General features: G+C 51.2%; 1 protein-coding gene across 1 annotated transcript; it reads right to left on the bottom strand.

Moving 5' to 3' along the window:
* Positions 1 to 9,374: 9,374 nt before the first annotated feature.
* Positions 9,375 to 40,521, bottom strand: LOC136590897 (abl interactor 1-like). The gene is made up of 3 exons (XM_066588417.1): positions 40,305 to 40,521; positions 9,820 to 9,987; positions 9,375 to 9,530 (listed from the first exon to the last, which is right to left on the bottom strand). The coding sequence occupies exons 1-3, from the start codon at positions 40,419 to 40,421 to the stop codon at positions 9,456 to 9,458; spliced, it is 360 nt and encodes a 119-aa protein (XP_066444514.1). The 5' UTR covers positions 40,422 to 40,521; the 3' UTR covers positions 9,375 to 9,455.
* Positions 40,522 to 61,795: the final 21,274 nt, after the last annotated feature.

Genomic DNA, 61,795 nt, shown 5'->3' on the forward strand with positions numbered 1-61,795 from the left:
TCTCCTATTGAAGTCTCTGGGAGAGGCGCGCGCGCGCACCGGCGGCTCCTATTGAAGTCTCTGGGAGAGGCGCGCGCGCACCGGCGGCTCCTATTGAAGTCTCTGGGAGAGGCAGCGCGCGCACCGGCGGCTCCTATTGAAGTCTCTGGGAGAGGCGCGCGCGCACCGGCGGCTCCTATTGAAGTCTCTGGGAGAGGCAGCGCGCGCACCGGCGGCTCCTATTGAAGTCTCTGGGAGAGGCGCGCGCGCACCGGCGGCTCCTATTGAAGCCTCTGGGAGAGGCGCGCGCGCACCGGCGGCTCCTATTGAAGCCTCTGGAGAGGCGCGCGCGCACCGGCGGCTCCTATTGAAGCCTCTGGGAGAGGCGCGCGCGCACCGGCGGCTCCTATTGAAGCCTCTGGGAGAGGCGCGCGCGCACCGGCGGCTCCTATTGAAGCCTCTGGGAGAGGCGCGCGCGCACCGGCGGCTCCTATTGAAGCCTCTGGGAGAGGCGCGCGCGCACCGGCGGCTCCTATTGAAGCCTCTGGGAGAGGCGCGCGCGCACCGGCGGCTCCTATTGAAGCCTCTGGGAGAGGCGCGCGCGCACCGGCGGCTCCTATTGAAGCCTCTGGGAGAGGCGCGCGCGCGCACCGGCGGCTCCTATTGAAGCCTCTGGGAGAGGCGCGCGCGCACCGGCGGCTCCTATTGAAGCCTCTGGGAGAGGCGCGCGCGCACCGGCGGCTCCTATTGAAGCCTCTGGGAGAGGCGCGCGCGCACCGGCGGCTCCTATTGAAGCCTCTGGGAGAGGCGCGCGCGCACCGGCGGCTCCTATTGAAGTCTCTGGGAGAGGCGCGCGCGCACCGGCGGCTCCTATTGAAGTCTCTGGGAGAGGCGCGCGCGCACCGGCGGCTCCTATTGAAGTCTCTGGGAGAGGCGCGCGCGCACCGGCGGCTCCTATTGAAGTCTCTGGGAGAGGCGCGCGCGCACCGGCGGCTCCTATTGAAGTCTCTGGGAGAGGCGCGCGCGCACCGGCGGCTCCTATTGAAGTCTCTGGGAGAGGCGCGCGCGCACCGGCGGCTCCTATTGAAGTCTCTGGGAGAGGCGCGCGCGCACCGGCGGCTCCTATTGAAGTCTCTGGGAGAGGCGCGCGCGCACCGGCGGCTCCTATTGAAGTCTCTGGGAGAGGCGCGCGCGCACCGGCGGCTCCTATTGAAGTCTCTGGGAGAGGCGCGCGCGGCACCGGCGGCTCCTATTGAAGTCTCTGGGAGAGGCGCGCGCGCACCGGCGGCTCCTATTGAAGTCTCTGGGAGAGGCGCGCGCGCACCGGCGGCTCCTATTGAAGTCTCTGGGAGAGGCGCGCGCGCACCGGCGGCTCCTATTGAAGTCTCTGGGAGAGGCGCGCGCGCACCGGCGGCTCCTATTGAAGTCTCTGGGAGAGGCGCGCGCGCGCACCGGCGGCTCCTATTGAAGTCTCTGGGAGAGGCGCGCGCGCGCACCGGCGGCTCCTATTGAAGTCTCTGGGAGAGGCGCGCGCGCGCACCGGCGGCTCCTATTGAAGTCTCTGGGAGAGGCGCGCGCGCGCGCACCGGCGGCTCCTATTGAAGTCTCTGGGAGAGGCGCGCGCGGCGCACCGGCGGCTCCTATTGAAGTCTCTGGGAGAGGCGCGCGCGCGCACCGGCGGCTCCTATTGAAGTCTCTGGGAGAGGCGCGCGCGCGCACCGGCGGCTCCTATTGAAGTCTCTGGGAGAGGCCGCGCGAGCGCACCGGCGGCTCCTATTGAAGTCTCTGGGAGAGGCGCGCGCGCACCGGCGGCTCCTATTGAAGTCTCTGGGAGAGGCGCGCGCGCACCGGCGGCTCCTATTGAAGTCTCTGGGAGAGGCGCGCGCGCACCGGCGGCTCCTATTGAAGTCTCTGGGAGAGGCGCGCGCGCACCGGCGGCTCCTATTGAAGTCTCTGGGAGAGGCGCGCGCGCACCGGCGGCTCCTATTGAAGTCTCTGGGAGAGGCGCGCGCGCGCACCGGCGGCTCCTATTGAAGTCTCTGGGAGAGGCGCGCGCGCACCGGCGGCTCCTATTGAAGTCTCTGGGAGAGGCGCGCGCGCACCGGCGGCTCCTATTGAAGTCTCTGGGAGAGGCGCAGCGCGCGCACCGGCGGCTCCTATTGAAGTCTCTGGGAGAGGCGCGCGCGCACCGGCGGCTCCTATTGAAGTCTCTGGGAGAGGCGCGCGCGCGCACCGGCGGCTCCTATTGAAGTCTCTGGGAGAGGCGCGCGCGCGCACCGGCGGCTCCTATTGAAGTCTCTGGGAGAGGCGCGCGCGCGCACCGGCGGCTCCTATTGAAGTCTCTGGGAGAGGCGCGCGCGCGCACCGGCGGCTCCTATTGAAGTCTCTGGGAGAGGCGCGCGCGCGCACCGGCGGCTCCTATTGAAGTCTCTGGGAGAGGCGCGCTGCGCGCACCGGCGGCTCCTATTGAAGTCTCTGGAGAGGCGCGCGCGCGCACCGGCGGCTCCTATTGAAGTCTCTGGGAGAGGCGCGCGCGCGCACCGGCGGCTCCTATTGAAGTCTCTGGGAGAGGCGCGCGCGCGCACCGGCGGCTCCTATTGAAGTCTCTGGGAGAGGCGCGCGCGCGCACCGGCGGCTCCTATTGAAGTCTCTGGGAGAGGCGCGCCGCGCGCACCGGCGGCTCCTATTGAAGTCTCTGGGAGAGGCGCGCGCGCGCACCGGCGGCTCCTATTGAAGTCTCTGGGAGAGGCGCGCGCGCGCACCGGCGGCTCCTATTGAAGTCTCTGGGAGAGGCGCGCGCGCGCACCGGCGGCTCCTATTGAAGTCTCTGGGAGAGGCGCGCGCGCGCACCGGCGGCTCCTATTGAAGTCTCTGGGAGAGGCGCGCGCGCGCATCGGCGGCTCCTATTGAAGTCTCTGGGAGAGGCGCGCTGCGCGCATCGGCGGCTCCTATTGAAGTCTCTGGGAGAGGCGCGCGCGCGCACCGGCGGCTCCTATTGAAGTCTCTGGGAGAGGCGCGCGCGCGCACCGGCGGCTCCTATTGAAGTCTCTGGGAGAGGCGCGCGCGCGCACCGGCGGCTCCTATTGAAGTCTCTGGGAGAGGCGCGCGCGCGCACCGGCGGCTCCTATTGAAGTCTCTGGGAGAGGCGCGCGCGCACCGGCGGCTCCTATTGAAGTCTCTGGGAGAGGCGCGCGCGCGCACCGGCGGCTCCTATTGAAGTCTCTGGGAGAGAGGCGCGCGCGCACCGGCGGCTCCTATTGAAGTCTCTGGGAGAGGCGCGCGCGCGCACCGGCGGCTCCTATTGAAGTCTCTGGGAGAAGGCGCGCGCGCACCGGCGGCTCCTATTGAAGTCTCTGGGAGAGGCGCGCGCGCACCGGCGGCTCCTATTGAAGTCTCTGGGAGAGGCGCGCGCGCGCACCGGCGGCTCCTATTGAAGTCTCTGGGAGAGGCGCGCGCGCACCGGCGGCTCCTATTGAAGTCTCTGGGAGAGGCGCGCGCGCACCGGCGGCTCCTATTGAAGTCTCTGGGAGAGGCGCGCGCGCACCGGCGGCTCCTATTGAAGTCTCTGGGAGAAGCGCGCGCGCACCGGCGGCTCCTATTGAAGTCTCTGGGAGAAGCGCGCGCGCACCGGCGGCTCCTATTGAAGTCTCTGGGAGAAGCGCGCGCGCACCGGCGGCTCCTATTGAAGTCTCTGGGAGAAGCGCGCGCGCACCGGCGGCTCCTATTGAAGTCTCTGGGAGAAGCGCGCGCGCACCGGCGGCTCCTATTGAAGTCTCTGGGAGAAGCGCGCGCGCACCGGCGGCTCCTATTGAAGTCTCTGGGAGAAGCGCGCGCGCACCGGCGGCTCCTATTGAAGTCTCTGGGAGAAGCGCGCGCGCACCGGCGGCTCCTATTGAAGTCTCTGGGAGAAGCGCGCGCGCACCGGCGGCTCCTATTGAAGTCTCTGGGAGAAGCGCGCGCGCCACCGGCGGCTCCTATTGAAGTCTCTGGGAGAAGCGCGCGCGCACCGGCGGCTCCTATTGAAGTCTCTGGGAGAAGCGCGCGCGCACCGGCGGCTCCTATTGAAGTCTCTGGGAGAAGCGCGCGCGCACCGGCGGCTCCTATTGAAGTCTCTGGGAGAAGCGCGCGCGCACCGGCGGCTCCTATTGAAGTCTCTGGGAGAAGCGCGCGCGCACCGGCGGCTCCTATTGAAGTCTCTGGGAGAAGCGCGCGCGCACCGGCGGCTCCTATTGAAGTCTCTGGGAGAAGCGCGCGCGCACCGGCGGCTCCTATTGAAGTCTCTGGGAGAAGCGCGCGCGCACCGGCGGCTCCTATTGAAGTCTCTGGGAGAAGCGCGCGCGCACCGGCGGCTCCTATTGAAGTCTCTGGGAGAAGCGCGCGCGCACCGGCGGCTCCTATTGAAGTCTCTGGGAGAAGCGCGCGCGCACCGGCGGCTCCTATTGAAGTCTCTGGGAGAAGCGCGCGCGCACCGGCGGCTCCTATTGAAGTCTCTGGGAGAAGCGCGCGCGCACCGGCGGCTCCTATTGAAGTCTCTGGGAGAAGCGCGCGCGCACCGGCGGCTCCTATTGAAGTCTCTGGGAGAAGCGCGCGCGCACCGGCGGCTCCTATTGAAGTCTCTGGGAGAAGCGCGCGCGCACCGGCGGCTCCTATTGAAGTCTCTGGGAGAAGCGCGCGCGCACCGGCGGCTCCTATTGAAGTCTCTGGGAGAAGCGCGCGCGCACCGGCGGCTCCTATTGAAGTCTCTGGGAGAAGCGCGCGCGCACCGGCGGCTCCTATTGAAGTCTCTGGGAGAAGCGCGCGCGCACCGGCGGCTCCTATTGAAGTCTCTGGGAGAAGCGCGCGCGCACCGGCGGCTCCTATTGAAGTCTCTGGGAGAAGCGCGCGCGCACCGGCGGCTCCTATTGAAGTCTCTGGGAGAAGCGCGCGCGCACCGGCGGCTCCTATTGAAGTCTCTGGGAGAAGCGCGCGCGCACCGGCGGCTCCTATTGAAGTCTCTGGGAGAAGCGCGCGCGCACCGGCGGCTCCTATTGAAGTCTCTGGGAGAAGCGCGCGCGCACCGGCGGCTCCTATTGAAGTCTCTGGGAGAAGCGCGCGCGCACCGGCGGCTCCTATTGAAGTCTCTGGGAGAAGCGCGCGCGCACCGGCGGCTCCTATTGAAGTCTCTGGGAGAAGCGCGCGCGCACCGGCGGCTCCTATTGAAGTCTCTGGGAGAAGCGCGCGCGCACCGGCGGCTCCTATTGAAGTCTCTGGGAGAAGCGCGCGCGCACCGGCGGCTCCTATTGAAGTCTCTGGGAGAAGCGCGCGCGCACCGGCGGCTCCTATTGAAGTCTCTGGGAGAAGCGCGCGCGCACCGGCGGCTCCTATTGAAGTCTCTGGGAGAAGCGCGCGCGCACCGGCGGCTCCTATTGAAGTCTCTGGGAGAAGCGCGCGCGCACCGGCGGCTCCTATTGAAGTCTCTGGGAGAAGCGCGCGCGCACCGGCGGCTCCTATTGAAGTCTCTGGGAGAAGCGCGCGCGCACCGGCGGCTCCTATTGAAGTCTCTGGGAGAAGCGCGCGCGCACCGGCGGCTCCTATTGAAGTCTCTGGGAGAAGCGCGCGCGCACCGGCGGCTCCTATTGAAGTCTCTGGGAGAAGCGCGCGCGCACCGGCGGCTCCTATTGAAGTCTCTGGGAGAAGCGCGCGCGCACCGGCGGCTCCTATTGAAGTCTCTGGGAGAAGCGCGCGCGCACCGGCGGCTCCTATTGAAGTCTCTGGGAGAAGCGCGCGCGCACCGGCGGCTCCTATTGAAGTCTCTGGGAGAAGCGCGCGCGCACCGGCGGCTCCTATTGAAGTCTCTGGGAGAAGCGCGCGCGCACCGGCGGCTCCTATTGAAGTCTCTGGGAGAAGCGCGCGCGCACCGGCGGCTCCTATTGAAGTCTCTGGGAGAAGCGCGCGCGCACCGGCGGCTCCTATTGAAGTCTCTGGGAGAAGCGCGCGCGCACCGGCGGCTCCTATTGAAGTCTCTGGGAGAAGCGCGCGCGCACCGGCGGCTCCTATTGAAGTCTCTGGGAGAAGCGCGCGCGCACCGGCGGCTCCTATTGAAGTCTCTGGGAGAAGCGCGCGCGCACCGGCGGCTCCTATTGAAGTCTCTGGGAGAAGCGCGCGCGCACCGGCGGCTCCTATTGAAGTCTCTGGGAGAAGCGCGCGCGCACCGGCGGCTCCTATTGAAGTCTCTGGGAGAAGCGCGCGCGCACCGGCGGCTCCTATTGAAGTCTCTGGGAGAAGCGCGCGCGCACCGGCGGCTCCTATTGAAGTCTCTGGGAGAAGCGCGCGCGCACCGGCGGCTCCTATTGAAGTCTCTGGGAGAAGCGCGCGCGCACCGGCGGCTCCTATTGAAGTCTCTGGGAGAAGCGCGCGCGCACCGGCGGCTCCTATTGAAGTCTCTGGGAGAAGCGCGCGCGCACCGGCGGCTCCTATTGAAGTCTCTGGGAGAAGCGCGCGCGCACCGGCGGCTCCTATTGAAGTCTCTGGGAGAAGCGCGCGCGCACCGGCGGCTCCTATTGAAGTCTCTGGGAGAAGCGCGCGCGCACCGGCGGCTCCTATTGAAGTCTCTGGGAGAAGCGCACGCGCACCGGCTCCTATTGAAGTCTCTGGGAGAAGCGCACGCGTGCACCGGCGGCTCCTATTGAAGTCTCTGGGAGAAGCGCGCGCGTGCACCGGCGGCTCCTATTGAAGTCTCTGGGAGAAGCGCGCGCGTGCACCGGCGGCTCCTATTGAAGTCTCTGGGAGAAGCGCGCGCGTGCACCGGCGGCTCCTATTGAAGTCTCTGGGAGAAGCGCGCGCGTGCACCGGCGGCTCCTATTGAAGTCTCTGGGAGAAGCGCGCGCGTGCACCGGCGGCTCCTATTGAAGTCTCTGGGAGAAGCGCGCGCGTGCACCGGCGGCTCCTATTGAAGTCTCTGGGAGAAGCGCGCGCACATACCGGCTCCTATTGAAGTCTCTGGGAGAAGCGCGCGCGTACCGGCGGCTCCTATTGAAGTCTCTGGGAGAAGCGCGCGCGCACCGGCGGCTCCTATTGAAGTCTCTGGGAGAAGCGCGCGCGCACCGGCGGCTCCTATTGAAGTCTCTGGGAGAAGCGCGCGCGCACCGGCGGCTTCTATTGAAGTCTCTGGGAGAAGCGCGCGCGCACCGGCGGCTCCTATTGAAGTCTCTGGGAGAAGCGCGCGCACATACCGGCTCCTATTGAAGTCTATGGGAGAAGCGCGCGCACACCGGCTCCTATTGAAGTCTCTGGGAGAAGCGCGCGCACACCGGCTCCTATTGAAGTCTCTGGGAGAAGCGCGCGCACACCGGCTCCTATTGAAGTCTCTGGGAGAAGCGCGCACAGTAGTCTAAAGAGGCATATTTTCAGATCAACAGATAATGTGATCTTCACAGCAAAAAGGAACCGGAGAGCGGGCATCCCCAAGCTCCAAAAGACGCTTCCACCAGCTGCATCGTCAGAGAAACTTGTGGAAGGCAGCAGCAAAGAATCTGCAGTATCAGCGCTGCCCTCTGTGCGACAACGCCGACCTTCCCAAACAGCGCCATAATAGGGTCCCTGTAAAGGGAACCTGTCAGCAATTTTCAGAATGCAACTTTAACAGCGCAGGAGTTCTAGAAATCTGCACCCCTCAGCTCTCCTCTACTAGCTGTGACTTCAGCGGCGCACTGCGTCCGAGGTCAGCTGACTGGGAGTAACAATCCTCTCCTAGTTCGGGGAGATGGGAAGCCTGTATGCACGCCAATCATGAACAGGGACGGCCGGGCGCGGTGACGGGGAAATGGCTCTGCAACTCATTTTAATACAACGCAGGAAAGCTTTATATGCAGATTGTAGCGGCATCGGTCACGGATGACAGAACTAATTAGCGGTAAGGAAGCCTCATGCGCAGCGCCATTAAAGGTTCATCATAGATTGCACTGTAAAACACGATGACAGGTTCCCTTTAAATACATCCCAAGAAGTTACGGCTGCAGCAACTATCTGGGTGCATTTGCCAACGGCCGTTAGTCCAGCTCCCATATCTCCATAGAAGCCCCGGAGAGCCTCCATGTCTGGAAGCGCAGAGCAGCTCACGCAGGAAGGCGATATCTGCGGCAGAGTCCGAGGGAAGGAAAGTCTACAGCGAAGGACACGGATGTCATCACAGAAAATGTAAAGATATTCTTCTGCTGTTGAAGTTTATGCAAATTCAGTTTTTTTCCCCGAAACTAAAATTATGTAAAATGTCAGCAGGTGCGGCAGAAGCTTCTAGAAACGCACAGATCGGCTCTGCGGAAGGAAGCTTCTACCGGCGGCAGAGGAACTCGTGGAGCGCACGAGCCAGGAGCCCGCAGGATGAAGGCTGCGAGCACACTCACGGCTGCTTCCTGTGTGACACGGACCGCACCCCGTCCCCACGATAAGGAGGTCTGCACCGGCCAAGACACCTTTACTGCCAGGCGCATGTTCTTTAGGACTGTTCCCAGGTGATTACAGGGGTTTTCTGGGCAGTTTCTATTGATGACAATCCTCAGGAAGGGTCATAGTTTATGGGCTGGGGGCCACCACGCAGGACCCGGGCCACCAGCTAATCAGGCGCCTGTTGTCAGCACTGCAACACAGAGGGGGAAGGAGCAGAAGCAGACAGCGCAGACCCCCAATGTAGCGGTTGGTAATTGCAAACCGCTTCCATTCCCTACTGGGTGTTGTGGTGCCGACTGCGGGTCCTGAATGGCGAATCCCCACGATCAACTAATGGCGGTCTATCCTGACCGGGCTGTGCAGTTTTGCAGGTTATCAAAATTGGCTATTTACCTAAAATGACATTTCTGTGATGAAAAAGCCCACTAAGGCCGCCTGCACTCCTATGCAGACGGCCGCGGTTTGGCCGCGCGAAATCTCGCGCGGCAAACAAACCGCGGCATGTCCTATTTTTGTGCGGGGCTCGCAGAGCCTCGCACAGATACGTCACTCACCCGGCCGCCGGCTCAGCAGCCGGCACATGAAAGAGCCGGGGCCGCCGGGCGCGGGCGAGTATGCGCTCGTCTCTGCAGGCGCTCGGGTCGGGTCCCGCGGTGAGAATTCTCGCCGCCGGATCCGACCCGCTCGTCTGCAGGCGGCCTAAAGCGCTGGCCAACAGGGCTCCCCTTCCTTCCAATTTGCTGTCCACTGCTTGTTGTCATGCAAAGTCTGTCTTACGCAACACAAGACGGAGAACAAGAAGTGAAGGACGAATAGAGTGCAGAACTTGGTTGCCTTGGTGCTTTTTTAACCCCTTAATGACATAACTCATTTTGGCCTTAAGCAGTATAAGCATAGTGGTAGTTATGTCAGCTCACGGTCGGCCTAGATTCCCCTTTGAGGCGCGCAGGCAGTAAGAAATGCACCCACTATATTATTTATGGAGTTTATCTGGCAGCAGGACACAATCCATTCTCTTCCATACGGACGGATTCCGAATTCCTCTTTGCACTCTAGTCTAGAGCTGAATTCACCATTCTGCAGGCTTCAGAACAGAAATCTCCCAGCATTCCTCGATGGCTCCACACCTACAGAGATTCTTTGGTGATTGGCATGCTTGATAAGTGCAGTCTTTATAATCCATCTCATCATTCTCTGGAGCTCAGCTGTGCTTTGAGGGCTTGTGGACCAGTTTTAATGACAATTAGCAGAATTGGGATGGCAACCCTGGGCCACAAATAACTTACTAGTGAGCAAACACAGAAATGGATTCTCCCATCTAATAAAGTGATGGATCTAGCGCTGCTTCCCCCTCATCCATAGTCGTGGGGGTTCCAGCAGTTGAACCCCACTACCATACAGTGATGGCCCCTTTACCTGGGAGATATGATTGATGGAGGACTCCATCCTCCGCAGCTGGGAAGCTTGGATGTCCAGTAACTGCAGCACATTGTTGGCCAACGCATTGATCTGATAGGCGACGCTTGCCAAGGACTGGGTGGTGTAGGCCTTGGTCTCTTCTAACGCTTTCCTCTTGTCTGGAGCCTGAAGAAAAGAAATTGTTAGTAAGATTCATTTCTTTCATATATTAGATGTTTAATGCAACTGCACACGCTAAATGCATTGACGCACATGAGACGAGAACAAACTGGTGGGAAAAGGGGTTGTCAAGTTGTAAACCACTGATGGCCTATCCGTTGAATTGGTAAATAAGAGATTGGAGGGGGTCAGCAACCCGGGACCCTTGCCGATCAGCTGCTTGCTGGGTTAAGATGTTTACACAATGAACCAATTTCTGCAGGAAGCACACAGCTCCGTTCCCACTGCAGTGGCCAGGCTTGGTAATGCAGGCCATATTCCCATTCATTTCAAGGGAAGCTGGGCCTGCAATACCACGTCTGTCCACTGCAGCGAGAACAGAGCTGTGTGCTTCATGTAGAAATCACTCCGTGCACAAGCACATTTGACCAGCAAGCAGCTGGCAATCTAACAAGCCTGCCCCCCCATGTGCATCTACCTCAACGCTGATCAAGGATTCTGACTACCACGCAAAAAAGTTTAGTCACAGAACCAAGATGGAGAATCATAAACGTCTGGACTGTAATGATGGGAAATGGATATCAGGGAATGAAAAGGGTTCAGTAAACTTTCAGGTAAAAGTTCATAAAAGCAAAAACAGCAGCAGCAAGTGAAAAGGGTTTTGTAGGCTGCCCCCCATGCAGCGCCAATATTAAATAAGCTATAATGGTCTCCATGCTCCTATTCCCTTCTGGGTGTAAGGAGCCAACAATAATGTCCCCAACACCGTGGTCATATGACTGCGGCAGCTCACAGCTTCTTCTGGATTCCATGCGACTGGCGCTGGGGGTGCGACGCCACCAGAATAGGAGAGTATTTAATGTTTTTTCACTTTAAGGCCTGGATCCACAGAAGTCCAGTTTGAAGGGGCTGCAGCACTTAGGCGGCGTTGGTCCACATTGTAATCCAGACAGCACCATACATTGCATAGTGGTTGTGCCTGGTATTGCAGTGCCATCCCATTCACTTGAATGCTGATTACAAGCTACAGTTGCTATTGATTGTGGCATGTAAGGGGTTAATCTGCCAGGACCTGAGCTTTCTCTGCTCCTGACTATTATTGCAGGCGTCTGGCTGTCAAGTAGTCAGCCAAGCCAACGCCTTTCAAAGATGTATGTGCCGGTTTAACCCTTTGCAATCCAATTTTGGATTCAGGGTTTCCTCGGGAGGCCCTCTCTTTCTGCCATTTTACAATGTTGCCATCTGCTGGCTAGAGCCAGTACTGCAGTATGTGACATACTGGAGAGGCCCCCGAAAACAGAGCCGCCAGTAATCTCCAGTAAGAATACCCTGCCGGATGTCTTCCGACATCAGAGCTGTACCGTCTTCAATCAGAATGTCTTTAGATGTCAGACAGTGGATTGGAAAGAGCTAAAGGTAATCAGTCGTGTCAAAAAAAAAGTGTATCGTGGTCACTACAGGGTTAAAAAGTCCAAATCCTGAACTGTAACTTATGAGGAGCGCTTCATTCCTTGGCATCTCTTCCAGTGTTTCATGTATGTTCTTGTTACACGGACCGGCCATGTGAAGGCATGTCTACAGTCTCGCAACGCAGGAATGTACAAACACACAAGTAAAGGTCGCGACCTTGGAGAACCTCCCGCTTCAGAGTTACAACATCCAAGTTTATGCCGCGGCAGAGGAACATTTCCTGTTAACCCTTCATCTCCAGAGAGGGGAAGTCTTCGCCTGATTACACTGCATGCGGATCAGGGTGACGCCCCACCCCCACCCCCCAAACTTGACTGACATTTTCTGTGGCACCCCATAACCAGAACTTCAACATCCTCCCATCACGATGGCAGCGGCTACTTTCCTGGCATCAATGGAAGACAGCAGTATAACTGCAACAGAGGGCAGCGCCGCTGCGGGGAATTCAGTTTCACCAAAGCAGCTTGACCCAAAGTACCCAACGGCACCCACCAAGTTCAAGTAGCAAGTATGGCGGCAGAAGTGTTGTAGAGATAGAGAGATGCTGCGCCGGTTGGTCACATGATGAAAGTGGGCTCACAAGCCAATATGGCCACCATTAGAAGGGTGGTCCCATCTCGGGTGTTTAGGACATATAAACAAGGGATGCCATGCGAATCTGATGGGTTCCGGTCGGTCCCACCTCCAGGACCTGCATGCATTTGTTACATCCCTGCCACCTCAAGCCACCCTGAAAGCAGCAACTGGTGGTGGGCAGCACGACAAAAACAGCCAAAACCCCTGTGCTACGTGGTAGCTCTTAAAAGTAGTCGCCGGAGTTTTGCCCAGCGAGGTATACTGTTCCTGTAACTCCAGACTTGCGGAAACAGCGCAACTTCCTGCGCGACGCTATTTGTGTAGTTCCCACCGACTTCTACAGGGCTTACAGAAACGGCGCCGCTCAAAGCGCTCCGTCCGTAACCCCGCAGCCTGCGACGCTCCCGTCTTGGCCATGTTTAGCAGAGACAGGAACTCCCCTCTAAAGTACTCAAGAGGTCTTCTTTCCAATGCTGAATTTAGCAGCCATCATAGCAATATGTCAAAAACAGGTGTCCTGCGCGACTAGACTTATTAGCCATTCAGGGGGCTGGGAAAGCCATGTCATCCAGCCTCCACAGTAAGAGCGAAGAAATAGAAGGACAAGTCGCTACCTCGGGCATAGTCCGGTTAGGTTAGTAATAAACTGGCCCCAATCTCTTTAGGAAACAGAAAAGTAGTCATTAACCCCTACAGAGCTCTTCATTCTGCATGTAAAAGGACCTTACAGTCCCGGGCGTACAGTTTGTTCTACTCCAGCCGGCTGCGGCTCCGGTTCCATCAGCGGTGGAGATGGGATTTTGGTGTCATTTTATAGCCACAATTCCTCTCCAATAGAACCAGGAGCTACAGCCGTTTGAAGTTGGGTCGGGAATACTAAGCCGTCACTTCAGTCTGTGTACAGAGCAGGGAGGGCAGAGAACCTTCTGTGATTCTCCTGCCGATCCTGGGGGGGGGAGGGTAACATGGTGATTTTCTTCCCCTCTTTTAATCACTCCCCTTGTTATTTCCTCTCCAATTGTCACATTCGGGGTCTTTTTCCCCTCAGAAAAAGGAGGGCTTATCAAATCACTCCCTAAGGCCTCATGCCCACGGCCATGCCGGACTCTGCCAGCGGAATATCGCAGCGGTGTGAGACACAGAGCCCCCCAAAGATGCCAAACTCACCTCTCCAGGTCCGCCGCACGAGTCCCATCTGGCAAGCATGCTGCAGTGGCGCACAATCACGCAATACTTCCGCTGCGCTCACAGCGGAAGCATCGCATGACGGACGGCTTCCATTGACTACAATGGAAGCCGGCCCCGCGTTTTTCCGCGTCAATTAGAACATGACACAATTTCTTTCACGACGCAGAATTCCGCAGCGTGAACAAGCCATTGGGTTCAATAGAACCTATTAGTTGCGGGATAATGTCACGGATTGCCGCCGCATAACACTGCTGAAGTCAGTCCGTGGGCATTAGCCCTCATGCTGTTTAACCCCACAGATGCTGCAGTGCCAGTCATTGCTGACCATGGCATCTAACTACAACTTGTCCTGCAGAACACAAGCTGTAAAACGGCGACACGGACGAAGGTTTCTAAAAAAGTTATGACCGCTGAACACAGAAAGGGAAACAATTTACTTGTTCTTAAGACTAAAACCGTGCTGTGCCACTAAGGGGTTAAAAATGGACTTAAGCGGACTTTTTTCCACGCCGTCACTAGGCGATGACGCACGTATCCACAGCCTATAAGCAATGCCACCAATTGCGGACGGGCTGCAGGTTGAGCGGCTTCCATTGACTTCAACAGAAGCCATCTGTGCGGTGCCATCGGCTCATCTCAGCGGACATGCGAATGCTCTATTTCTTAAATAGGCGTGAAATACCGCAGATTGTCCGTGTGGGTAATGATCACGGATTCCGCAATTGAAATCCGGTCATGTGAAGCCGGCCTTACAAGATGACCGAGTTCTGCACGAAATATGCAATATTTACATGGAAAATTCAAAAAAAAAACTAAAGTGACATTTTCAGGGGGGCGTTTCCAGTTTTATTATGACCGTTAGGGGGTTCATTTCCCTGACTTGTCAGGAGCTCCCCATTGCGTCACCTACAGTCGTGGATTATGTAAGTACCTTCCAGGCTCCCGGCGGCGGGGGCTTCATACAGTTCTGCTCCCACACGTCACAAGATGCTGAAAGAAACCCTTTGAGTACATAAGTGTGACAGCGCCGGCAGTCGTGGGCGGCGAGGAGGTGATAATGAGCGGATATTGTGCTGCTATTATACAGGTGAACACTGGGAACCTTCCGGCACATTCCCTCCAGCGGCTCCGATCACAGATCTACAATTATACCCTCTAAGACCACCCAAACCCACCGGGATTCCTGCAACCTGTTCAGTCCCACCACAAAGTAGAACGGTCAAAGTCTTTAAAGGGGTATTCTGGTCTTCAACTATTGCTGCCCCATCCAGCGAAGGGCCCATCCAGCGAAGGGCCCATCCAGCGAAGGGCCCTCGGTTTAAGGATGCGCTCCTCCTGCCCCAGACGCAGGAGAGTTCATGCCCATCTTCTCGCCCGTACGCACTGCGGCCTGACGCTACACTGAAGCACATTGACAAATACAACAACGCACTATGAAGTTTGTCTTTGGCGCCTTTCGCCATTTTGGGGGTCAGTGGCTTAAAGCAGCATGTTCTTGGCCTGGGTATTTTGTAGGGTAAAACCAACTACACAGAGGCGAGCGCAATATCGTTCGAGAAACCCAACCCGATGCCGCGCTCGGCAACCTGCGCTTTACCCACAGATGAGGCGCGGTTTTCAGGCAAAAGTAAAAAAGGAAAAGCAGGTACAAAAGGGCACAAAAGAAAGTAAAAAGAGCGATTTAAGCGTGCAATAAAAATGCACGGTTCGTTAAAGGTCGGCCCTTTCACATGCGGTTTTAACCCCTTGATACTAAATGGCGCACACTTGCCGACAACCTTTAAAGCGAATCTCTAGTGTCCCCACAGCACGGTATACGGGACAGGGATCCGGTGATCTATTTTTATACGCTCCCCGTGATCCAGCAGCGCCCCCTCTGAAGCCCGCACACCAACCGAAGAACTGACCGTCCTGTGCGTGCCCTCCTATACAAGGCCATGAAAACGCGAGCGCACGGGAATACGAAAAGGCAGATTTATTTAGCCGTGCAACAACGACATCGCAGGATTAGGAGAGTATAAAACACACCTCACCCGGCCCCCCTAATACACCTCACCCGCCCCCCCCCCCCCCCCCCCTAATACACCTCACCCGGCCCCCTTCGTTTACGTTGCTGTGGGGATGTTACAGATTCCCTTTAAAGTAGCTCAAATAGAACTCAGGGGTCCTGCCCGGCGCCCCTCAATGAGATCAAGAGGTGCTGTTCAGTTATGGCAGCCCAGGGCCTTCTGAAGGCCCCCAGGACTGCCATGTACCACTGCCTATTAAGCCATGCCTATAGTCTGTCCTACTACAATGCCTGCAGAAATACCATATACTGCAATACTGAAACATTATATGAAATAAGCAAGCAAATGAACACAAGTTCAAATCCCCTTTAAGGGTCAAGTAAAAAAATAATTCAAAACACACCATAGATTGTCCCCTAAAACTAAGCCCTCACATAACCCTAGTGAACGAAAGAAAAAGGAATTTAAAAAAAATGTGGTATAGCCATAATCGTGCTATCCCATGGAATGAAGCTGCACTTGTTGGCTGTAACCAAACCACGGTATCAAGAGTGCGCCAAGACTGGTCTAACGATGGACAGACATCCAACAGAAGACCACATGTGGTGGATCCTAGAGGCGAGCGTTGGTGGCATGTCTGGCATCTCAGCAACCATGTGCCACAGTGGACCAATCGACCCAGCAATACAACGGGAAGCTCATTTCCATACGGTGTATTACCATGTGTTGACTGGGGTTCAGTAGCCGTAGCTACTGATGATACCACACCACCGCCAACATGACCTTACGTGGTTCCAGAAAGGCATCAATGAACCTTGGACACACAGCACAAGGTAAGACTGGCATGAAGAGTCCCATTCTGTGGGCCAACATATGGCATAAAGCTGTATTCTAAGTTCACCGATCGGACTGAACAGGCTGGTAGTGGCGGTGTCCTGGCCTGGCATAGGACTGTTGGTCATCCCAACAGTCCTTGGATGGTGAACACTACCTGTTGGCTAATCATTTGCACCCATGTCTTCAGGAGGTCTTCCCCGACCACAGCGCCATCTTTCACCAGGTCAACGCTCCATGTCAATGAGCTTGTATCACTGGGGAGTGATGGGAACAAGACACTCTCTGCAGCCTACGCCCCCAAACTCACCGGACTGTAACCCCATTGGACATGTTTGGGATATGCAGGAAAGGGCTGTGAGATCTACTCCCACTTACTGCACCCACTGACGGAGCTGCTGCCCATGGGCACATAGCGGGCATAGAGGAAATTCACCACCTTACGGAATCTTTTCCCCAACGCGTGGAAGCCATGATCACCCAAAAAAGGTGGGCCAACCTGTTATTGAGTAGGTGCCCCTGAGGCAGCAGTCGTTCAGAGCATTGTGTGATGAAGGTGGAGTCAGGAACATGGTTGTACGTTAGTGCGCCGTTCCGCTAGATCCGCCTGTATATATTGGTTAACGTTTAACGCACCTTCTGACTGGCGATTACGGAGCCGTGTGCGGCCCAGCGGGCACAATATTGGTCATAGGCGCACAATACAGTCCCACGTACTTCAGAGCAGCATTACTTTGACCCATCCAAGACAATATGACGCCCGGTGGACGCGGAGTGCGACGTTCTGGCGAGGAGAGGATTAACGCTGCGCTCTAAAGCAATCTCTTTATAAGAGGCCCATTTGTATGCAGGCTGCATGATCTCTCGCTTGCTCTTCTATTCGGGGGAAGCGCTTCTTACAATACCGGCCGGATCTACAAGCCCGTTAATCATGATGAGAAAGTCATCCCGATGCGCCCCGCACCCCTCGGAATTAAGGGGAAACGACCGTTTCAGCAAATAAAAGCCCATTTGTTGCACCATCCAACATGATTTGTGTATCTCACGGCTTTCAAGGCCTCTGCTTGCTGTCATTTAATAAGAGCTTTCACTGCAGAGGAAACAGCGCTGTCCTGGTGATGTGACGAGCCAGTGGGCTTACGAGCCGTCCACCTCGGTGTCCATCACACAGCCGTGACTTTACAGGCCTGATCCCAGACTCGAATATTCAGAGGTAGGCCATTATGCCAAAAACCCCAAAACTTGTGATTACAGCAACTTTTTCTGCTTTGGAGAATCCTCATTACCTCTGTCACTTATTAACCTGCGATGTACCAACTGAAGATAAAAGTGGTCACAGCCTTATCTTCGGCAGCGCTTACTAACGCAGTCGTTATGATTTCCTACGCTTCTGCGCATGCCGTTATCACACTGATGGTGGTACCAATGCTGAAGTTGTCCGGAGGGAGGGACGGCCCGAACCTGCAAGCATCCTCTTCACATCTCCAGCTAAGGCCGCTCACACCAACAGCTCAGATTCTGCTTGAGGGCTTTCGCAGCGGAAAAACTGATTTGCGAAAAGTAATCACAAAATACGCAATTTGTATCAGTTGGTGTAAACACATAAAAAAAGCGAATCTTCTGCGCAGACCGCGATTCGAAATCCAAATCCGCTCATGTGGGCCGGAGGCAGCGACTCTGCACATAACGGGGTTAAATAAGAATAAACAAGCCGCGGTCCCGTCATCTGAGGTTGGCACATAATGGCAGGATGGCTTTCATACACTAAATATAGATGGCCGACTTCCTTTAAGGGCGGCTTCACACAAAGCTTTTGTTTCCTGTAGAAAGGCTTTGGAGGTCTAATTTCTTGGGGCTTACAAATAAGATGTGAGTGCGGACCCCCGGAGACGGTAATTACAGCCGCGGCTCGTGCTAACAGAAGCAATGTTCTTGTTCTCTAAATAAGCCATAAACGCACGGTACCGCGTGGGCGAGCGGCGGGGGGGGGGGGGCTCTGCCATGAGGGAAGGAGGAAAGAGGAGAAACAGAAACTGGTTGACTAAATGTACCCAAAGTGTAGAGTCACATCTATCCCACCAGAGGAGTCCAACTGGCCCCGAGACCCAACAGCATTTAGTGGCCCCTAAGGCAAAAAAAGAAAAGCGCGCCCCCGCCCGGCCCACAAGCCCCCGGCGCGCCCCCACGCTACATTTGGGGGTTCGCTTCTGCATGACGTGTTTCTGTACCAAAAGCAACCAAAATATTAGAAATGAAGTGTTTGGAAACAAGGTGTAATCACGTGACGGCACACCGGCGTGGAAGGGACTCACCGCCAGACCACCAAATATGCACAGCTACAGGCGTTGCTACCCTCGCCCTGACAACGCCGGTCATACCCCGCCCCCCTTACTTTACTTTTCTGTAAAACGTGAATGACGTTAGTGTATGAGCTGCCTTTAGTACCCCACCACACGGCCTCCCCGTTTGCCGTGCGGCTTTGGCGCACACCGCTTAGTCACAAAAAAAGAAACCGGGGGGCATCTTAGCTCGGCGGTCCTCAGCACTTGTAGGTGTAACAGCAAACAGCGCAGACCGTTCCGTAAAACGGGCTTCACTACTCATCTATTGCCTTGTGAGGGCAGTGAGGGGCAGAGGTGACGCTAGCGCCCCCACGACTCCTTCAGAGTCAACTGCAGGCACTATTTAGGGGTGCAGCGGCCGATCACAGTTCTCTTCAGCGAGGAACCAAACAGCCAACTTAGGTCTGACGACAAAGCAGAGCCGGTAGCTTCCTATAGGAGAAGGTAGCAGTCCGTTGGCGGCCGCGGCGACGTCAGCCACCGAAGCGGGCCATGTCAGCCACCGAAGCGGGCCATGTCAGCCACCGAAGCGGGCCATGTCAGCCACCGAAGCGGGCCATGTCAGCCACCGAAGCGGGCCATGTCAGCCACCGAAGCGGGCCATGTCAGCCACCGAAGCGGGCCATGTCAGCCACCGAAGCGGGCCATGTCAGCCACCGAAGCGGGCCATGTCAGCCACCGAAGCGGGCCATGTCAGCCACCGAAGCGGGCCATGTCAGCCACCGAAGCGGGCCATGTCAGCCACCGAAGCGGGCCATGTCAGCCACCGAAGCGGGCCATGTCAGCCACCGAAGCGGGCCATGTCAGCCACCGAAGCGGGCCATGTCAGCCACCGAAGCGGGCCATGTCAGCCACCGAAGCGGGCCATGTCAGCCACCGAAGCGGGCCATGTCAGCCACCGAAGCGGGCCATGTCAGCCACCGAAGCGGGCCATGTCAGCCACCGAAGCGGGCCATGTCAGCCACCGAAGCGGGCCATGTCAGCCACCGAAGCGGGCCATGTCAGCCACCATACTAATAGAACTGTGAAACGGTCACCTTTTCACGGCTGAAGTGATTGTGATGCAATACGGCGGGGAGACGTCCGTCCGCACAATGCATGTGAGCGGCTGCACTTTACCCCAACATGTATAGAGTTGTCTAGGGAGAACGACCAGACAGATTTATGTGGTGAGGCGGAAGGGAAGGGGCGCAAATCATAAGCCAGACCTACACAGCGCAGCTTTCATGTTACCTCAGCAGTATATTATATAACAACCAATCACAGCGCAGCTTTCATATTACCCCAGCGGTATAATATATAACAACCAATCACAGCGCAGCTTTCATGTTACCTCAGTATAATATATAACAACCAATCACAGCACAGCTTTCATGTTACCTCAGTATAATATATAACAACCAATCACAGCACAGCTTTCATGTTACCTCAGTATAATATATAACAGCCAATCACAGCGCAGCTTTCATGTTACCTCAGTATAATATATAACAACCAATCACAGCGCAGCTTTCATGTTACCTCAGTATAATATATAACAACCAATCACAGCGCAGCTTTCATGTTACCTCAGCAGTATATTATATAACAACCAATCACAGCGCAGCTTTCATGTTACCTCAGCAGTATATTATATAACAACCAATCACAGCACAGCTTTCATGTTACCTCAGTATAATATATAACAACCAATCACAGCACAGCTTTCATGTTACCTCAGCAGTATAATATATAACAGCCAATCACAGCACAGCTTTCATGTTACCTCAGTATAATATATAACAACCAATCACAGCGCAGCTTTCATGTTACCTCAGCAGTATAATATATAACAGCCAATCACAGCACAGCTTTCATGTTACCTCAGTATAATATATAACAACCAATCACAGCGCAGCTTTCATGTTACCTCAGTATAATATATAACAACCAATCACAGCGCAGCTTTCATGTTACCTCAGCAGTATAATATATAACAACCAATCACAGCGCAGCTTTCATGTTACCTCAGTATAATATATAACAACCAATCACAGCACAGCTTTCATGTTACCTCAGCAGTATAATATATAACAACCAATCACAGCACAGCTTTCATGTTACCTCAGTATAATATATAACAACCAATCACAGCACAGCTTTCATGTTACCTCAGTATAATATATAACAACCAATCACAGCGCAGCTTTCATATTACCTCAGTATAATATATAACAACCAATCACAGCGCAGCTTTCATGTTACCTCAGCAGTATAAAATATAACAACCAATCACAGCGCAGCTTTCATGTTACCTCAGTATAATATATAACAACCAATCACAGCGCAGCTTTCATGTTACCTCAGTATAATATATAACAACCAATCACAGCGCAGCTTTCATGTTACCTCAGCAGTATAATATATAACAACCAATCACAGCACAGCTTTCATGTTACCTCAGTATAATATATAACAGCCAATCACAGCGCAGCTTTCATGTTACCTCAGTATAATATATAACAACCAATCACAGCGCAGCTTTCATGTTACCTCAGTATAATATATAACAACCAATCACAGCGCAGCTTTCATGTTACCTCAGCAGTATATTATATAACAACCAATCACAGCGCAGCTTTCATGTTACCTCAGCAGTATATTATATAACAACCAATCACAGCACAGCTTTCATGTTACCTCAGTATAATATATAACAACCAATCACAGCACAGCTTTCATGTTACCTCAGCAGTATAATATATAACAGCCAATCACAGCACAGCTTTCATGTTACCTCAGTATAATATATAACAACCAATCACAGCGCAGCTTTCATGTTACCTCAGCAGTATAATATATAACAGCCAATCACAGCACAGCTTTCATGTTACCTCAGTATAATATATAACAACCAATCACAGCGCAGCTTTCATGTTACCTCAGTATAATATATAACAACCAATCACAGCGCAGCTTTCATGTTACCTCAGCAGTATAATATATAACAACCAATCACAGCGCAGCTTTCATGTTACCTCAGTATAATATATAACAACCAATCACAGCACAGCTTTCATGTTACCTCAGCAGTATAATATATAACAACCAATCACAGCACAGCTTTCATGTTACCTCAGTATAATATATAACAACCAATCACAGCACAGCTTTCATGTTACCTCAGTATAATATATAACAACCAATCACAGCGCAGCTTTCATATTACCTCAGTATAATATATAACAACCAATCACAGCGCAGCTTTCATGTTACCTCAGCAGTATAAAATATAACAACCAATCACAGCGCAGCTTTCATGTTACCTCAGTATAATATATAACAACCAATCACAGCGCAGCTTTCATGTTACCTCAGTATAATATATAACAACCAATCACAGCGCAGCTTTCATGTTACCTCAGCAGTATAATATATAACAACCAATCACAGCACAGCTTTCATGTTACCTCAGTATAATATATAACAACCAATCACAGCGCCGCTTTCATGTTACCTCAGTATAATATATAACAACCAATCACAGCGCAGCTTTCATGTTACCTCAGCAGTATAATATATAACAACCAATCACAGCACAGCTTTCATGTTACCTCAGTATAATATATAACAGCCAATCACAGCACAGCTTTCATGTTACCTCAGTATAATATATAACAACCAATCACAGCGCAGCTTTCATGTTACCTCAGTATAATATATAACAACCAATCACAGCGCAGCTTTCATGTTACCTCAGTATAATATATAACAACCAATCACAGCACAGCTTTATGTTACCTCAGTATAATATGTAACAACCAATCACAGCGCAGTTTTCATGTTACCTCAGCAGTATAATATATAACAGCCAATCACAGCGCAGCTTTCATGTTACCTCAGTATAATATATAACAGCCAATCACAGCACAGCTTTCATGTTACCTCAGTATAATATATAACAACCAATCACAGCGCAGCTTTCATGTTACCTCAGTATAATATATAACAACCAATCACAGCGCAGCTTTCATGTTACCTCAGTATAATATATAACAACCAATCACAGCTTTATGTTACCTCAGTATAATATGTAACAACCAATCACAGCGCAGTTTTCATGTTACCTCAGCAGTATAATATATAACAGCCAATCACAGCGCAGCTTTCATGTTACTGCAGTATAATATATAACAACCAATCACAGCACAGCTTTCATGTTACCTCAGTATAATATATAACAACCAATCACAGCGCAGCTTTCATGATACCTCAGTATAATATATAACAACCAATCACAGCACAGCTTTCATGTTACCTCAGTATAATATATAACAACCAATCACAGCGCAGCTTTCATGTTACCTCAGTATAATATATAACAACCAATCACAGCACAGCTTTCATGTTACTGCAGTATAATATATAACAACCAATCACAGCGCAGCTTTCATGTTACCTCAGTATAATATATAACAACCAATCACAGCGCAGCTTTCATGATACCTCAGTATAATATATAACAACCAATCACAGCACAGCTTTCATGTTACCTCAGTATAATATATAACAACCAATCACAGCGCAGCTTTCATGTTACCTCAGTATAATATATAACCAATCACAGCGCAGCTTTCATGTTACCTCAGTATACTATCTAACAACCAATCACAGCACAGCTTTCATGTTACCTCAGTATAATATATAACAACCAATCACAGCGCAGCTTTCATGTTACCTCAGTATAATATATAACAACCAATCACAGCGCAGCTTTCATGATACCTCAGTATAATATATAACAACCAATCACAGCGCAGCTTTCATGATACCTCAGCGGTATAATATATAACAACCAATCACAGCGCAGCTTTCATGTTACCTCAGTATAATATATAACAACCAATCACAGCGCAGCTTTCATGTTACCTCAGCAGTATAATATATAACAACCAATCACAGCGCAGCTTTCATGTTACCTCAGCAGTATAATATATAACAACCAATCACAGTGAAGCTTTCATGTTACCTCAGTATAATATATAACAACCAATCACAGCGCAGCTTTCATGTTACCTCAGTATAATATATAACAACCAATCACAGCGCAGCTTTCATGTTACCTCAGTATAATATATAACAACCAATCACAGCTCAGCTTTCATGTTACCTCAGTATAATATATAGCAACCAATCACAGCGCAGCTTTCATGTTACCTCAGTATAATATATAACAACCAATCACAGCACAGCTTTCATGTTACCTCAGTATAATATATAGCAACCAATCACAGTGCAGCTTTCATGTTACCTCAGCAGTATAATATATAACAACCAATCACAGCGCAGCTTTCATGTTACCTCAGTATAATATATAACAACCAATCACAGCACAGCTTTCATGTTACCTCAGTATAATATATAGCAACCAATCACAGTGCAGCTTTCATGTTACCTCAGTATAATATATAACAACCAATCACAGCGCAGCTTTCATGTTACCTCAGCAGTATAATATATAACAACCAATCACAGCGCAGCTTTCATGTTCCCTCAGCAGTATAATATATAACAACCAATCACAGCACAGCTTTCATGTTACCTCAGCAGTATAATATATAACAACCAATCACAGCGCAGCTTTCATGTTACCTCAGTATAATATATAACAACCAATCACAGCACAGCTTTCATGTTACCTCAGTATAATATATAACAACCAATCACAGCACAGCTTTCATGTTACCTCAGCAGTATAATATATAACAACCAATCACAGCGCAGCTTTCATGTTACCTCAGTATAATATATAACAACCAATCACAGCGCAGCTTTCATGTTACCTCAGCAGTATAATATATAACAACCAATCACAGCGCAGCTTTCATGTTACCTCAGCAGTATAATATATAATAACCAATCACAGCGCAGCTTTCATGTTACCTCAGTATAATATATAACAACCAATCACAGCGCAGCTTTCATGTTACCTCAGTATAATATATAATAACCAATCACAGCGCAGCTTTCATGTTACCTCAGTATAATATATAATAACCAATCACAGCACAGCTTTCATGTTACCTCAGCAGTATAATATATAATAACCAATCACAGCGCAGCTTTCATGTTACCTCAGTATAATATATAACAACCAATCACAGCGCAGCTTTCATATTACCCCAGTATAATATATAACCAATCACAGCGCAGCTTTCATGTTACCTCAGCAGTATAATATATAACCAATCACAGCGCAGCTTTCATGTTACCTCAGCAGTATAATATATAACAACCAATCACAGCACAGCTTTCATGTTACCTCAGTATAATATATAACAACCAATCACAGCGCAGCTTTCATGTTACCTCAGTATAATATATAACAACCAATCACAGCGCAGCTTTCATGTTACCTCAGTATAATATATAACAACCAATCACAGCACAGCTTTCATGTTACCTCAGTATAATATATAGCAACCAATCACAGTGCAGCTTTCATGTTACCTCAGCAGTATAATATATAACAACCAATCACAGCGCAGCTTTCATGTTACCTCAGTATAATATATAACAACCAATCACAGCGCAGCTTTCATGTTACCTCAGCAGTATAATATATAACAACCAATCACAGCGCAGCTTTCATGTTACCTCAGCAGTATAATATATAATAACCAATCACAGCACAGCTTTCATGTTACCTCAGCAGTATAATATATAACAACCAATCACAGCGCAGCTTTCATATTACCCCAGCGGTATAATATATAACAACCAATCACAGCGCAGCTTTCATGTTACCTCAGTATAATATATAACAACCAATCACAGCGCAGCTTTCATATTACCCCAGCGGTATAATATATAACAACCAATCACAGCACAGCTTTCATGTTACCTCAGTATAATATATAACAACCAATCACAGCGCAGCTTTCATATTACCCCAGCGGTATAATATATAACAACCAATCACAGCGCAGCTTTCATGTTACCTCAGTATAATATATAACAACCAATCACAGCGCAGCTTTCATGTTACCTCAGCAGTATTATATATAACAACCAATCACAGCACAGCTTTCATGTTACCCCAGTGGTATAATATAGAACAACCAATCACAGCGCAGCTTTCATGTTACCTCAGTATAATATATAACAACCAATCACAGCGCAGCTTTCATGTTACCTCAGTATAATATATAACAACCAATCACAGCACAGCTTTCATATTACCCCAGCGGTATAATAGCGTGGCGCTGACATGTTTACGACCCAAGAAAACAATATCTGAGCAGAAGCTGATGAGAGCAGTACCGTACAGAGCGGCGCCGCCGGATCGCAGTCACTTCCTGTCAGCCGGTCAACTGTTTACGTTTCAATATACAGAAACACAGATTAGATAAAATCTACAGATTCCGCGCGGATGAAGTCGCAGATAACGGCGCCGGGTAATATATACATTATATAACAGCGGCTGTTATTTCCGGTCACGCACCGATCTGCACTCCTACGGCAGAAAATACGTATGAAGGAGCGGTGAGGATTGGCGCAGGATTGCTGTGGGTTTTGCGGCTGGTGTGAACGCACTCTTAGAACGGTCTTTGTACGGAGGCCATGCCAGTCCTAGTCCTGCAGATGCATCAGCCCCCCCGCAGCGCCGCATCTCATCGCAGGAAGGAAGTCCCGACCTTCCACTGACAGCGAGTCGCCGCTTCCTCCCTTCGGACCCCAAACTGCTCCGTGTACTCCTCACTGACACTTGCAGATCCGGCTGGGAGCCGCTGATAACGTCCTGAGCGCCGCCGCTATAAATAGTCCGACCGTGTACACAGAGACCGCCATCGTAGGACCACTTCCTTCCTGCAGCCGATATCAGCACCACATTACGGGGTCCCTCCAGGTCACGTCTGGAGACCCCCCCCAAACCGGCACCTCTGTGATAGGACGGCGGGGGGAAGAAGACCCGTCGTGCGGAGAACACCTACGACACGCAAGTGGCAGACGAGTGCAAGCCGACGCGGCGGCGGCCCGCAGCGCTGCGCATTCCTACAGGTGATCTTTCCACAGATTTAGAGGTTGACAGAACTCGCAGGAGCGGGGCCCAATCATAGGAGTTGGTTCCTTCACACAGCCATTCTTAACCCCTTAAAGGGGTTGTCCCGCGGCAGCAAGTAGGGTTATACACTTCTGTATGGCCATATTAATGCACTTTGTAATATACATCGTGCATTAAATATGAGCCATACAGAAGTTATTCACTTACCTTCCCTGCGCTGGCGTCCCCGTCTCCACGGCGCCGTCTAACTTCAGCGTCTAATCGCCCGATTAGACGCACTTGCGCAGAAAGGTCTTCTGCCTTCGGGTCTGCCGAGCAGCAGTGGCGTTCTGGCTCCACCCCTTCTACGCGTCATCGCGTAGCTCCGCCCCATCATGTGTGCCGACTCCAGCCTCCTGATTGGCTGTTCACTGAATGGAAGCGAGCGGGCTGGAGATTGCTTCCGACCCGCCGCGTCCACTTAGAGTACAGCGGGCGCCACCGTTTCCAGACGGTCAGCGCCGCTTCACACGACCGATTGTCGCCTAACTTATCCCTGCAGAAACTGAATGTCGAATGACAAGCGAGCGAATCCTCGTGAGACGTTTAGTCGCCGACCGCGTTTACACTTCGCACGATCCAGTGAGAAACTGAACGGTAATCGTTGCGTGTAGACGGCGCCATGCTGCAATACTCTGTACACAACAACGGAGCCCAACGCTCTCAGGTTCCGTGAGGGATGCGGTCAGATCGCCGTCCACCAGCATCTCTGGTTGGAAATGAAACGGCTTGCTCACATGAACGCAAGTTCAGTCTGTATTACACATGTAACACGGAGCGCACACGCACCGCCAGGTCACACGGAGGCGGACACACGTGTACGTGGTTTTTTTTCCCTTTTAAAGCGCACGAGAGGGGGGGGGGGGGGGGGAATACGGACATCCCTTTGCATACGTAACAAACGCACATGTCCACGCGCAGCAGAAACACGTTGCATGCATTGCGAGCGCCCCCCCCCCCCTGCGCACGAACAGTTCTAGGGCTGTATAAGCGCAAATCCCTGGGAAACCTGCGGATGTCTGGGGGGCTGCAAATAAAGGGCAGAGGGGCGAAGCGGGCGGCGGGCGCCCCGGACGCTGGAGGATACAGAAGAGAGGCCACATAAAGTAACAGATACAATGTTGCATTTAGTCCTTCCTGCCGCCATAAGGAAGGGGGGGGGCTTCTGTCCATGGCGGTGAGCAGCAGCAGAACGTGGAGATAATCCGCCTGGGGGTTTGTTTACTCGCTGCGGACACTGCGAGCGATGAACACGTGAAGATGGCATTCACACGCTGACTACAGGAGGAGCCGCTTCATAATCAGCTCATTAACCCCTTACTGCTGTGTGTTTCCCAACTCCAGTCCTCAGGGACCCCAACAGGTCATGTTTTCAGGATCTCCTATAGTAAGAACCCCTGCGGCAATGTCTGAGGACCGACCATTACATCACCTGTGTAACACTGAGGAAATCCTGAAAACACGACCTGTTGGGGTCCCTGAGGACTGGAGTTGGGGATCACTGACTGCCCTAAGGACCAAACGATCTTCAGCGGAGCATTACAAAGCCGCAACGCGCCGACAGCCTAAGGGGGCTCGGAGGGGTCTTAGCGGGACAAGTTGTATATTCTAATGGCGGCACTCCAGAGTCCATATAAGGGGTCACAGATGGGAAACGGCAGGAAATTCGACCATACAGGTATTAGTGTTTAAAAAAGGGAAAAGGGGAAAAAATAAATAAATATCACAGCCCGCTGTACTTTGGCGCACACACACACCTAGAGAGTGCATGGGGTTGGTGGCACGCAAGTAGGCATGTCATTTCATAATTAATGTGTGCCGACACGGCGAGGGATTTGTGCGCCGGAGCAGAGCCATGTGACCCGGTCACTGAGAACAATTCTAGGTTGGTTTTTGTTTTTTAACACTACAGTCGCACAGGGAAGAAAAAAAGAAGGTTTGAAAAGAACAACGAACTCCGCAGCGCCGCAACATCGGAGATCCAGAGCATTGGAGCAAGCGCAAAACTGCAGAAGCGCGTGCCCTGACAAGGTACGTACAGATCTGGATTTGTAGACCCCCCACTATACACGGGACACACATCGGCGGCTTCTGGTCGCAGCGTCATTTTCATCTCCTGCATCTCCCCCGGAATCGGCACATTAAACCCGGCAGATGGAGTCACAAAAAGCCTGCAGCCGGGCGCTGCCAGAGGAAGAGGAAGCCGCCAGCCTGCAGCCGGGCGCTGCCAGAGGAAGAGGAAGCCGCCAGCGAGCAGCTGCCACACCGCCCGCCTGGAAGCCAGCTTCACCACCAGCCTTTGATGGGCCATTTCCTGTTATTTCTAGGTGAGCATGTTGCTGCAGTACGCAGCTCACCCCACGATACGCCAGCAGGAGGCGCTGCGGCAGACAGGGGAAAATCACTCGTTTACAGAGCAAGAGCCTTCATTCACCAGATCTGGCAGCATTCGGCGGCTGGTCGGCTCGCCCCGGGGGGCCTTTTGCATGGGCCAAGAGTCGGCTTGCTGAAACAAGTGCCAACAGACCCCACGCGTCAATCAGCGCTTGTTTACCGTCATTCACACTGATATGGGGGGGCTGTACCACAAATGTAAGTAATGCGCCATCTGCAGGTTATCCACAGGACGGGGAATAACTCGCTGAGCAGCGGGGGCCTCACAGCCGAGACCCCCACCAGGCGACTACCATGCCCCACTTTGCCTGTCACTATGGGAGTCTCATCTCCCCCGCAGTGACCGAGCATACACAATTGGCGCTCCATTTACTTCCATAGGACTGACGAATACCTGAGTGGCTCCCGTTCTGGCGTCACCGCCAGAAAAAAAGTGTTAACGCACTCCTGTAGACGCGGTTTACACGCGAGCGCGATGTGGGTTTTTTTTCCCACTACAGAAAACAAATGACCAGTGCGATATTGACCAGTGCGATATTGACCAGTGCGATATTGACCAGTGCGATATTGACCAGTGCGATATCAGTCCAGGTCTCGGATACGCTCTTCTCCGTGTGATACAGCCATAGATCATTGCGCGAACGGCGGTTTCAGTATGTATCCACGGACAGGAGTCGGTGCACCGAAGCTCTGATATGGATAGTTCGCTGCCGCAGATCCGTATGCAGATCAGACATTGAAACTGCGGCAAGAAGCAGCTACGATCAGACGCATTTCTTTAGAAGGCGATGCGCCAATGACGTTATGGAGATCTGCCTCGAATATACTGCAGCTTCATCAAATCCGTGTGAACACGATCTAACGGCGCCGCGCTTGGCATCTGTTCGTACGTGCGGCACATAAGCGGACTGACTACGCCATTGTAGGAACCTTGTATCGGCATGTCGCCCTTCGTGTGTCGCACAATATATGGTTTTTATCTGCATTGACAAGACCGCCCTCGCCAATCAGAGCAAACCGTTCTACAGACACGACAGCCCGCCCATACGGCGAACAGATTGTCTGCGCCTCATGATGGGCGACAGCAGGGAGCCTACAATTCTCTGCCGTTCCGTTCGTTTACTTAAGCGGCAACTCATCTGGGCGCATTTCCGATTCGCCATTTCCGTAATTCGATAATACGATCGTTAAAGTGTTTCCCATCCACGGAGGCGCACAGGTGGTCCGGGACCCCCGTGATGCCATCTGCCTGGGCAGAGCACGACTAATCATGTAGGCAGGGATGGAAACGCCCGCGGCAGAACGGAGGCTGCGATATAATTACAGGGAGCGCAGTCCGTGCCGGGCGGAGCGCCGCACATGCCAGCTTTCATCTCCTACACGGCGGCAGCCGACGTTACCCAAATCACAGCCCAGTAAATGACAGGGTGCGCTCAGCGGAAGCACGTGGGGGCGGCCGGCCTGACAGAAGAGGGAGCCGGCAGACGGTCGCAGAGTCCGTAAGCTCGGACGCCGGCTGATAAGCCTCAAGAAGTCCCGACATCGTAAGCAAACCGCCTCTTCGTGCCCCGACTGATTGGCGTGGCGCTCAACGGGTACAAGGGCTCCAGCAGCGCCAAAGTTCCTGGTCGCCCGTGGAGGATATTTACCGACATCTCCGCAACAATCTTAATCTATGTTCAATTCTGATTGGTTCCCCGGTAAGGGGGCGGTCACATGTAGCGGACAATCCAGCCACCTCCGCTTAAAAAGGAGTCAGGAGATTTCTACAAAACCAGGAAAACCATAATAACAGGCGTCCGTGGAAGCGGACAGAGGTCGCCTGTGGGAAGAGGACGGCCGATTAGTGGGGTCCGACTGCTGGACTCCCCAGGGACCGCCGACATCCACATAGGAAGAACCTGCACCCCATTCCCTTCTGTGGGACGGAGGGGGGCGGGGTCCACGTGGTCGGGATGGACAGCGAGATCACATGACCCGACCAGAAGGACAACCTGAGGCTCCCGTCACACGGGCCACGAACTTACACCGACGTGCGTTTAGCCGAGAGCGCAAGAACGCCTCGCGTTACATCTCCGCAGTTCTGATCCTTGTGGGAGGATCGGCGAGCGTTACATCTCCGCAGTTACCCGCCCGCGCCTCCCGCACCGTACATCGTGCCACGGTCCCGTTGAGGGCTTGTGGTTTTAGGACACGCAGAGATGTGTATGTAGCATCCGGCCGGCGACCCTGCGGACCCCTTTACTTTAGATCTCTTCTGTACCGCAGAGGGTCGCGGCGAGCCGCTGACGCCGGACATGCGCAGTACAGATTCTTTTTTTCAAATGTATTCGCAGGCGAAGGCGCTATGTAATTAAGTGCGCCAAAAAAAGAAAACCCACACAAAAGCCCATTCTTCACGCACACACGGTGAATACGTTTTGTGAGTATTTGCGCAATCCCATTCGCTTCTACAGCCCAACAACGTGCTGGGTTTTACGTGACAATTACGCAATTGTGAATAAACGCACTGAAGTCGCCGCGTTCCACTCGGGGGAATTTAACACGTGAACGCAAACGCAGTTTTACTGTTAAAAGTACTGGAGGGAAAATACAATTTTTCATGCGCGACACGGATTTGTACGCGATGCGATTAGTTGTCCTCGCAAAACGCATTTCGCTCGCAAAGTAACCACGTGTTTAGAGTGCGATACTGTTCCAAGTTTCACGGCCCGGCATCACGCTCGCCTGCGCCGCACGCCATGTCGTTTTCGGGGACTCAAGAGTGTAAGCCCTTTTTTTGCAGCATAGAAGGTGCCAAGATGGAGGCAGTTTGCGAGGTCTATATTCCGCAAGACGCAAACGAAGAGCGGTTGTCACAACGTGTCGCAATTGGAAGAAGTCACGGCGATGGGCTCCAATCAGCAGGACGCAGCAGATGGCACAACGCAGCCGGCAGGCCCAGCGCTGACAATGGCGCGGGACGGAACCTAACAATAGGAGTCATTGTGCCGGAGCAGAAGAGAACGCGGAGCCCATTCGCCGCTCAGCCATTATTCCTGAAGAAGTAAACAGGCGCTAATGAAGACGTCTCGCAGATGCAATATTCATGAGCTCCTCGCTCAGGAAACAGATTTTACCCCGCAGCGTCCGGGGAATCCGTGTGAAATGCGAGGAATCCAGACAGGCGATTATTGATGGCAGATTGTGGGCGGAGCTGAGGAACTGGATTCTCCACTCCGTGAAACTAGTACAGAAGAGACGAGGCCAGGAGGCGGCGGGGCGTTCAACAGGCGTGTGCAGCGACCATACAGGTGCTGCTGGGAAAGCTGGGTTACATCCAACATGGCCGCCTTCATGACTCCTAAACGGGTAAATCCCCACGGCTCCCCGTACAAGCGATAGATCCGCGCCGTTCTGGGAGCGACGACTGATCGCAGGGAAGTTTGCCGTTCAGGGTTCCAGGAAAGCTGGATGCCGATTCCCTCGGGAGCTGTAATGTCATGCGGTCACATCAGACGTCATCCAGCCTGACCGGAGACAAGAACACGACCGCCATTACAGCAAGGAGAAATGGTCAGTGTTCCCAGCAACAGGAGTGCGAATCTAGCGATACGGGAAAAAGGGAGCCCTGCGATGCTATGGGAGTCATAGAGGCCGCCATTGTGGATATCAGCCAGAAGTGGAAACCTGATAAAGAACTTCATGACCCCCTGCTGGTGTGTTGGTCTGGGGGGCATCACATACGACAGTCTGTCCCCCCCCTCTCCCCTTATGACCTGTAAGAGCGGCTCTAGTTTTCACGGACCTTTTATTCAAGCGCAGCCTTCCCTGAATAGTCATCCGCTGGCAGCGGGGGTCATCGGCTTTACACCCCACATTCTAGTGCTGCATGACCCTTTCAGCTCTTCCGCGCGAGCCACAAGATCGGCCGCGAGCCCACAAGATCGGCCGCGAGCCCACAAGATCGGCCGCGAGCCCACAAGATCGGCCGCGAGCCCACAAGATCGGCCGCGAGCCCACAAGATCGGCCGCGAGCCCACAAGATCGGCCGCGAGCCCACAAGATCGGCCGCGAGCCCACAAGATCGGCCGCGAGCCCACAAGATCGGCCGCGAGCCCACAAGATCGGCCGCGAGCCCACAAGATCGGCCGCGAGCCCACAAGATCGGCCGCGAGCCCACAAGATCGGCCGCGAGCCCACAAGATCGGCCGCGAGCCCACAAGATCGGCCGCGAGCCCACAAGATCGGCCGCGAGCCCACAAGATCGGCCGCGAGCCCACAAGATCGGCCGCGAGCCCACAAGATCGGCCGCGAGCCACAAGATCGGCCGCGAGCCACAAGATCGGCCGCCCTCTGTGAAGTCAGCACCACATCTTTCAAAAAAGTAATTTTTTTAATGAGTTCTGGAGTTCCCTATTAATTTTAAAATTAGTTCTATCGAATTAAGCAAAAAAAAAAAAAAAAAAGTACTTTTTTGAAAGATGGGGTGCTGACTTCACAGAGGTGATCGGCTGCGGGTCACCTGCCCCAACATCCTGGTCTTGTACGCCCTTACTACAGACGAGCGTTCTGCTCCGGACGCAGGTTTCCTGACCCAAACTTCGAGCAGCAGTCCCCGGGGGGATTCACCACTTCTTAGGGCTCATGTCCACGGGCAAAATATGATTTAAGATCCGCAGCGGATATCCCGCATGCGGATCCGCATCCCATAGGGATGCATTGACCACCCGCGGGTAGATAAATACCCGCGGATCGTCAATAAAAGGGATTTAAAAAAAAATAGAGCATGGAAAAATCCGGACCATGCTCCATTTTCGTGCGGGTCTCCCGCGGGGACGGCTCCCGCGGGCTTCTATTGAAGCCTATGGAAGCCGTCCGGATCCGCGGGAGACCTAAAATAGGAATTTAAAGTATTTACCATCCGGCGCGGGCGGGGAAGGTCAGCTGTTCCTCACGGCCGCATCTTCCTTGCTTCGGCTCGGCGGATGTGCCCGGCGCATGCGCGCAGCACGTCGGCGACGTGCCGGCGACGTGCCGCCGGCGTCAGGAATTCATCCGCCGGCCGAAAATGAAGATCCGGCCGTGAGGAAGAGCAGAGCTTCGCCGCCCGCGCCGGATGGTAAATACTTTTAAATTCTTATTTTCGGCGCTCATGTCCGCGGGGCAGGAGGGACCCGCTGCAGATTCTACATGGAGAATCTGCAGCGGATCTGATTTTCCCCGTGGACATGAGGCCTTAACCCTTTCCAACCCAATTTGTATCCTGGTTTTCCTAGGCGGCTTACTGTTTTCCTGCCGTTATACAACAGCGCTATCTGCTGGCTAAAGCCAGTACTGCATGAGGTGACACGTTGGATAGGCTCCGACAGCAGAGAGGCTGGCAGTATACAGTAAGAGAACCCTGATGGATGTCTTCCAACATCGGAGCTGTACTGCCTTAAATCATAATGTCTTCAGACGTCAGACAGTGGATTGGAAAGGGTTAAAATGTGTTTTCATACCGTGACGTATAATCACACTTGACCGAGGTCTTACACGTGCGGCCGCGGACAGAAGCGCCATTCACAGTATAGCTTCTCATTTAAACACCACACGTTTATGAAAAAAAATAAGAATATCCGGAAACTAAAAGCGCATCCGATATTACAGTCAGTCGTACCGTGAGACAGCGGACCGCGCCACAAGACACCCGTGTAAAATGAAGTAGACTAATGCCGCACACGATGTAGTTAGCGCCACAGTAGACTGTAGAGAAGAAAAAACCGTTGAAGCACAAAAACCTAAAGCTGCGATACGTTTTTACGGATTACGTCAGAGTAGGTTCATACGTCTAACAGCATAAAACCGTAAATCTCCAACGGATACAAAAACCGCCGTACGAACCCATAAACACGGCTGCGATCCAGCCGATGCCTGCGGGTGAAAGCACACGGGCATATGGCGGCTCAGTGGGTGGCACCGTGGGCAGCAGGTCACTTGACTTCCTGGGAAGTTAGATTGCAAGCTCCTGCGGTCGAGCTTTAGTGCGACTGGCGCCCGTGTCTGTACAGCGCTGTGGAGCATGTTGGCGCTATATATGCACTGTGAAGTAACAGGTTGCCGACCGGCTCTGTATCCGCAGCCCCTCCCCCTGCTGAAGAGCGTCACCCCCAGTGGCACCACCAGTTGGCACAAGCGACCGGGGGCACCGCTGATGCAAAACAGTGCAGCGACTGAGGAAGTAGCGTTGATGGACGGCGCGAGGGCGGCAGATCTGGAAACGTCCCGATGAATAATGTGCGTCGCGACTGCGGAAAACATCAGGAAATACGCAATGATGTGAAAGAAACTTGCAGGCTGCAGTACGATGGTAGGTTATTGTTAGCTGGTGTCAGCCAAAAAATAGAAATGACGGCGGTTTTACAGAATGCGCAAATTTATCCTAATCCCATTCATAAGAAAGACTATTTGAGGATCTGCACCAAGTCTGCGGCGTCCGGCCTGAAGGACATTTATACAACCGGCAGCTTGGCGATGATGTTCGCCCGATCGTTGTTCCACGGCTCGATGTCCATGATAGGCTGATAGCGAGCAACCGCTGATCGCGGAGACCAAGAGCTGAGCGGCCGACCAACGCCATACGGGCATAGTCACATAGAAGCGACACTCCAACCACGGACAGAGATGGCGGCAGCGCTCCTACGACTACCTGATGCAGCCGCAGCACTGGCCAGTCCTAGCAGCTGCAGGGTCCGGGGGACTCATTCACACGGGGGTCTCTGTTTTACGCCACCTTATTTTTGTCCGTATTTATAAACCAAACATGTCCTCTCCTCAACTGATTGTGGGGATCCCAAGTGGTGGACCCCCACGGTCAGCGGCTCAATGGGCCCACAGTCACTGCAGACAGCGCTGTCCGTGGTGCAGTGGCCAGCGTTGGCATTGCAGGCACAGTTCCCACAGCTCAATGCAATGCCAGCCCGGGCCACTGTACTACGGACAGCGCTGTCTGCTTCCAGGTCTGTCCTACTGAAATTTGCCCAGAGTAGCCGACCCCACTGGCCAACCACTGATGACCCACCCTGAGGATCCAGAACCCCTCTAGAGCACCTCCTCAATAGCAAATCTGCTTCTAATCCGTTGATCTCCTGCAGCTCTGAGCCCCCAAGCAGCCGGAGCCCCCCATAACTTCCCAGGCAGCCGTTGTGGGAGTCAGAAGGGAACAGAACAGCCGTTTCGTTCCAAGTGTCCATCGCCCGTCCGTGCAGCTGTTGGTCACCGCGCCAGCATGAGGTCACGGACGCGCTCCTCCGCCGCCTCCAGATTACTGCTCAAGTACAAGATTCGCCGTCCGAAGGAGGCGACGCTGCTCAAGAGCTGCGCTCCAAGACGAGGAGAAGGAACCACAAGGCAGGACAGGAGAGCGCCTCCAACCTGGCAGCGTGAGAACGGCGCGGGGACAGGTTACCGAATATTCTGCGCAGTCGCGTATAAAGTATTAAAAAGGCGTATTTCAATGTTTCCCTGGAAGAAAATAACTTAAAGGGATATGCCAGGTATTTAACCCCTTGCGGTTATGACGATCTGGTCTCAGGCTAGGCCATGAGTAGTTGATCAGTGGGGATCCATTGCTTGGGCCCCCCGGCGGTCAGCTGATCTCAGTCCTCGCCCTCACTATAGCGGGCTGCTGACGGCTCTGTTCGCATTGGGGGCGGAGCCAGAAGTGCACTAGAAGTTATAGCGCTCACTGAGGTTAGCTGCACTTTCAGCTCTGACCCCGAGCAGCTGATCAACGAGGGTCCCAGGCGGGACACCTCGCAGATCAACTATTGATGAGCAGTCCTGCTGGCAGCGAATCAGTGCTGCAAGGGGTTAAAGACCGCCCGTTCTCCGCTAAAGCGTGTGTCTGCACAACAATAGTCAGTCAGCTGGGGTCCGCCGCTCGGGACCCCCACCAATCAACTCGCAGCACTATGGAACGCACCGGAAGCGGTACGAGCTGCCCGGTAGGTACTGCAAGTGCAGCTCCCACCAAATACACTGCAATACCAGCCCGGGCCGCTGGAGGTCAGATGGCGCAATCTGCTTCCTGCGCAGTCCGCGGTGCCAGGAATTAGCTGATCGTGGAGGCGGGGTGGGGGGTGGGGGGTACGTATTGGTAATCTACCCTAAGGTAGGTAATCAACAGTAAAACCACTTTTTAACCCCTTCCCGCCACAGGACGTAAATATACATGCTGGCTGGGCTGCAGCTTACGCACATGGACATATACTTGCATCCTATGGGTGGCGCCGGCTGCGAAGCAGCGCACCATTCGCGGTGGTAGCCGGCTATGACTAACAGAGCGGATCGGTGACAACACCCATCTCTGCTGTTAACCCCTTACATGACACAATCATGTTAACTGCTGCATGTGAAGGATTCACAGAGGGAGAGCGCCCACCCGTGACGTCATCAGCCCTCCGCCATGTAACCGTAGAGGGTCGAGGGGTTGCAATGGCAACCGGATACCAGACGATGGCGTCCAGGACGGTCATGGCCCGAGATCGCCATTGTAAGCGATAATGCACTGCAGTACACAAGTATTACCAGTGTGATCACAGCACTGCCGGTTCGCGTCCCCCGTGGGGTACAGAGGAAAATATCATAAAAAAGGTTTTCTTGCAGGAAGCCTCTGCTGCCAGGACAGTGATCTGTCCCAGCACCAGGGGGCGATATTTCCTGCACCCGTTGCTCTCTGCCATTCACTTTGCCAATTCCGGGTTCCAAGATGGCAGCCGCCCTTCAGACTCCCTCATACCCAGTTGACTCACACGTGTGCAAAATACGACGTCAGTCTCCGGCGCAGAGCCAGCAGAAGATTCCGGACAAAACGACGCACCGTTGCAGCGCTGGTTCATAAGGGGGATAAGCGCTGGTTCAAACGCCGGACCCCATGATAGTCGCCGCTCGCACACGGGCGGCGGAATATCTTTGCAAGAAACTCAGACCGCAATTGCGCTCCTAACATTGTGATGTTCACTGCGATTTGTGCGAAAATCTCGTTGTGTAACCTGCGAATATCCCGAGTATTCAATAGGCAAAAAATGTAAAAAGGCGCGGCGCTCGCGGGTCATGTGATGCGCTTTTCCTTTCTCGCCAACTGAAAATAGGACTCGCAGAAGAATGGCGGCCGCTCCATCCTGAAGGAGAGAGAAATCACAGCGTAAACTGAGAACAAGCGGCTAACTTCACTGCGACTTTTGCGCGAGAAGCTCGCCTGTGTGACCGCCGCCTGGATGAGGTCTGCGCGGTTCTGACGTTATTGTTTGGCTCAGCGGACGGATCGGACAATTTGTTGCGCAACGTCTGCAGCGAAGAAACCGCATCAAAAGCCGCGCCGTTCAGTGAGATTAAAGCGGATTCTCGTGCGCCATTCATCCCTCGCTCAGAGGTAGAATCTGCGGCGCAGCGGCTTTAAAGCGACACGCAGTGGCTTTCACATCCGCGCCGCGGGACGCTTTTCCCCGCAGGTTTTGTGCAGATTTTTTCGCATCGTCTGGACAAGATGTTGAGTCTCATCCACTTCGCTGCGGCTGTAAATCTCGCGGATCGTCCGCACGGAGAATCTGCGGCAAAACCACCGCGTGTGGTCATCGCCTTGGACCACCATTGTACTATTGGGCAGTGGTGCTCACATGATCAGCGCTGTCCAATCACACAAGGGCGGCATCCTGAGACGGCAGAGAAGAACAAGCGCAGATCATACGCCCACCGCCCCCTCATGGCGTCACATCAGTTTACGCAGGACGCGGGGCCACATTCACCACCCCGTGAACAGAGAGGCGGCGCTCGGACGCGGTGACCGCTGAAGGTCCGTCAGCCAGTTAACGGCCGAGGCGCTCAGGCGGATTTTATTTACGTAATTCTTTCCAGACTGAATAAGGCGCAGAGCCGTTAGGCCGCCATCACACGGCGCCGCCCACTGCGGCAAAGAGCGGATCTGTGGCGGGTTTTAACCCTTTAATTTCAAGGGTCGAAGCGACAGATGAGCAGGAATTATTTATTTTTGTTTTTTAAAACAAACATGGCAGTTCGCGGCGTTAACCCCTTAATGACAGGATGCAGTGTTACGTCCTGCCGGTCCGGGGGTCTGTCCAGAGGGGGATCAGGAGCTGAACAGGCTCCATACAACGTGGGGCGGGCCGATACCCATCGGAATCACGCTGATCACAGATATTAACCCTGTAGACGCCACTGACGGCGGCATTCACGTCACACGATCGGTTTGGGGGGGTTGGGGAGGCTGCTGTTTCGTTGCCATGGCAGCCTGGGGCCTTCTGAAGACCCCTAACGTGGTATTGGCTGATCGCTTGTAAGGTCGCAGCAGAAGTGATCAGAGGACCCCGAGCTCAGGGCCCCCTGGGGGACAAAAAACAAAGAAAAAAAATTATATATCAGTTACTGAAGATATGAGGCGATAAAACGTAAAGACAGACATTCAGCGCCGCCGCGCCGGAAACATCTGACTGAGGGAACAATATCCGTCCCGGACTGCAAACGGCGGTAGAGAAAAAGATACGCGGCGCCGGACGGCACTTTTTTTGATCACCCGACTCAAAGTAAAATTTTAGAACAAATCGATCAAAAAGTTGTGCGAACTCCAAAATGGTTCCCAGGACGTCCCGCAAAAGGCGAGCTGCGCACAACTAGAGATGGAAAAAACAAGTAGTCACGGCGATCAGAAGACAGCGGCAAATCTAAAAAAATATATAATAATAATAATCTACAAGTTTGACGCCGTATTCGCCCACGACCGCTAGATTCGCGTTACGCACCCTCTGCAACACATGTGCAGTAGAAAAACAAGACCCCCAAACAACAGCTTCCGAGCCCTCCGGCGACGAGGGTCACACTTCGTAGGCGACAAGGCTGGTTCACATATTTGGCGCATAGTGCGCCCACGGAAGCCGTACTATCGCCGCCACTGGAAACGTAAACAGCACTGAGGTGCATTCATTGCGATTTTCTTGCGTCCGCAGAGCGGCGGCGCAGCGGGACGGGCGCGCTGCCAGTATTATTGTGCAAACATAAACAAACGGCCAACTATACGTTTAATTCTTCGTATTCGCGAGCCGCAGTCACGGGCACAGAGGCTACGGGCGCCCGCAGGCACATGACCAGCTCAGAGACGGGCAGATCAACGGGTGACATGGGCACCAGCACCCCATGACAACACAACCAGCAGCTGGCATGGAGGAGCCACACATTACAGGCTGGCACCGGGCACAACGCCTGGCATGGAGGGCACCCCGGGGTGAGTCACCACACGGCACACCCAGCATCCGCCCGCCCGCACCACGGAGAACGCGGGAGGGGACGAGAAACAAGAGATTTCCACGGCATGGAGCGGCGGCCGCCGCCGCCAGCAGCAGCAGCAGCAGCCCCACTTCCTGTAGCGCGAGCGCCCCCCGCCGCCGCCGTCACCTGGATGTAGTTGCTCTCGCAGTAGTCCGCCACTCGGGTGAGGTTCTGGTAGCTCTCGATCAGCGCCCGCTTGCCGGCAGGGATCTCCTCCTCTAACAACATCTGCAGCTCTGCCATCTTATCACCGCCCTGCGCATCTCTTCCTCGTCCAGCCGAGGAGACAGCTGAGCCCGGACCCGCCCGCCTGCTATTCTGGGATTCCCAGCCTCGCTTTCATCTCGCCCCGCCTGGCCACACGCCCTCGACGGCTTCCGTACTCCGCGCAAAGGACGACGGGACTTGTAGTTCTTTTCTTTCTTTTATCCGTATATTGTGTTTGTAAAATACAAAGATGATTCCTTTTTTAATGTTTTTTGGCTTCTCCTCCCCACTTTCAAGAATCATAACTCTTATTTTTTTGTCGCTGTTGATTTTTACGGGGCGCGTCGTATTTTAAAGATGTTCCATTTAATGTACCGTATAATGTACTAAAAAACGTATAAAAAATCCTGAGGGCGCCTTCACACTGGCGATAAAAGTGCACGATCTTCGTGCGACGCAGGAGGGAGTGAAAACGCAGAATTATGAAAGGAATGTTTTTCGATGGTTCCCTTCACATTTGCGGTGTTTTCGCTCCTGCGATGTTGCGAGAGAATAAAATCTTTCTGTGTTTTGAATTTTTTTTAATCTCCCACGTTTCCCCATGGAGCCTCATTTTTATCGCATCGCGAAGCAGGGACTGCGATTTTCATGCGATGCGTTTTTAACATTAGAAAGTCCTATTGACTTTCGTGCTAAAAAATCACAGAAAAATTGCGCAATGTTTTTGACAGAAAAAGCAGCTCTGACGCTTAAAAATCTCAGGAAAAAAGTCACGATTTTCACGCGGCGATATCGCTATTGGCAGTGTGAGGGAGCCCTATGTGGCGTGAAATTGGAGACACAATTCCACCATCTTTGAAAGGTTCTGGTTTTTACGGCGTACGCACCACGGCGAACATGATAACCTTATTCTGAGGGTCAGTCCTCGGGTTGCCACTGGGCCCGTGAAGGCCGGCGCCGGTGATTATATTATACCAGCCATATACATCGTCAGTAAAAGTGACCTGCGAGTACAGCCGGGAGCCGCCATGGCCATTAGTAGCCGTATTTACCCAAGCGCCTCCGCTCCGGCCACCGCGGCACGGTTAGGGTGACTAACCACTACAGGTTTTTTTTTTCCCTGTGAAATTCGCAGCATTTTTTTTTCTGCAGGGGTCTATGGGACTTGTAATGTTAAAATCGCGATCGCTCAAAATTGCAATTTACCGCAAAATGGCGATTTTGCGCGATCGCGATTTTAACATTACAAGTCCCACAGACCTGTCAGGGTTAAAATTCTAAGTACAGCACCAATCGGGCCCACCCCACTTGCCCCGTTGCCGGCGGTAAGAAGAGACACCACACAGGGATCTGGTATCATTCCTCACACGGGACATGGCTCTCGGCTGTGCCAACGTGCTTTATTACAGATTACATGAGATCTTATACCCTTTGTCCCCTCCCCAACAAGGGGTGATGGGCTCATAACCACATATGGGAAGTCCGGATTTCCGGCCTGACAGTGAGGCGCCTCTGGCTTATGTACAGAAAATCACGTATTCAATTAACTCCAGTACAAAGAATCACCCACGCAATTCTAAGAAAACGGCCAAGCATGCATTCTCCATATATGGGAAGTCCGGATTTCTGGCCTAAGACAGTGAAAGTTATGTACATTTGAACATCTTGATATCTTGTTCCAGCGCTTCTGGGAAAACAGCCAAGTACATGCGTCCTTGTGTCTGGTTCCGTATCTTCTCTGAATTTCTAGAACATCTCTCTCAGCCTTCTAAAGCCTTGGAATATCTGATGTAAGGCGACATATAAGTTTTTTCTCTCATTTGGAATTGAATAAAACTTGCATATAGGTATAAAAGTATAAAGAACATATGGCAATATATATATATACCCTCACAAACCCCCCCTAAAAAACTTAATATGGAGATCAAGCATCAGACCTTGCACTCTTCCTCGGTCGTCTCTCCCTTGCGTCAGGGTTTCTCCACTGCCCGTAAGTCCCTACTCCTAAAAGGGAGGGATCCCTACCTCACCTCAGAAGGAGGCCATGGATTCCCTGGGCATATTTCCGGGCATCCATACCCTCTATCTGTACGAGTTAACACCCCACAGGGTGTGCCCTCGCCGGAACCTAAGGTCTTCTGCACTTTCCCTAGGCAAATGGGAATTCCACTGACAGTCCATCTTATGAGACCGGGGCAGACACAGTACTAGTCCATCTCTCCATTCTTCTGGTAACGTACGTGGTTGGCATTATCGGAACTGGCTCTTCATCTTTTTCAAACAAGGGAAATTTTGGTCACATTGTCCAGTCCCTTACTCATACTCTTTTAGATCAAAGGGATAATACACATGCAGGAAATGACATATCCAGGGCCACTCTATTTTGGAACGCCATGGATGCAGTGGGCCCTAACTGGTTAGCTAACCCTTGTAAAGCATCTCTGGTGTAGTTTACAAACCTCTGCTGATTGTAATAGATATAATTCATCCAATCTACATTATTATTAACAGTGACAATAGCAAATAAGGACTCCAAACCTGCTTTAACCTGATCTCTAGAATTAAATTCATCTGGCACCCCCCTTGGCACTCCTATTGCATCTATGTATACATGTGGATCAAAGTTACCATCTAGAGCGTCAGCTTCTCTCTTAGCACGATGCGGTGTTGGATTCTCACCCTCAGTGTAGGCTTCATATTGCACATTTCATTGTATTAATTTGTTCTGAAACAGGGGGCTAGTGTACAGTAGTCAAAGGTGTGTGTTAGAGGAATTGTACCACATTATAGCATGTAAAGGATATGCAGGATCATTAGTTTTTTCAGTGCGAAGTGTGGATCCAAGTGGGCTTTCCTTCGAGCTTGACTGCAGTTGGGGTGGTGAACAACATCTGGTAAGGACATTCAAACAGGGTTTCTCTCTCAAACTTTTCCACATAGACCCTGTCAGCTGGTTTTAGATTGTGACACTCATCTGTAGGACCTGGGGAAAAGCAGAGACTACAGAATACATTACTAATAGAGATGAGCGAACACCAAAATGTTCGGGTGTTCGTTATTCGTAAGGAACTTCCCGTGATGCTCGAGGGTTCGTTTCGAACAACGAACCCCATTGAAGTCAATGGGCGACCAGAAAATTTTTGTATTTCGCCGATGCTCGCTAAGGTTTTCATGTGTGAAAATCTGGGATATTCAGGAAAGTGATGGGAATGACACAGCTACGGATAGGGCAGGCGAGGGGCTACATGTTGGGCTGCATCCTAAGTTCACAGGTCCCACTATTAAGCCACAATACCGGCAAGAGTGCCCCCCCCCCCTCCCAACAACTTTTACTTCTGAAAAGCCCTCATTAGCATGGCATACCTTTGCTAAGCACCACACTACCTCCAACAAAGCACAATCACTGCCTGCATGACACTCCACTGACACTTCTCCTGGGTTACATGCTGACCAACCGCCCCCCCCCCCTCCCCCCCACAGCGCACACCAAAGTGTCCCTGGGCAGCCTTCAGCTGCCCTCATGCCACACCACGCTCATGTCTATTTAGAATTGCGTCTGCCATGACGAGGGACCGCAGGCACACACTGCAGAGGTTGGCACGGCTAGGCAGCGACCCTCTTTAAAAGTGGCGGAGCGATAGCCCACAATGCTGTACAGAAGCAATGAGAAATAGAATCCTGTGCCACCGCCATCAGGAGCTGCACACGTGGGCATAGCAATGGGGAACCTATGTGCCACACACTATTCATTCTGTCAAGGTGTCTGCATGCCCCAGTCAGACCGGGCTTTTTAATTCATAGACACAGGCAGGTACAACTCCCTATTGTGAAGTCCCTGTGGACCGACAGCATGGGTGGGTGCCAGGAAGCCACCGGCGGCACATAAAAATATCCCATTGCATTGCCCAACACAGCTGAGGTAGTAATGTCATGTTTAATGCAGGTGGGCTTCGGCCCACACTGCATGCCCCAGTCTGACTGGGGTTCTTTATAAGTGTACAGATGTAGTAAAAAGTCCGTGTACACCTACAGCATGGGTGGGTGCCAGGAAGCCACCGGCGGTACATAGAAATATCCCATTGCATTGCCCAACACAGCTGAGGTAATAATGTTGTGCTTAACCCTTTCCAATCCAATTTGTATATGGTTTTCCTAGGGGGCTTACTCTTTTTCTGCTGTTATACAACGGCGCTATATGCTGGCTAAAGCCAGTACTGCATGAGCTGACACGTAGGATAGGCTCCGACAGCAGAGAGGCTGGCAATATACAGTAAGAGAACCCCGACGGACGTCTACCAACAACGGAGCTGTACAGCCTTAAACCCTAATGTCTTCACAGGTCACACAGTGGACTGGAAAGGGTTAATGCAGGTGGGTTTCGGCCCACACTGCATGCCCCAGTCAGACTGGGTTTCTTTATAAGTGGAAACAGATGCATTTATAATTCCCTGTGGACCCACTGCCTGGGTGGGTGCCAGGAAGCCACCGGCGGTACATAGAAATATCCCATTGCATTGCCCAACACAGCTGAGGTAGTAATGTTGTGCGTAATACAGGTGGGCTTCGGCCCACACTGCATGCCCCAGTCAGACTGGGGTTCTTTAGAAGTGTACAGATGTATTAAAAACTCCGTGTGCACCTACAGCATGGGTGGCTCCCTGGAACCCACCGGCGGTACATAAAAATATCCCATTGCATTGCCCAACACAGCTGAGGTAACGTCAGCTGTAATGCAGGTGGGCTAAAAATTCATTTGATTACACTGTAGGCGAGGGCCCACAAAAATTGCTGTATCAACAGTACTAATGTACATCAGAAAAATTGGCCATGGCCAGCCAAGAGGGCAGGTGAAACCCATTAATCGCTTTGGTTAATGTGGCTTAAGTGGTAACTAGGCCTGGAGGCAGCCCAGTGTAACGAAAAATTGGTTCAAGTTAAAGTTCCAACGCTTTTAAGCGCATTGAAACTTATAAAAATTGTTCTGAAAAATTATTTGAGTGAGCCTTGTGGCCCTAAGAAAAATTGCCCGTTCAGCGTGATTACGTGAGGTTTCAGGAGGAGGAGCAGGAGGAGGAGGAGGAATATTAGACACAGATTGATGAAGCAGAAATGTCCCCGTTTTGGATGGTGAGAGAGAACGTAGCTTCCATCCGCGGGTGCAGCCTACGTATTGCCTAGGTATCGCTGCTGTCCGCTGGTGGAGAAGAGAAGTCTGGCGAAATCCAGCCTTTGTTCATCTTGATGAGTGTAAGCCTGTCGGCACTGTCGGTTGACAAGCGGCTACGCTTATCTGTGATGATTCCCCCAGCCGCACTAAACACCCTTTCCGACAAGACGCTAGCCGCAGGACAAGCAAGCACCTCCAGGGCATACAGCGCGAGTTCAGGCCACGTGTCCAGCTTCGACACCCAGTAGTTGTAGGGGGCAGAGGCGTCACCAAGGATGGTCGTGCGATCCGCTACGTACTCCCTCACCATCCTTTTACAGTGCTCCCGCCGACTCAGCCGTGACTGGGGAGCGGTGACACAGTCTTGGTGGGGAGCCATAAAGCTGGCCAGGCCCTTAAAGACTGTTGCACTGCCTGGGATGTACATGCTGCTCGATCTACGCACATCCCCTGCTACCTTGCCCTCGGTACTGCGCCTTCTGCCACTAGCGCTGTCGGCTGGGAATTTTACCATCAGCTTGTCCGCAAGGGTCCTGTGGTATAGCAACACTCTCGAACCCCTTTCCTCTTCGGGAATCAGAGTGGGCAGGTTCTCCTTATACCGTGGATCGAGCAGTGTGTACACCCAGTAATCCGTCGTGGCCAGAATGCGTTCAACGCGAGGGTCACGAGAAAGGCATCCTAACATGAAGTCAGCCATGTGTGCCAGGGTACCAGTACGCAACACATGGCTGTCCTCACTAGGAAGATCACTTTCAGGATCCTCCTCCTCCTCCTCCTCCTCCTCCTCCTCAGGCCATACACGCTGAAAGGATGACAGGCAATCAGCCGGTGCACCGTCAGCAGCGGCCCAAGCTGTCTCTTCCCCCTCCTCCTCATCCTCCTCATGCTCCTCCTCCTCCTCCTGTACGCGCTGAGATATAGACAGGAGGGTGCCCTGACTATCCAGCGGCATACTGTCTTCCACCGCCCCCGTTTCCGAGCGCAAAGCAGCTGCCTTTATGGTTTGCAGGGAATTTCTCAAGATGCATAGCAGAGGAATGGTGACGCTAATGATTGTAGCATCGCCGCTCACCACCTGGGTAGACTCCTCAAAATTACCAAGGACATGGCAGATGTCTGCCAACCAGGCCCACTCTTCTGAAAGGAATTGAGGAGGCTGACTCCCACTGCGCCGCCCATGTTGGAGTTGGTATTCCACTATAGCTCTACGCTGCTCATAGAGCCTGGCCAACATGTGGAGCGTAGAGTTCCACCGTGTGGGCACGTCGCACAGCAGTCGGTGCACTGGCAGCTTAAAGTGATGTTGCAGGGTGCGCAGGGTGGCAGCGTCCGTGTGGGACTTGCGAAAATGTGCGCAGAGCCGGCGCGCCTTTACGAGCAGGTCTGACAAGCGTGGGTAGCTTTTCAGAAAGTGCTGAACCACCAAATTAAAGACGTGGGCCAGGCATGGCACGTGCGTGAGGCTGCCGAGCTGCAGAGCCGCCACCAGGTTACGGCCGTTCTCACACACGACCATGCCCGGTTGGAGGCTCAGCGGCGCAAGCCAGCGGTCGGTCTGCTGTGTCAGACCCTGCAGCAGTTCGTGGGCCGTGTGCCTCTTATCGCCTAAGCTGAGTAGTTTCAGCACGGCCTGCTGACGCTTGCCCACCGCTGTGCTGCCACACCGCGCGACACCGACTGCTGGCGACATGCTGCTGCTAACACATCTTGATTGTGAGACAGAGGAGGAGGAGGAGGAGGAGGGTGCTTTAGTGGAGGAAGCATACACCTCCGCAGATACCAGCACCGAGCTGGGGCACGCAATTCTGGGGGTGGGTAGGACGTGAGCGGTCCCAGGCTCTGACTCTGTCCCAGCCTCCACTAAATTCACCCAATGTGCCGTCAGGGAGATGTAGTGGCCCTGCCCGCCTGTGCTTGTCCACGTGTCCGTAGTTAAGTGGACCGTGGCAGTAACCGCGTTGGTGAGGGCGAGCACAATGTTGCGGGAGACGTGGTCGTGCAGGGCTGGGACGGCACATCGGGAAAAGTAGTGGCGACTGGGAACTGAGTAGCGCGGGGCCGCCGCCTCCATGATACTTTTGAAGGACTCCGTTTCCACAACCCTATACGGCAGCATCTCAAGGCTGATGAATTTTGCGATGCGGACGGTTAACGTTTGAGCGTGCGGGTGCGTGGCGGCGTACTTGCGCTTGCGCTCGAACACTTGCGCAAGCGACGGCTGAACGGTGCGCTGAACTACACTGCTGGATGGGGCCGAGGACAGCGGAGATGAGGGTGTGGGTGCAGGCCATGAGGCGGTAGTGCCTGTGTCCTGAGAGGGGGGTTGCATCTCAGTGGCAGGTTGGGGCACAGGGGGAGAGGCAGGGGTGCAAACCGGAGGCGGTGAACGGCCTTTGTCCCACCTTGCGGGGTGCTTGGCCATCATATGTCTGCGCATGGTGGTGGTGGTGAGGCTGTTGGTGTTGGCTCCCCGGCTGAGCTTTGCGCGACAAAGGTTGCACACCACTGTTCGTCGGTCGTCAGGCGTCTCTGTGAAAAACTGCCAGACCTTAGAGCACCTCGGCCTCCGCAGGGTGGCATGGCGCGAGGGGGCGCTTTGGGAAACACTTGGTGGATTATTCGGTCTGGCCCTGCCTCTACCCCTGGCCACTGCACTGCCTCTTGCAACCTGCCCTGCTGATGCCCTTGACTCCCCCTCTGAAGACCTGTCCTCCTGAGTAAGCGTTGCACACCAGGTGGGGTCAGTCACCTCATCGTCCTGCTGCTCTTCCTCCGAATCCTCTGTGCGCTGCTCCCTGGGACTTACTGCCCTTACTACTACCTCACTGCAAGACAACTGTGTCTGATCGTCATCGTCCTCCTCACCCACAGAAAGTTGTTGAGACAGTTGGCGGAAGTCCCCAGCCTCTTCCCCCGGACCCCGGGAACTTTCGAATGGTTGGGCATCAGTGACGATAAACTCCTCTGGTGGGAGAGGAACCGCTGCTGCCCAATCTAAGCAGGGGCCCGAGAACAGTTCCTGGGAGTGCTCCCGCTCCTGAGCAGGTGTTATTGTAGTGGAGTGAGGAGGCTGGGAGGAAGGAGGAGCAGCAGACAGAGGATTCGGATTGGCAGCAGTGGACGGCGCAGAACTGCGGGTAGACGATAGGTTGCTCGAAGCACTTTCTGCCATCCAGGACAGGACCTGCTCACACTGCTCATTTTCTAATAACCGTCTCCCGCGTGGACCCATTAATTGGGCGATGAATGTGGGGACGCCAGAAACGTGCCTCTCTCCTAATCGCGCAGCAGTCGGCTGCGACACACCTGGATCAGGAGCTTGGCCTGTGCCCACACCCTGACTTGGCCCTCCGCGTCCTCGGCCGCGTCCACGTCCTCTAGGCCTACCCCTACCCCTCAGCATGCTGTATTACCAGTGATTTGATTTCACAGGCAGGAAATAAATTGGCGCAAGACTGCAGGCCAAATATAATTTTTGCCCTTTTTGGAAAACGAAAGGCCCCACTGCCTCTAGTGAATGAATTATCTAAGTTTAATAACTGTGCTGTGTCCCTGCTTATGTGTCACAGAACGTGAGGGTAGCAGAGTTATTATAACTCTGGCAGAGCAGGTATTTTTTTTCCCAATTAAGGAAAGCAAATGGCGAAGCCAGCAGTAAAGCGTAGCTGGGTGCGTATGATTTAGCACTGTTCTTCACGCAGCTCACACGTCTCCACCGCCCGTAAGGACGGACAGAGGCTGGACAAATAGATTTGTTTTCAGTTTTTTCCCACCAAAAGGCAGCACTGAGTATATTCTATGAACATGAGAAGTTTAATAACTGTGCTGTGTCCCTGCTTATGTGTCACAGAACGTGAGGGTAGCAGAGTTATTATAACTCTTGGAGAGCAGGTATTTTTTTTCCCAATTAAGGAAAGCAAATGGCGAAGCCAGCAGTAAAGCGTAGCTGGGTGCGTATGATTTAGCAATGTTTTTCACGCAGCTCACACGTCTCCACCGCCCTTAGGACGGACAGAGGCTGGACAAATAGATTTGTTTTCAGTTTTTTCCCACCAACAGGCAGCACTGCGTATATTCTATGAATAATAACTGTGTTGTGGCCCTGCCTATACAATTCTTTCCCTGCAGTATCAATGGAGGGTGGAATGCTCTGCAGAGGCGATTTTGAGAAGCCCAAAAAAAATGCAGCACAGCTAACAGCAGCCTGGACAGTACTGCACACGGATAAATATGGCCCTAGAAAGGACCGTTGAGGTTCTTGAAGGCTACACTCACTCCTAACATTCTCCCTGCCTATGCAGCACTTCTGTCCCTAATGCCGGGTGCAACGCTCTGCAGAGCCGATTTTGAGAAAAAAAAAATGGCACTGCTAACAGCAGCCAACACACAGCTATCAGTGGCCCTAATAAGGACCTTTGGGGGGTCTTGAAGCCTACACTAACTACCAATTCTTTCCCTACAGCAGCTCCGGTACAAACAGCACTGTCCCTCATCTAACTCACACGGCATCTGAGGCGAGCCGCGGGAGGGGCCGACTTTTATGTTCGGGTGACACCTGATCTTCCCAGCCACTCACAGCAGGGGGGTGGTATTGGGCTTGAACGTCACAGGAGGAAGTTGTAATGCCTTCCCTGTCTTTCAATTGGCCAGAAAAGCGCGCTAACGTCTCAGGGAAGGAAGTGAAAGTAACCAGAACACCGCATGGTGTTCGTTACGAATAACGAACATCCCGAACACCCTAATATTCGCACGAATATCAAGCTCGGACGAACGCGTTCGCTCATCTCTAATTACTAACAATTCCTTGGAGGGACCCATGACAACATTAACAAGAAAATCATTCCCCAAACTCAGCTACTGTGACATGTATCCTCCTAAGGAAAAAAAACTAATGGAAAACACTCAATTCAAAATTTGCCCGTTTTCTTCATTGCCTTTTGTATCTACTTTCCCCCTACTCCGCGGACGGTAGGGTTTGTGAAAAGCCTGGAATATACCCAAAACAGTCATGATGTGTTGCATTATTTCACCTGTGAAGTGTGTACCTTTGTTTGACTCAATCACTTCCGGTACCCCATATCTGCGGATTACCTCATTCATGAGCTTCTGTGCGGTTACCTGCTTATTTACTTTGGTAACAGGGTAGGTCTCCAACCTGAAAAGACATCATCAACAACAACAAGCACATATTCATGCTTCCCAACAAGTGGTAGCTGAGTGTAGCCAATTTGCAATCCCTGAAATGGGTAGAGTGGCCTAGGCAAGTGTTATGTGGCAAATTTACTTCTGCCCTGCTGCTTACGGCAAAGATCATGCAAAACTGGACAAATGATGCAGCAGCTACAGAAAACCAAGGAGCCACCCGTCCTTGTTCAAGCGTCGACATCATTACTGCTTTGGGAGGTGCGTCTTTCCATGCGTCAGCTGGGCCATCATGGGGCACAGGGACTATGGTAAGCAAGTTCTGTTGACTGTTCACCATACGCCGTCCCTTTTTAGTCCATTTGTCTTTTTCTTCCTTGCTGGCTTGTAACTGTAAAGTCTTTAGCATATCAAAGGCCAAGTTTAAATCAAAGTCCAAGATTTTTATCAAAGTCCAAGATTTTTATCAAAGTCCAAGATTTTATCAAAGTCCAAGATTTTTATCAAAGTCCAAAGTTATTGTTAAATTCTTCTTTTCTTCTTTCTTCCACGGCTTGAGGGCCGCTGCTTTTGCTGTGTGGTCTGTGATGGCGTTGCCTCTTGCTTCTCTGGTGTAGGAATTGGTGTGAGCTTTCCACTTTGTCAGGTAGAAGTAGGGTCTCCAAGAGACTCTGCACCGCTGCAACATTTTTAATTGGCTGTCCTGCTGTGGTAAAAAACTGTCTGGCCTTCCATGTTGGGCCGTAATCATGAGCTATGCCAAATGCATACCGGGAGTCAGTGTAAATGGTTGCCGTCTTACCTGTGGCCACTCCACACGCCTCCGTGAGTGCTTTTAATTCCGCTTCTTGTACTGCGACATGCGGAGACATTCTGCTTTTTAGGACATCTTGTTGTGTAACCACCGTATATACAGTGTGGAGTCGTCAATCACCCTGGGTACCATCTATAAAAAACAACTCAAAATATGCATCATTAACAAGGGCTTTCAGTAACTTTTTAAAACTTAAATTTTCTTGTTGCATCACTGCTAGACAATCAGGCTGGTATTTTATTTCAAAAAGATCAGAACCTTGTTGCAAAAAATTAAAAAATTAAAAAATGGCTTGCAAAAAATTTAAAAATGGCTGAATTTAAAAATGGCTGACTTGCAATACCTAGATCACCTATGCCTTCTCCTCCCCCCCTTTAAACCAGGGTACTCAATTGGAGCAATAGTAGCCGGGTTTAAGTTAGTACAACATTGTAAAAAGATTTGATGGATGCAGATAAGGCCTGTAAGATGTTAGCATCAATAACAGAAACATGAGTTACATCAGGGCAGAATAATCTACAAAACATCTACTAATATTGGAAATGTGAGATCCCTTTAAGTGAATTCATTATTAGTCTGTTCCTGCCTGCAATGTCTTATCAGGAGGAAAAAAAAAAAAAAAACTTTTACTAGCTGCTTACGCTCCTCACCCCTCCCTTGTGGACAAGAGGGATGAAACATTACTACGTACTATTACATCATCTAGCTCCACCCCTTCGATATTGGCTCCGTGCGTCCGTCTTCTCAGCTCCATTTCAGCGTAACAGTCTACACGTCCACATCTCAACCAAGCAAAGTCCCATGCATGGGGAGGACTTTTATCCCCAGTCATTACCTGCATCACACATTCCACACAGCCCGAACACGGGTCACCAACTCTCATCCATAGATGCTCTCAAGTCTGCTCCGTCACCCCCTTGGAGGTGTCCCAGTACATACAGATGCACAGACAAAAAAGTTTGACAAACATACATCATCAATTGAAAAACATTGAGGTGAGTGCTATAATGTTATAAAGTACATGATTCTATTGAGATGAGATTGTGAATGAGCGCTATCTTTGACAAATTATGTGAAAAAGTTTGCTGAGTGACTGAAATATTCTATATTTCTTATCTACTGAAGCTATTATGTGCTGTATTAAACGCTGAAGTGTTTTAGTTTCTGTGACCCTGACTGTTATCTCTCCGCGAATATGAAACACAGACTGAATAAGTTTTTAGCTTAAACTATTGCCTGCATTTTGAAATCATAATTAACACATATCCTGGGACCTTGCAACATTCATTTTCAACCCCTGTATAAGTAAGAATATACATTAGAAATTACTATATTTCCCTGCCTACTAAGACAGTATAACTAATTAAATTCATTTCAAGCCTCCATTCCATTTACGCAAGCAGAGATATTATCCAGGGTTATTATTGCATTCTTTCTCTCGCTTCGTTATCTTCCGACCTTGAAAAGCTTACACAGACTCGCAGCTACATGTCAACAAAACTCTTCTCCCCTAAAAGCAAGCTCAGTTAACTATTTGCACTATTTGCACATACAGTATATACATATATATATACACACATATATATCCACCTGGTATGGATTATACATATTATACACCTTTTACTCTCTCTTTGCCAACAAATCACATGCATTGTAACTTTCTTATCAACTTTCTTGTTACTTCATACTTCTCTCCCCTACCTAACTGCCTATATAACCTTCAATAGACACTCTCCTGACGCCCTCTTGATCACTTACTGTACTTTTCAACATTTCACTTACGGATACTTTCTTAAACAAATAATGTGTATATACTTTCTCTGACTGTCTCTCTCTCTCTCTCTCTCTCTCTCTCTCTCTCCAGCACTTTCTAGCAAACCTTGATCTTCCAAGGCACCTCTCGGTCCTAAAGACCTCCTCCCAGACACCATTTTGTAATCTGCCATGCAGTTCGGTGTCACACATTTTCATTAGAGTTTTCTTACATTCTACAAATTCATCCACACTGCGGCAGCCCTTGAGGGGCTCTATCTTCTTTAATAAGATCTTACGCATATTACAACAACAACAACAATAAAAATAACACGCTCCATAGAGTGCATCCTTCTGACCCGAATTGTCAGCCCCTTATATACCGGCAAGACAACCGAAGGCATCTTCTTCCATGGAACCAATCTCATAGAGTGCGTCTCCTCCTCAGCTAAACTATTAACTCTTAACTAAACTAAACCCGAGGGTCCCTTCTTCTATGAGACAAAATAAAAAGTAAGAGAAAAAAAATTCTGCAGATACAACAATCTCCACTATTATTAAAACGTTAAAACTTCAAAGTACAAATAAACTACAGACTAGTTTCTGGGTGAGCCATTGGTGCGCATATCACGGTCAGTGGTCCATGACGGCAAACCCGGAGCCCACACGAGTTACCGTGTAGAACTTTTAACCCAACCCGTCCGGTCACAAACCACAGATAGTCAGTCCTGCTGCAAGACTCTCAGCGTAAAACACAACATAAATATATGTTTGTCTTACCTGGAGTTCTAAGTGAGTTGATCAGGCTCGGTTTGCAGCAGGACGGCTTCTCAGTAGCGTGGATCCGGGTGAATTGCGCTGTAAGCTCCTGGTTTCACCGCCCCACGTTGGGCACCATTTGTCCGGGTTAAAATTCTAAGTACAGCACCAATCGGGCCCACCCCACTTGCCCCGTTGCCGGCGGTAAGAAGAGACACCACACAGGGATCTGGTATCATTCCTCACACGGGACATGGCTCTCGGCTGTGCCGACGTGCTTTATTACAGATTACATGAGATCTTATACCCTTTGTCCCCTCCCCAACAAGGGGTGATGGGCTCATAACCACATATGGGAAGTCCGGATTTCCGGCCTGACAGTGAGGCGCCTCTGGCTTATGTACAGAAAATCACGTATTCAATTAACTCCAGTACAAAGAATCACCCACTCAATTCTAAGAAAACGGCCAAACATGCATTCTCCATATATGGGAAGTCCGGATTTCTGGCCTAAGACAGTGAAAGTTATGTACATTTGAACATCTTGATATCTTGTTCCAGCGCTTCTGGGAAAACAGCCAAGTACATGCGTCCTTGTGTCTGGTTCCGTATCTTCTCTGAATTTCTAGAACATCTCTCTCAGCCTTCTAAAGCCTTGGAATATCTGATGTAAGGCGACATATAAGTTTTTTCTCTCATTTGGAATTGAATAAAACTTGCATATAGGTATAAAAGTATAAAGAACATATGGCAATATATATATATACCCTCACAGACCCCTGCAGAGAAAAAAATGCTGCGAATTTCGCAGGGAAAAAAAACTGTAGTGCGTAGTCACCCTTAGGGCGCCCACCCACTGGCCTTTTTTATCACTGCGTTTTTTTTAAACGCAATTGTCAATGGGACTTTCTAATGTTAAAAACGCAACGCAATGCACCAAAAACGCAATTGCGTTTTTAACATTAGAAAGTCCCATTAACAATCGCGTGAAAAAAAAACGCAGCAATAAAAAAAGGCCAGTGGAAAGGCACCCAGTGCAACCAAATTTATGGATTTTTTGCTAAACTACTTCTAAAATATAAAATATCTTTTAAAGAGTTACATCAGCCGCCATCTTCTCACCGCAACAACGTTTTTAGCTTCCTCTCAACGCGGTTGTCCGAGTTTTTTTTTTGTGGGACGACCTTTGGATTCTATTGGTATTATTTTGGGGTACATAAGACTTTTTGATTGCTTTTTCTTAATTTTTCCTTTTTTGGAGACTAATAAAAGCTGAATTCTGGTGTTGTGTGTTTTTTTCTGGCCATATCCACCGTGCAGGATAAATAATGGATTCTGATCAATCGGACTTTTATGGACGCAGCAATACCAAATATGTTTTTTGGGGGGGGAGGGGTTGTTTTGATATTTTTCATTATAAATACAGGAAAAGGGGTTGTTTTTTTAAACTTCTAATACACTATATGTTTTACAATAATAAAAAAAAACAGTTTTTCACTTTTTTTTACTGCCTCCATAAGGGACTTAAGCTTACAATCATTTGATCACTTATACCATATATTATAATACTTGAGTATTGCAGTGTATAGTACTTCTGTTAGCATTCTATTAAGACAGGCCACAGGCACGTCTTAGTGGTCGGAAATACATGGCAGCTCTGAGAGCTTTTAGAAAGCCCTGGGCTGCCAGATCACCCAGGTGGCACCTTGCAATTTTATCGTGGAGGGCCGTATGGGACCCCCAATTAAAATTGACAGTGACATTTAACCCCTTCAGTGGCAGTCCCTGAAATTTTCCTGGACTAGCTCCACTGCCCATAGTGATATAGCCCAGAAGGTTTCACTATGGGACCTGCAGAGCACAATGCCATAAGCTGGGGCATTGTGTTCTGCACACACACCGCCTACACATTCCCACAGAGAACAATGCAGGATTTTAAAAAAAGAAGCGGTAAGGTATAACCGATCTGCCGGCAACTTCCAGCTTCTTTTTTTTTTTTAAACTCCTGCACTGTTTACATGCTGCCACGGAGACCATCACCTTGTCAGAAGCCGGCTGATGGTCCCCGTGGCAGGGAGAGCTGGTGATCATCTGTCAGATGATAGCCGGGCAGCAGCTCTTACAGTGGAGAATGGAGAAAACCTCCAATCTCCGCTGTTTAACCCTTTACATGCCGTGGTCTGTCACCATCGGACCCCCTGCAATGTGATCAGGGGGTCATGATGGGTCTCTGTGGCACCCGGAGGCTTAAATATATAGCCTCCAGGTCTGCCAGCGATCTCCGGCTGTTTAACCCTTTACATGCCGTGGTTTGTGCAAGCGCAGCATGTTTTACTTTGTAAAAAATAAAAAACAAAATTACACATGTGGGATCCCTGCATTCATAATGACCCAGAAAAGGAACATAATTTAATCTGCAGGGTGCACAGCATGGGAAAAAAAATTTAAAACGTGGCGAAAATAGCTAATTTGGCCTATCTCACCATACAAAAAATGGAATAGAAAGTGATCAAAATGCTGCACGGATCAACAAATGGTACGAATAAAAAGTACAACTCATCTCGCAGAATAAAAAGCCTTACACAGCTCCGTTGATTAAAAAATTAAAATGCTAGGGGTCTTTGAATGCAGCGCTAAAAAAATTTAAAAAGTTGCGAAAAAGAAAAAAAAACTATTACAGTTTGGTATTGGCATAATCGTACTGGCCTGTGGAATTACTTTAATATATTATTAAGGGCTTATTCAGACGGGCGCATATTGGTCGGGTTTTCACACCCGGCCTATATACACTGGCCCTCTCTGCAAGGGGAGGAGGCAGGATGGGCCGGGAGCTAGTGCACTGAGCTCCCGCCCCCTCTCCGCCCCTCACCACTGTTTGCAATAAGAGGGGCAGGATGGGGGCAGACCTAAGTAAGATTTAAACTTACTTGATTGCTTGTATGATATGCCCCAGTACTTCTGTATTGAATACATTGTACTTTGTAGAATTAGCCAATCACAGGCCTCATTAGTCCTGTGTCAATCATGCTCAGATAACCACTTAGATCAGTGATTAACTGAATAGTCAAGTGAACAATGAAAGGTTCATGACCACTGCAGGCGTATATGGGACCGGACAAGCAGGGACCACAGCAAAGGTTCTGAACCACTGTCAATCCATCAGTACCTCTGCAACACAATCGCTTATTCTACTGTCTTTATGTTCTGAGCTTGGTTTTGGTATTGTATCTATGTACTGAGGTTAGTGTATGTTGTATCTATGTTGAGTTTGGTTCTGGCGCATTTATGTACTGAGCTTGATTGTGGTATTTTATCTATGTTATCAGCTTGGTTCCGGTACTGTATGGTATGAGGTTGACTCTATTGCAGTATTTATGTTATGAGCTTGATTTTGTTATTGTATCTATGTTATGAGCTTAGTTGTGGTGCTGTATTGATAAACTGAGGTTAGTTCTGGTGCTGTATTTATATCATGAGCTTGGTTCTGGGGCAGTATGGATGTACTGAAGTTGTTTCTGGTATTGTATCTATGTACTGAGGTTCGCTCATGCTGTATCTATGTTGAGTTTGGTTCTGGTGCTATATTTATGTACTGAACTTGGTTCTGGTATTGTATCGATGTTATGAGCTTGGTTCTGGTGCTGTATTAATGTACTGATATCGGTTCTTGAGCTATATTTCTGTTATAAGTTTGGTTTTGGTGCAGTTTTTATATTATGAGTTTGGTTCTGGGTCTATAATTATATACTTACCTTGGTTCTGCTGCTGCATTTATGTTATGAACTTGGCTCGGGGGCTGTATTTATGAGCCTAGTATTCTCTGGTGTTATATTTATGTTATGTTGGTTCTGGTACTGTATTTATTCACTGATCTGTTCTGGTGTGAGTATGCTGCACAAGCAGAATACAGGCTGACTGCCTATCAGTGCACCCAAAAATTCTGCACAGGCTGTCATCTAACGCGGGCTGGCAATGTGTCAACCATAGATTAGACTCCTAAGGCTGGCTGCACACGGGCGAATTTGCATTGCGGAATCCGAAGCGGGCGTCCGCCTCCGGATTCCGCAGCAAATACTGCCCATAGCATGCTATGGCAAAAAGTAATTTCCTCTACACGCTCCATGCTGTCGGAGGAGAATTCGCAGCATTGAAGTCAAAGGAAGCCGTCCGACCCGCAGCCCTTCTGCAATCAGCATTGTGGAATGGTCATGTGGTCTGCGTCATCACCTAGTGACGACGCAGCATAATCTGTACTGCGCATGTGCACCCGGCCAGCACATCTGCAGCACAGATTATGAATACTGCGGACAGGTACGCGGGGGGCATCGGCCGGGCACAGACTCGGATTCCGCTGCGGAACCTGACTCGGCCGGGTACAGAGTGGCCTTACACTACATTAAGACTGACTTTTATGTATATCTATATTCTTACTCTTGAGTCTGCCAGTAATTGTCATCCAGTCCTCTGTAGGGGGCTCGAGCCCCTTTGGCACTGCTCAGAGCTTTCTGTTACGGAGGCGCTGACACAGCTTTGGAATCAGGCTGCCATTCACATGCTTCCCTGGAAGCGCAAGACCAATGGAACAGAAACCAGGACGTCCACACGATGTCATCTTCTATTCCCCAACTGTCCTCCGCTAATGACAACCTGTTCCTCCATCCTTGTTTCCGCGCTCGGTAATAGAAAATACATTTAACACCAAATGTGACTTTCTGTCGGTTTAGAAAAGCATTATGTGTTACTTTGTATCAATAGGGGAAGAACTGGAAATGTGAGCTGCGATCGCTGCCAGGATGAAGCCGCTATCTCAGTGGAATTACAAAGAAAATGAGTGGAAGGAAAAGCTCAGAAGTTGGACGCAAACCCAAAAATGACATCATGTTCAGAGTTCTTCATGTTCTCTGGCTGGCTTTTCACAATGTACGGCGTGTCGGTACATTGATTTGCCGATGACAGCTGTAGAAGTTCTTGGTAAACCAAGTGATCTTTGAGTAAATCTTTCCCTCTCACAAGTATAGAGGGATATAATGAGAGATGTCGCACCCCCGGACTTCCTAACATACAGGGTGTCTCAAAAGTGTGGAAACACCGACCTAGAATGAAAACGGTTAGGCAAACAGTGATGGAATTTTCCATACAAGCTGCGGGGAAACTTGTTAGGCCGTGTCACCAAGATGACGGCCTTTTTGAATGCTGTCATCTTGGATTCAACTCAAATTTTTCCAATGAAAAGGTAGGTGTGTGATATATCTAACTGGTAGAGAATTGCACCAAAAACGCAACAACGTGCTTCTTTTTAGCATAACTTTAATAAAAATACGTTAGTGGGGAGGAAAAACTGAAAGTGGGGCACATTTATAAGTATTTTTACACCAGTTTCTGGCATGAAAAGTCACAGATTTATGCACAAGCAGCTTTTCTTTATTCTGCACCGGCCCCACCACTTCTACACAGGCGCTCTGCAGACCGTATAAGTGATTACAGTGCGGTCTACTCTGACTTGATTCATTCACTTTTCTCGATTTATCCATCTGGTCCTGACTCCCATGATGATATCTCACGATCAATATGTGTCTGCAGAATTTAACACATAGACATTTTTTCTTCCTGCTTTTCCATCACCCCACCCATCTTTTCCATACCTCTATACAATCTCTCCACCATTGTGCCCCAGGTAGTAATAATGCCACCTTTAGAACTCCATACTGTAAAGGTATTCTCCCCTTTTTTTGCCCTTTCTAGGTTTGGAATGGATCTCCAGGGTCATCGGCCCAACCCCCTGTTCAATGCAGGATTCACTAAATCATCCCAGACAGATGTCTGTCCAGCCTCTGAACACTTCCATTGAAGGAGAACTCCCCACCTCCTGTGGCAACCTGTTCCACTCATTGATCCCCCTCACTGTCTAATATCTAATCTGTGTCTCCTCCCTTTCAGTTTCATCCCATTGCTTCTAGTCTTTCCTTGTGCAGATGAGAATAGGGCTGATCCCTCTGCACTGTGACAGCCCTTCAGATATTTGTAGACAGCTATTAAGTCTCCTCTCAGCCTTCTCTTCTGCAAGCTAAACATTCCCAAATCCTTTAACTGTTCCTCATAGGACATGATTTTGCAGACCGCTCACCATCTTGGTAACTCTTCTCTGAACTTGCTCCAGTTTGTCTATGTCTTTTTTAAAACCGGGGAGACCACAACTGGACCCAGTATTCCAGATGAGGTCTGACTAAGGAAGAGTAGAGGGGAATAGTGACCTCACGTGATCTTGACTCTATGCTTCTCTTAATACATCCCAGAATTGTGTTTGCCTTTTTGGCTGCTGCATCACATTGTTGACTCGTGTTCAGTCTATGATCTATTAGTATACCCAAGTCTTTTTCACATGTGCTGCTTAGCTCAATTCCTGCCATTCTATATGTGCTTTTTCATTTTTCTTGCCCAGATATTTGTATTTCTCCTTGTTAAATACCATTCCGTTAGTCGCCGCCCACTGTGCAAGCTTGTCTAGATCTTTTGGAATCCTCTCTATCTTCTCTAGTGTTAGCTATCCCTCTTATCTTTGTGTCGTCAGCAAATTCGATCAGTTTCCCTTCAATCCCCTCCTCTAGATCATTTATAAAAGTGCTGAACAACACTGGGCCTAGGACAGAGCCTTGTGGTCCCCACTTGATACATTCTTACACTTGGATGTGCAGCCATTTATGACCACTCTTTGAGTACGATCACTCAGACAGTTGTAAATCCACCCAGGCTCTTCATTCTGGTACCGTATGTATACAGTAAGCTCAGTTCTAGTACCATATCTACATTGTAAACAGGATTCTACTATTGTAACATACAGTGGACATCCCACTCTATTAATGGGTATTGGAGATACTGTAACTACAATAATGGCAATTTGACCACTCAGATGCCGTAAGATAATTTGGATAAAACTGTATTTATATTGTATTACACAAATTGTAAAAAAAAGCTGACATACTTGCAGTTTTTTTTTCATTCCTACACTCCACCCCAAAAGTGTATTAAAAGTCAAATAATAAATTAGATGTACAGTATGCCAAAATAGTAATAATAAATTCTACACTCAACAAGGTGGGACACCTTCATTGTTTACCAGTCACATATACTCTTTGTAAAAAAAATCAATCCCGTTCCCAGAAGAAGCTGCTGTTTTGCTGAAGAACCCGGCATGTGCAGCGTCCCTAGAGTAGGCCCACAGCCGAGGAGACAGTGGAGGTAGATATGTTCACTTGTCACGGTGGCTATAACGTTCCCTCTCCAGTTTTTCATAGTGCAGGACCATCCACGTCGCCACAAGGGAAGGTCAAGGGCAAAACAAAATGGGATGGTAACCGGGCAAAGTTACCTGAAAGTCTTTAGTTGTCACGGGTGACAACACCGTTCCTTTTCTTTGATGCATCTCCTTCTTAAAATAATTAGAGCCCACACAAAAAAGTTATTTTCTGGACACACCGAGAACGGTCGATGATGTCCGCTTTACTGAATATAGTAAAACCAACAAAGATTACAATCCAATGATAGAATAAGTAGTGGAAATACACAGGGCATACATACAAAGTACACAGTCCCAGTTATCTGCGTCTTTTTTTTTTCTCCCGAAATCTATGCTCTCAACACTGGCTTGCATACAGTAACTCAATGACCACTTGCATATGAAGGGCTCCTTCTCTCTCTCTCTCAGTACCCGACATTAGCACTGAGGACGCTTTGCATCTTTTTTGCGGAGGCAGAACATATGGCCATCTCTCAGCC

The sequence above is a fragment of the Eleutherodactylus coqui genome, unplaced genomic scaffold (assembly GCF_035609145.1).
Source record: "Eleutherodactylus coqui strain aEleCoq1 unplaced genomic scaffold, aEleCoq1.hap1 HAP1_SCAFFOLD_53, whole genome shotgun sequence".
In the NCBI taxonomy this organism is placed as follows: Eukaryota; Metazoa; Chordata; class Amphibia; order Anura; family Eleutherodactylidae; genus Eleutherodactylus; species Eleutherodactylus coqui.

What these genes read in the sequence shown, in the direction of transcription:
- LOC136590897 (XM_066588417.1), bottom strand. Translation starts at nt 40,421, where the DNA reads ATGGCAGAGCTGCAGATGTTGTTAGAGGAGGAGATCCCTGCCGGCAAG. An exon ending in GCGAGAGCAACTACATCCAG is followed by an intron (nt 9,988 to 40,304) that starts GTGACGGCGGCG and finishes TCTTTTCTTCAG; the next exon opens with GCTCCAGACAAGAGGAAAGC. An exon ending in CCATCAATCATATCTCCCAG is followed by an intron (nt 9,531 to 9,819) that starts GTAAAGGGGCCA and finishes GAATCTCTGTAG; the next exon opens with GTGTGGAGCCATCGAGGAAT.